This window comes from Sardina pilchardus, chromosome 11 (assembly GCF_963854185.1).
Source record: "Sardina pilchardus chromosome 11, fSarPil1.1, whole genome shotgun sequence".
Lineage (NCBI taxonomy): Eukaryota > Metazoa > Chordata > Actinopteri > Clupeiformes > Clupeidae > Sardina > Sardina pilchardus.
In genome coordinates this window covers 6,228,524-6,300,612 of record NC_085004.1, presented here as the reverse complement: position 1 = coordinate 6,300,612, position 72,089 = coordinate 6,228,524, and the positions used below count along the sequence as shown (strand labels likewise).

Below are 72,089 nucleotides of genomic sequence, written 5' to 3'. Positions count from 1 at the left end.
ATTTGAATGACATCTAGCTGAACCAATCAGATCATGCAATTACCATTAGAATTAACTTAGCTTGGCTGTTAGCCTGGTCGGGAGCAGGCTAGCTTCCAAGTATAAATTCCCATGGTAACTTATATGTGATCTCTTCTGTGAAACCAAGTCAAGGCTATGTTCATCCAGGATAACCCAGTAAGCCTGTCTAAATCCCCTATCTTGGTTTTGTGAAATACCCCCCTGGCTACACCAACAACAGTGCGTGAACTGTCGTTTAATCGGAAACAGGCAAAAGCACGCACTGTCATAGAGCGAACATTCGGCTTGCTGAAAATGCGCTTCAGATGTTTGGATAAATCGGGTGGTACATTACAATACAGTCCTCAAAAAGTTGCCGCATTCTTTGTGGCATGTTGTGTTTTGCATAACATTGCCATAAACCATGGGTGTTGTGTTGACATAAATGAGGAGACATTAGAGGACTTTAGGAGACGTGATTACGACATTAATCCCAAGGGAAATGAGAGTGGCAAATGACTAAAACGGAACACAGATGTAAAGAACGTAAAAATAACTCAATTTCTCCCTCCTCGGGTTCGTGGGTGGGTAGTGCCACAACGGAGCTGGACACCCGGGGGTCTGCCGCGGAGCACTGCACTTCTGGTGGAGCGGGGATGGATCACCGGCGGAACAGCTGACGCAAGACCTTCAACGGCTCCAGCCAGCCTTTCCAGACTGTGAGCGATGCTAACCAGAGGCTGCAGCAACATACCCATCCTGCCCAAACGCAAGTTTGCAAGCCGCAGGCCGTGTCGGATGCCCGATAGCTCCCGCTCCAACATATCGAACCCGGCTTGCTGGAGCTGCAGGAAGGGGTGATCATCCTGCTGTAGGCCTACACGGCGGCTACGTGAACGGGGCCGGGGTTGGCTGGTGGGTCCGGGTGGCTCGCTCTGCTCCACTGCTTCACCTTGGGTGCTTGTTCCAAGACCAGGATCTTCAGTTGGTGCTGTATAGATAGAAATGCCTAGATAAATATTTTCGTAGCCTAGGAATTCAGTTTATTGTATTTTTGTGGGCATGTCAATACATGTAAGAACAATAATAAAAAGTCTGTATGAGTTATACTTTGTCTTTGTCATATGCTTTATATTAATGTACCTTGAAGTTCAATGCCTACTTCCACTCCACCGAATCTCTCAACACTTTCAGTGGAAAGTGTAGATGCGGCGATGTCCTCCGCTACAGTCAGCTCAACATCGTCTGGCCCTCCACCTCCCGTTTTTTTCTGGCTTCTTCTTTGGCAGGAGAGCTTACGTTTTCCCCTTCTTCTGACATCGTTGTATCCTTTGCGACACTGTTCGGCAGTCCCCTTTTTTCCGAAAGAGGAGGACACAATGGCAGAAATTTCCTCCCACACCTGCTTGACAAGCGAGGGTTTGGGAGTATTCCTTCCATCTCCAAAGACTGCGTGCTCCCGTGCCTTGACCTCATGCACGAGCAAATCGGTCTCTTCTGGCGTAAATCTCTCCTGACGCCCAGGTAACTCCGCCATGATAATACCAACAAACCATTGAACAATGCGCCAGGCTTTTAAAGGGAATGAGAGTGTGAAATCTAATTGGTTTATTGCATGCTACGCCCAAAAGACACCCACGACTAATTAACTCAATTAAGACAACCCCTTTTCACTTTGCGCCGAGCGCAATGTTCACTTTTCACGCAGTCGGGGGGCTCTATTATCAGGATCAACTGGGCATTGTCGCAAGTCACTCGCGCTAGTGTCTTTGGGGGCGGTCCTAGCGCAAAAGGCTATAATGACAGCTTGAAAAGTGAACATTGCGCTCAGCGCAAAGTGAAAAGGGGTTGTCTTAATTTAGTTAATTAGTCGTGGGTGTCTTTTGGGCGTAGCATGCTATAAACCAATTAGATTTCACACTCTCATTCCCTTTAAAAGCCTGGCGCATTGTTCAATGGTCTGTTGGTATTATCATGGCGGAGTTACCTGGGCGTCTACTCCAGAAGAGACCGACTTGCTCGTGCGTGAGGCATGGGCGGCGCGTAATGTAGACTTGGGAAGGCTTCCTAAGCCTTCCCAACTTTTATGCTGGGAAATTGTGAAAATAATGTACATGATGTGTGAATATTATTTTCTAACACGGATAGTTCCGGTCCTTGATGATGATAGGCTGAATCGCGTTCGATGCTGTTATAAAATCCAACACAAACATACACCTTGACCGCATTTCGTTAATGCACTATACCACAACTTGCACAAAAGTTAAAGTGGCTGCGTGTCGATGTTGCATGGCAACCATTCCTATGGAAGAAATATGTATTGGCGGAAGAATGATTATTTATGAATACATCGACGTATAGTTACCGTTTTAGAAAAGCAATAAGTCACTCTAGTCCATAGTTTAGGCTACACTGATTTTAGAACAGCTAAGGGGGGTTTTAGGCACTTGCTTACGGTCTCTCGGGGCTTATGACTTAAATAGATTATTTCAGAATGAACGCAGCAGCCGCAGCTGTAGTCAGAAGCTAGTTCTCACTATTGATCATTATCATTATTACATTTCCCGTGTGTGTGTGTATTCACACCAAATTGGCATGCCATGCCGTACCCACCCAATATGCACAGCATCCCATTAGCTGCCTGCCATCAGGCTATTTACAATCTTCTATTTTAAGAAAAAGTCAGTCAATACGTTATCAAAATTAACTTAATGCGCTATATAGCTATATCCACGCGCACACATTTCGTCTGAACAGGAGAGATTACGCACGCAGGCGCGCAACTAGGCTACGTGTTGTTTTCTTTTACTCCGCTATCAGCACACAATGTGAAGCTAATTCACTAACTCCTACTCATCATGGATATCGCAAGTTCTTTAAACAAACAAAACAGAAAGGATGGAGGATGGAGGCAGCTAGAGAAGTTATTCCAGATGAGCAATAACAAGGTAGACAGTTGCCAGAACACTACAGCTGTTTAATGCCAGACGTTAAAGGTATGCTAGAACAAAACTAACTGAAGGTAACTTAGCCATAGGGCTGTGTAATGTTGTCTAAATGAGCAGGTCACTGTTAGACGTTATTGTTGTATTATTGCATGTGGATGTTGTTATGCTATGTATGCTACTTTTTGCTGACCAATACACGAACCTAAAACCGAGAAACGGACAAATATTATTTAATTATATTCGGGCTGCGCGCGCTCCTGCTGATGAAAGAAGTGCGCACTGTGCACTCTTCCATATCCCCAAGCCTCATGCGCTCATATAATAGCCTTTCAGCTATGCGCGAGTGATTTCCGACTAGGTTTTTCCTGGTCAGTGGCGCACTTACTTTCTTCATCCATATATTAGCGACTGGCGAGCTTGCGCCGGACCACACCTATTCTCTTCACTGACACGCCCGTTAGGGCGCAATATCATCTCCCATTTAGAGAACGTACATTTGCGCTGGTCAAATGAAGGATGCGCTCGCAGAGAATAGTAATTAAAGGTTGCGCAAGTGGCGAAAGCTCATTGCGCGACCGGCAAAATCGGGCCCATAGCCTTTTGCGCTAGGACCGCCCCCAAAGAAACTTGCGTGAGTGACTAGTGACAATGCCCATTTGATCCTGATAATAGAGCCCCTGATGTCTACAGAACATGCAACTGAGTCCTGTGTAGCCTATCGTAGCAACGAGCACAATACTGATGTGGTGTATCCAGTGGGAACCGTTTATAGGCTATCGTTTATTTTTCGTGTGTGTGTCTATGATATAATTATTTTTAGATGCAAAAAGTCTAACCGGCTTAGCCAAAGTTTGTCAGATGGCGGCTCAATTTGGATTAGAAAATGATTGGCTGGCGAAATTATTTTTCGTTAATGGTAAACAGTATTGTGATTCATCCGTTTATTTCAGATAGTTTGTTATTAAAAACCATTAACAAAAAAAAAATTTTCGTCGACGTTGATAAACGGTCAGTGAATTCAGTCAATATGAACTACAATATTTCACTCCTGCCGACCTCTGGCGTTGCAGTCAGGGGTGTTAACGCTGCGCCACTTGACATTTACATACTTCTGGATAGGTGTTTGACGTCACGTAACTCAGTCAGTCCAGCAAATATGCAAGAAAATGCTTATACATTAGTCTGAGCTTTAAAAGATAGCCTACAAATAGAAGATAAGATATACAACTATGAATGTACGTACAGTAGGCATACGCGCCCTACGTACAGAAATAGGCTAAGACGAATTTCAGCTGAAAATATTTTTTACACATGTAGGCCTGCCGAACAACGTCGCAATGTTTTCAAAACAAACTGGCATTTTACCACTGTAAATCGCCTCCATAGACTATGCCATGTAAATGAAAAATAGTTATTAAAATAAATCACATATATAATACGTATTGCACATATATAAACTATATGTTTTATGGTAAAATATTATTCTCATGCCGACTGACAGGAAAGCCTTGCGACATCTGCTGTGAGAAAAGGGAATAGCAGCCTGGACAAACATGGCCGAACGCGAGACAACATAGTGTTGTCACATAAGTGAGAGCAAAATAACTCTAAACTAGCTTGTACCGGTGTGCTTTTGATCATGTAAAAATTCTGGGTGACAAAACACGCGTATTTAGGAAAAGTCGTGAACGTAGGGGTCCTGGAATTTAATCGATTGGAATTTTTTTTTTTTCTTTTGTAATCACTGCGGTCAAATGACCGCAGCCCGGCAGTTCTAGGTATATCAGTCAAACCTACACGGCGCTTCTAGTAATACGCGTCAGCGGTCAAATGACCGGCGCTTGGCGCTTCTAGTGTTAAATCCTTGACCGGGAGAGATGTGAGGTGGCGGCCATGTGAGAAAGCACCACTTTCGATCTCCAGATGTCAGAGACAGGGCTGAGGCCTGTGGACCCTGTAAATAGAGCTGCATACAAAGGCGGACATCCCGGGTTCAGAAAGTATACGCCTTGCCAAGTATTTGATCCAACCATTTAGTAAACCAGCTCATCCTAATTAGCAGCCAGGTAGATCAGATAATTAGTGATATGACCTGTGTCAAGTGCACAGGTAGAGAGAATTCATGGCAGGACTTTTACTTTCTGGACCCGGGATGTCCACCCCTGTCCATCTTAACTCCACCTTCATCAGTCTCTTACAGCTTGTTCTAACAGCATGCTCTACGTCCACACCGAATCCATTAAATATGCTGATTTATTGCATTTCATGCTCAAATTAGCAGAACTACTCGAGCAATAAACGTCTTGCTCAACATATTGCTCCGCATCATGGTGTACAGCACTCACAGTGCATCCAGGTAGGACATTCCAATCGAAAACTAAATAATTAAACTGATTTTTCTCTTTTGAACAGTCGCTCGGATCACATGTCTTGGATCAGGGCTCATATAGATCTGTGCGCACACACACTTGTGGGCCTCTATGTATCTATCAGCGTGTGTGTGTGTAGATGTATATTGTGTGTGTGTGTGTGTGTGTGTGTGTGTGTGTGTGTGTGTGTGTGTGTGTGTGTGTGTGTGTGTGTGTGTGTGTGTGTGTATGCGTGTGTGTACACATATGTCTGCTGTAATGAGCCAACCCTGCTGTCTCTTGCTCCTTCTTCCAGTGTGGATGCGTTAGTCATCCCAGCTGCCATCCTGTCACTCTCCCACCACCTGCCTCTGTGTGTGAATCAGGCCACAGCGGGTAGCACCTCACCGCACCGCACTTACAGGAAATGAGGTCGTCCGTAAGCACCAATACCTCCTCCATTCATTTCCCCAGTCTCAAGCCATTATCATCAAATGGGAGCGCTAAGGCAGCAGGTGTGAGTAGCCGCGGTAAAGAGTAGAGATGGTTGGTGCCTATGGTGTGTGCCTATAGGCAGAGTGGAGGAGCGGAGAGCCAATCTCCTGGCGGAGAGCGGGGAGCCAATCTCTCCATCTGATGATGCTAGTGCTATTCTCAGCCCTCCACATCCCCTCTCCCACTGCCCTTAATGCGTAATGGTACAATGTAGGTTAATGTAATGTACAATGTAATGCATAATAGCACAATGTAGGTTAGCCATTGTATGTTACCCATACTCTTTTGCTTTCACACACACACACACACACACACACACACACACACACACACACACACACACACAATATGTAATCAGGTTTCATAAAACATCAACTATTAAACATATACGATGACACCTCCAGGAACCGTGTGAAATTGGAGTCAAAATAGTTCATTTCTCCAACCTTATTTTCGGTGCACGGTGTTCCGTGCGACAGCTTTTCAAGAAGACGCTAGATGGTAACTGCCCTAATCAGTAAAGGGACGTAAAAGCAAGACTTTAGGGGGGCGGGAGGTGTTAGTCAGCTGCCCATACGCATCCACGTCCCAGATGCAGGAATGCCCGAGATGGACACTTCCCGATGACTTTTCCGGGAAGATATGCGGGCAAGAGAGCGCGCAAGAGAGCTGGGCAACTGCCACCCTCGTAAAGCCCATCTGATCTCTCGTTCAAATCCGGGACGAGCGCCACTGACCGTCCAGCCGGCTACAAGACGCTCCAGAGGGAGGGGCTACTGTGCTGTGCAGAGCACCAAGCGAGCATCTGCTCGGTCAATAACACGAGTTAGGAGGTAGCAGAGCGTGAGCTGTGGAGAGCTGCTGAGTGTGTGTATGTGTGTGTGTGTGTGTGTGTGTGTGTGTGCCTTCATGGGAGATGGCGGAGTGTGAGCCGTGGAGAGCTGCTGACCGCTGATGAGTGTGTTTCTCGGCTCAGATTCAGACCGACTCACGTCTGGACAAAAGGGGTGAGTAAGAGGCCTGATATCCAGCAGGTGTCCAGGGTGAAGACATGTTTGTGTGTGCTTATATCAGGTCAACACAACCCTTGTATCAAACAAAAGATTTAAGCTGCAGTGGGTAAATTCCAGCATTATCGGATGAAGACACACCCTCACCCACACATGCACACACAAACAAACAGACCAAAGCTGAAACTTTAATTGCTGATCGCAGAGCCCAAGAGAGCCATTGAGGCCATTTAGCTTAAAGCATCCACCCTGTTGATTAGGATTCAAAGCCATTTACTTTAACTGTTGCCAAAAAGTACCACCTTCGACAGTTTTAAGGGGTTGCCAGCTTATTTCAATCATCAAGCCCATAAAAAGTTCAATTTCGGAAGCTTTAATCAAGGCGGAACCACGATTAAGCCATAAGCATTTTCTGTTCTGTTCCACAAAGGCCTTTTCATGCACAATATAATAGCCGGCTTAATGTAGAACCTTTTGGCCTTTTAAAAATCTCCACAGACCCAAAGGTCAGTGAATTGGTCATAAATGATTTAGCTGTGCATCATGACCTTTCCTTCCCCATGTGACCTTGACTGCATTTCAGGTAGTGGATCAGGTGTTTCTGCCTCTGTGGAGTCCAAAAGGGGTCAGTCATTCAGTCCGAGGGTATGACATCTTTACTTTCCCCCTACTATTGTCTATGGTGCTCAGCTGGGAGGCCACCATAAGAGGCTCTAGTAATTGGAACCATTCACAGCCAGCGGGTTTTACTGTGGCAAATCCCTACAGGGCTTCAAAGTGAGTTGTGAGAGTCTAACTGCATTTAAGACAGCTGGACCAGGTGCTGCCCTCTGTGTGGGGTCCAGGAGAGGACAGATCATTGGCTTGAACGTTTCCTGCATACTACCCCTCACATACTTACAAAGTACCCCTCACATTCTACCCTCATATTGTACATACCACCCCTCACCTATATCCCTCCCACATATACTGCACCTCACATACTAGCATACTGCTCCTCACATACTTACATACTGCCCGTCACATACTGACATACTCTTCCTCACATACATACATACTGACCATCACATACTTACATACTGCTCCTCACATACTGTACATACATACTGCACGTCACATACAGTACTTACATACAGTGTTGGGGAGTAATGCATCACATGTAATTAAGTTACGTAATTTAATTACAAAATAAATGTAACAGTAATATATTACAGTTACAGTAGAAAACATTTAATTCAATTACAGGTACTTTTGAAATTTTTCAAAATTACAATTTGAATTACATCTCAATATTGTCAGCAAAACTTTGCAAATAATATTGTATGTAAAAATAACTGTTTCCCTCCACAACCATAGTTTGATACGGGACCTTCTGATAGGCTCTATCACGTCTACAACGCCATCAGCGTAGGCCTACATGCCTGCCTGTAAACGTGTTATGATTATCATTATATTATCCTCAAAAAAATGAATGTATGTATTGTATGCCCTTGCTGCCTTGTGCGCTTGTACAGAACTGCTCGGCAGCCTGTAGACCAAGGCCGAAATCTTCGCATGGATTTGGGGACTATATATATATCATTCAAAAATCGGAAAAGTAATCAAAAAGTAATCAAAAGTAATTAGTGGTGTTACTCAGAAAAAGTAATTCAAATAGTTACACTACTATTACATACTATTACAACAGAGTAACTTGTAACTGTAACACATTACATTTCTAAAGTAACCTTCCCAACACTGCTTACATATTGCTCTTGACATACTTGCATACTGCTCCTCACATACTTACATACTGCCCATCACATTGTAACAATCAGACTTATAAACAAATTACTATTATTTAACACGAGTAGTTCTCTGATCTGGCTGTGTACTGATATGTCCAGGTCAGAATAATAAGAGAAAGCAGGCAAACAGAAACGTCAATCTAGTTTCTCCATACATTTTGCATACTCATTCAAACACTTTACTACAACTCACAGTCCAAAAAGAACAGTTCTTAATTGTTCCATAAATAAAACTTCACCTCAGATCTGTACACTCCTAGCGCACACGCCTGTTCAGCAATGACGCAATCTTAGATACTCCCAAACTAAAAAAAAGTAATCCACAAATCCCAAGAAACGATGGTAGATGAATTTTGACAACTCTCAACACAATTATCCACCCGAAGAAGGGCAAAAAATAACTCATAAGTCTTTAGAAGGAAAAATAAAAAGATGACTCATGTGCAGCCTTTTTTCACCAACGTGGCATGCTCCAAAACTCTGCCAAAGTTTGGCAGCTACATGTTGAATTACGGTGGCTTCTCAGAGACAGAGCTCTGGCCTAGGGTGTGGCTTAGGGACTCTATAGCGCCACCTACCGCGCTGTCTGTTGTGGTTGACACATACATGCACGAAAATGAACCAAATTTGGTGGGCATGTGTGTTCTATTAATCTGAATAACATTTACATTGAGACCACATAGTGGATCTTAGACATATTTGAGTTATGATGATCATGATGAATTTTGCACATCATGTATTTTGAAACACTTCTCCTAGACGGTTTCTCGAAATCATGTAATATGGGCAGGAAAATGATCTGGAGGGGTTGCTCATGAGAAATTGCTAACAGATTTTTGAATTTTTGAAGCATAATGAAATGGCGAAGGTTTGAATTATGGCGACTTATTAAAGAAACAGGAAGTTTGTGTTATAGGCAGAAAAAAGGTAATAATTTGGATGTAATTTGGCAGCAACATGTGGAATTGCTACCGCTAGTCAGAGACAGGGCTTTGACCTAAGGTGTGGCTTCGGGACTCTATAGCGCCACCTAGCAGCGAGTTGTCCGTCGTGGTTGACACAAACATTGACGAAAATGAACCAAATTTGGTGGGCTTGTGTGTTATTGCTATTGCTAGTCAGAGACAGAGCTCTGGCCTAGGGTGTGGCTTAGGGACTCTATAGAGCCACCTAGCAGATTGTGTGTTGTGGTTGACACAGACACTCACGAAAATAAACCAAATTTGGTGTTTTTGTGTGTTAATGCTGCCGCTACTGAAAGATAGAGCTCTGGCCTAGGGTGTGGCTTAAGGACTCTACAGCGCCACCTAGTGTGTTGTCTGTTGTGGTTGACATGTACATTCACGAAAATGAACCAAATTTAGTGAACTTCTTTCGTATTGCTATCGCTAGTCAGAGACAGAGCTCTGGCCTAGGGTGTGGCTTAGGGAGCACCCTAAGTGCGTTGTCTGTTGTGGTTGATGTATACATTCATGAAAATTAACCAAATTTTGGTGGGCATGTGTGTTATTGCTGCCGCTAGTCAGGGAAAGAGCTCTGGCCTAGGGTGTGGCTTAAGGACTGTATAGCGTGTTGTCTGTTGTGGCTCACACATACTTTCACAAAAATTAACCTAATTTGGTGGGCATGTGTGTTATTGCTACCGCTAGTCAGGGACAGAGCTCTGGCCTAGGGTGTGGCTTAGTTACTGTAGATTCTTGAATGTCACGGGTCCGGACCGCAGGTGCGAGGGCCCGCATCGCTGCTTGCGGCTATATTATTTAAAGAGACATGTGCGAACTAGATTGGACTTCTTGATACCAAACATCAAAGAAACAGTGAGGAGGAAGCAGTATAGGCAGAAAGAAGAACATGACAAACGGGCTGCAGAGAGACAGTTTGATTCAGACGAACATGTTTATCTGCACAACACAGTAGGAGAAACTCCAAGGTGGATTCCAGGAGTAGTGAAACAGCAGACTTGGTCGGTATCGTACAGGGTGCAAGGTGAAACAACTGACCAAGTGTACAGACGCCACGGAGACCAGCTGAGACCTCGCTACTCTCCAGAGACTCCAGATCCAGGACCTGATGAGGAAACAACTCAACTGCCGGAGCTGTTGGAGGATTGTTCCAGAGCAGAACCCTCAGCTTTAGAACTGGGAGAACCACCTGAACCACCTGACCCAGTTCCAGTGACGTTGAGGCGCTCTCATCGTACCCCAAAGCCGCCACAGCATTACCAGGACTAAGCATGATGCTGAGAGGCTCTGAGAGACTGATTGCTGATTTTAGTTTATTAGTACATTGTTTACAGTTTATGTAACTAAAGGAGTTGACAGCATTCAGTAAAGTTATTTGAGTGTGTAATGTTGATATTCATAGTCATTATGATATTCATGCACTGCGTAGAGTAGAAGTGTATTTTCAGTTGCCTTTAAACTAAAGGGGGAGGTAATGTGGTGTATTGACACATTAGTTTGATCTGATAGGCTTACCGTAGTTTCGAGTTCATTTGTACTGCGCAAGCTCAAGAACAAAACACGTTGTTGTATGAAAACTGAACATGTCATGTCTGATGTGACACCTTTATTTTAGTAAAGCCTTTTGAACGTGTGCAGCTGTCTCGTTAATGGAAGTACACCACACTCAATGAGAATGAAATTGTAAATACCACGTACTTGTAAATACCACAATAACCTCACACCTTGACCGCATTTCGTTCTATAGTAGGCTAATGCACTACCACAAAACTAGCACAAAAGTTATAGTGGCTGCGTCTCGTTGTTGCATGGCAATCATTCATATAGAGGGAATAATTTCTTGGCGGAAGAATGATTATCTGTGAATATATCGTTACTTTTTCGTTGCTGTGCCTTTGTTTCATGAAATCTTGCTAGATCAGGGGTATTCAACCGGGGGGTCCGCGAAAATATTTCGTCTGAAGCATTTTTTTCTCTTCCAAAAAATAACATTTGTCATAGTTAACATAATGTTCAATGAAAATCGCTTCATATTCGTTTTTGAATAACACATTGTAGGCTTCCCATGAATCATGCATGTGATAATGTGATCCCTGTAACATTTTGCTAACCTATGGAACACTTTCCCCCCCGTGCGTTTTAGCTTCGTTTTCAGCGGCATCTGTATGGGGTGCCGATTGTAAAAACTTGGTTACAATTTTTTAGCTGATATATTTTCAACATTTAGCTCACTTTTCTCACATTTAGCGCATTTTCCTCACATTTGAGACAGAAATTCATGTAAAACAACACGTTATATGTAGTTGTAAAAACATGTTAAATATTATATATAAATGATATATCTAAATTTAAATGTTAAATATAAATGTTAAATATAAATCTTATATCTAAATATAAATGTTCAATTTATATCTAAATGTTAAATCTAAATATTATATTTATATCTAAATGTTAAATTTAAATATTATTTAACATTTAGATATAACATTTAGATATAAATGTAATATTTAGATTTAGATTTAACATTTAGATATAAATTATATATATATATAAACTGTTATATATATATATATTTATATATAACTGTCATATATATATATTTAACAGTTTATATATATATATATAATTTATATCTAAATGTTAAATCTAAATGTTGTATCTAAATGTTAAATCTAAATGTTATATCTAAATGTGGCAGCTAAATATATCGAAAATATTCAAATTCCCAGGGGAAACCACTCCCACTGCAGTGAAATCTCATTAATATTCATGAGGAGACGTCATGTCCACACAAGACCGTAGCAGCCAGCTCTAGTTGACAAGTCGGCGCTAACGTTTATGATAGCTAACTGTGGAGTTGAACAAATTGTCTTTTTCCCCTTCGTGTTTTGGCCTGTTGTGTGTTCGGCTGTTACAACAGCAGTGGGAAAATACAAATATGGAACAAAAATATATGTTCACCCGCCGTTATTACACAGCCTGGTCTGTGTAACACCATATGTAAGCACTAGCCTAGCCTACACAGATTCCTAGGGCGAGCCGAGGATAATGTTCGTCAGAAGTGGATTGTGAACATCAACCGAAAGGACTTTGAACAAACACATCACGGTAAGTTTAGTTTAACAGTATTAATCTTAAATCTTGCCAGTTGCCACAATGACTTAGCATGCTGTTGTCTAGTCTTGCATGGCGAAACATCAGCTAACTTTAACGCTGTTGGTGTGGTAATAAGACATGTAGCCTATGGCACCAAATATTTGACGTAGAAGAGTTAGTAGGCTATGTGCTAGGAACTTCGGTAGTCGCCAGAATAATTATCTCCATCAACGAAAAGGCATTGTTGAAAAATGATTCGCTTAATATTAACTACTAACGTTAGGGCAGCCATGGTGGCTATCAAACCAACATGATTTGGCATTACAAACAGAAAACGTATGATGGAGTTCGGGGGCAGACGAAACTATGCTAGTAGCAAGATTGCTTTCCTTCTTTGGTAATGTTAACCATGAAAACATCAGTTATTTGGAAATATCTTGGTGCGTTTTCCTCCGATTCATTATTGTAATAAACAGTTTTTGGGTAGCACTCACATTTAAAACTCACGTGGATATTAGATGTTGTGTAAGATGTTGGGGTTAAATTTGTTGTTGTGCTGAGTTATAGTAAGTCAATTTCCTTTTCTCTATATTTGTATTTTTTCAGGGGTCAATGTCATCTGGAAGAGCACTTCCCAAAAGAAGATGTCTTCAGCCCTTACAAGAGGACACATCATGTGCTGAACCTGAAGTTACTGAATCTGGAGTAGAGTGAATGTCAGCGATTTGGAAAATATGCCTCTGCAGAAGTGTGACGTTGGCATCCAGTGTCCAGATACTGCAGACCACAACTACAGTTTTAAGTGTCTGTTTTAAGTCAACAAAAGACTGTGACACAAACTGATCAGTGTAAGCCTATGAGGACTCAAAATTTACACAGGCTTGGGCATGGACAGTTTTTGGCAACCGTTGTATGCCATTATGGCTTTTCACTCACAACTAAGGACCATCAAGTTAGCTGGCCCTGAACAACTGCTGTGTGTTCTAATGAGGCTCCGTCCATACTACTGTGCTAAATAAACCTGGGAGCTGCTATCAATGTGCGGACCTTTATCATTTCTCTTCCGTCCATACTTCCACACAGGGATTTGTTGATGAATCTATACTTACCTTACCCTTTGAATCACTACTGTTTAGTGTATCTTTTTACCCATACTTCCACACAGGGATTTATTCATGAATCTATTCTTACCTTTTGAATAACTACTGTTTAGTGTGTCTTTTTTGCACATACTTCCACACAGGGATGTATTGATTAATCTATGCCTACCTTTTGAACCACTACTTTTCAGTGTACCTTTTTGGCCCTTATATCCACACAGAGAATTACATTTATATTTGAATCATTACTTTAAATTTGAGTCGTTACTGTTGATATCCTGTCTAAATATTTTCCACAGACTCACCTGGTCCAGTCTATTTGACTTCGGCCAAGTAGCTGGGCATATTTGAACCTTTTTGTACATATGGCCAATCCAAACTTTTCTCATCTGTCGTCCCTCGTTGGTGGAAGGCACTACCTGTTCCTACTAGAGTAGCTGCTAGGGACATCTCTTCACATCTTCAAAAATGTCTGGAACCCCAGGTCTTCAGAGAACATCTCCTCTAATAGCACTGTACTACAGACAATTGCACTCATTGATGCATGTACTACACTCATTAATGCACTTCTGTCAGGTCCATACATCAAGAACAACACAGACAACTAGAAAATGTAATTCCATGGAAGGAATTATAGTCCGTGAGCCAGGGCCTCAAATTATGGAAACCGTTACCGAAAAGGTGGCAAAGGCTACCATACCTTTTCTGAAAGCCTGGGATCTCAGCTTTTCAATGATGTATGATGGCCATCTGACAAGAGTAGCTGTTTTGAGTTATGACACATAATGTAAACTAAGGTTAAAGAAATAATGTGTATAAATCAAGCAGAACACTGGAATATTTTATTTTGTTATGTTTGGTATCATTTTAAAGGGGAGACTCTGAGCTTTCATTTAAATCCTTTTGTGAACATTTTGGATAAGTACAGCCAACCCTGGAGCTCTTCAAACCTTTAATCACACACATTTCCCTACCATTTCCCTGCCATTTTTTGTCTTTTAATCCTGTGGCACCTGGGAGCATCAGAGAAACAAAATCCAAACACTGAAATACTGGCATGACCCTAAGGATTCAGGAAATGTATAATTTACCCATATTATCTGATTTGGAGGGGGTGATTTACAGTCTTGTATCAGAGATGGCGTTTTTTCAAAGACATAAACAGTAGTGTACTATTACCCTTGGCTAATTTGTTGATAAGTGGAATTGAAAGTCTGAGGTAAATATATTTTAGATAATAATAATTGATACAGATCATTTTGAAAAAGTTGTTATTCAGCATTCTCAGCATTTTTAGATAGTTAAAAATGTCCTTAATACGTATCCACCACATATCATTTATATCAGGTCCCCACTTTCTTTGAATTTACATAAAAAAATGAATGCCTTGTTCTCAGGCAAGAAAATACACGTATACACAGGCTGCGATACTGTAAGTGCATTTGCAGGCCATGGTAAAGTGTCAGCCCTAAAACTTTTTCAGAAGAATGAAAACTTCTGTGAGACCTTTCAGAAGGTTGGGGCAGACTGGGCAATGACACCTGAGTTGTATGCAGCCTTAAAGGAGTTCACATGTCAAATGTACAGCTCCAATTCCAGAATCACCAACATCAATGAAATGAAGTATGCACTTTTTTTGTGCAAAGAAAGGCGTAGAATCCTGGCAGTTAACTCCATGCTCGGATTCTCTCAGGAAGCACGGTCTCAGAGCTAACTATCAAGGTGCTATCTGGAGAAGATGCCTCGAGAACAACCCTGAAGTTCCTTCCCCAGTTGAGCATGGGTGGTCTAGATTGGACCAAGATGGTGACTTACAGCTCTCCATAGACTGGTTCAATGTCTCCATTGGTCCCGAAGCAGTACTTGAGTTTCTGTCCTGCTCATGCAAGAGGGACTGTGTCACTCCTCATGTCAGTGTGTTGCACTGTATAACAACTTTTTCAAAATGATCTGTATCAATAATTATTATTTCAAATATATTTACCTCAGACTTTCAACTCGACATATCAACAAATTAACCTTAAGGGTAATAGTACACTACTGTTTATGTCTTTGAAAAAACGCCATGTCTGATATAAGACGGAAAATCATCCTCTCCAAATCAGATAATATGGGTAAATGATACATTTTCTGAATCCATAGGGTCATGCCAGTATGTCAGTGTTTGAATTTTGTTTCTCTGATGCTCCCAGGTGCCACAGGATTAAAAGACAAAAGATGGCAGGGAAATGGCAGGAAAATGTGTGTGATTAAAGGTTTGAAGAGCTCCAGGGTTGGCTGTACTTATCCAAAATGTTCACAAAAGGATTTAAATGAAAGCTCAGAGTCTCCCCTTTAAAATGATACCAAACATAACAAAATAAAATATTTCAGTGTTCTGCTTGATTTATACGCATTATTTCTTCAACCTTAGTTTACATTATGCATCATAACTCAAAACAGCTACTTTTGTCAGATGGCCATCATACATCATTGAAAAGCTGAGATCCCAGGCTTTCAGAAAAGGTATGGTAGCCTTTGCCACTTTTTCGGTAACGACCAACCCCTCTGGCTCACGGACTATTACCATTGCATGTAAATGTAAAAAGGTTGCTGTGTAAAACATTGTATTAGTTAAAAAGACAACATAGCCTACTGTATGACACAATAAGAATAGATGAATAACAACCCAATTACAGTTCCACTGAAATTACTTGGAAACCCACATTTAAAAAGTGATTCATGAAAATGCATTAAACTTGTGGATAGTATTTTGGAAAATCATTTATTAAAATAATAGATTGAAATAAAGTTGCCAACTTCAGACGAGTTGCAAGCGCTGAAGTTCACCTACAGTGAAACGAATGATGCTATGCAGCAACAGATAGGCTGAGGAAATGATATAGCAAATATAACATAGCTAGCTTGCTAACAACAAACATGATGGCAATGATGAGAATGATAACAATGTAGCTTGTACTGTACAAACGACTGAGAAGAAGGCTTAAACCTAAATGGAACTGGCATGTCTATCAGGTTGGACGCTGAGTTAAGACTGGCGTGGCTAGAAGCTAACGTTAAATTTGATTGTCGTTAGCTAAATATATTGATTGTCTAAACTGGTTTAACTATTAGGTGTTCCCACACAACGTCACCTAGAGCTAACCGGTTACTGTAACGAAGCAAGATAGGAGTGGGCTACTGCAGGAGAGAAGACGAAGACGATAACGTTCCGTGGCATGGTATCAACGTTAGATTGCTTAGTCACTAGTGTTTACAGCCAGAGAGGGTTAAAGTGGAGCAGATGGCTAATGAAGGATTCTTTGCTACAGCTGTAGCTTAATGAGCACTACGTAACAATCCATTTCTGCCGCCAAAGCGTCTCAACGTTAAGTCTATGGGATTTTTGAACTCTTTTATTGTAAATATCTCAAAAAGTATAAAGTTCACAAATGTGAAAAATACATTTTACAAATCTCCGTTTCAAGACCTTTGCAGGAGTGCTTGAATGACGTCAAACGGTTCAGTGGTTTTAGAGCCTTTGATCGTTGATTTTGGAAGAATAACTATATTAAGAAGAACAGTGATAACAGTGCATTGCATTGACATGCAATGTAATAAATATCTTAAGCAATTTAAATCAATATACTACGAATTAAATTTGGCGGTATGGCTCTGTTCAGAGGAGTACCCAGACCTTTCATGAGCACCATGAAAGAGCAGAGAGTCTGGGGACAGCAGCAGTATTGGGCGCTCACACAGTTTAAGACTGAGCGAGCTAAACTATTCCCCCATATGAACAGAGCGGCAACTATGACATAAAGCCTATGCCATGTTATACACGACAGGATGGAGCAGGGGAGGAGGTGGGTTGCATAAAGCGAGCAGCAAGCAGTTAGGAACAACTATGCAGCTTTAAATAAGGCGCCCTGTTTGGATCTAGCCATTTAGAAGCGAGGGGAGTTGACCAGCTGATGTGCTGACGCCCACAGCGGTTAGCAGCGTCTTGACTACTTGCCTGCCAGAACTGACGCTGACGCTCAATTTATTGTGGTTTTTAAAATGGTTAGAATTTCTCTTAAAAGCTTTAAATGTTTTTACCGTGTTGTAAATCGCTTTGGCTAAAAAGCGTCAGCCAAATCCTAATGTAGGCCTAATGTAATGTAATGGTCTTATCATTTGCATTGTCATATTGTAATAATAATAGAACAACAATTTGTATGTGTGATACATGAATTGTAGAAATACTAGTATACAATACAAGTGACTTTGTCAAGTTCAAATAAACTGTAATTAAAACGTCTAGGTTACAGATAGTAACCACGGTTCCCCGAATGAGGGAACGAAACGCTGCGTCAATGACGCTATGGGAAAGAGCCCTTCGAGGGCGACTGCTGAAGCTGTATAACACCAAGAGCCAATAGGCTCAAAGCACGTAACGCCTAGGACCGTCCCCTGCCTATATACTCCCGTTACGTGCTGTGTGCGTCCTCATAAGCCATTGCTTCAGCGCGACTTAATGAAATGCGCACGGCCACTGGACGAAGCGTCTCGTTCCCTCATTCGGGGAACTATGGTTACTATCTGTAACCTAGACGTTCCCCTTCATATCGGTCACGAGATGATGCTATGGGAATGTTATAACACCGTGCCGTGCGCATCCCCATTTGGGAGACATCACCGTTCGATGCTTTCGAGGAAATTAGGCAGACTGATCCGCTGCGCTTAGTACATTATGGGCGAGAGGGGCTCTAGAAACGTCGAGGTTATAAAACCTCACGAAAGTATTCGGAGAGTTCCAATTGGCACTTTCACAAATTTGCTCTAATGACATGCCACTCGTGAAAGCCCAAGACGTGGCCATAGCTCGAGTAGAATGCGCTTTCAATACAGGTGGAGGGGCCTCACCGGTGCTCTCATAAGCCGCTCTGATAGCCTCCACTATCCAATGAGACAAGCGCTCTTTGGATAATGCGCACCCTTTCTGCTTACCCCCATAACCCACAAACAATTGGTCCGAATTTCTCCAACCTTGTGTGCGCGATATATACACTCTGAGCGCTCGCACTGGGCATAGTGAATGCAGTCTTTCGGCTTCGTCCGACTCAAAAGGTGGAGGGGAGAACGCTGTTAGGACAAGTCGTTGCCTACTAGCTGTAGATAGGACTTTGGGGATGAAACCTGGTTTGGGAAGTAGAGTAACCATCATATCATTGTCCACGAAATGAATGCATGACGGATTAATTGACATGGCGTGCAGCACACCTACTCGCTTCGCTGAGGCCAGGGCCAGTAGGAGGGCCGTTTTAATTGATAAAATGCGTATGGGTATGGATTTAATGGGCTCGAACGGAGATCCCATCATTGCCCGGGATCTCCGTTCGACGGGCGCAGCCTTCTCACCCCTTTCATAAATCTGGTCACCAACGTATGTTGGCCCACAGATCCTGTGTCTGGTGAAATATGGCATGCTGAAATCGCTGCGACATATACTTTCAAGGTGGACGGGGATAGCCCTTTATCAAATAACTCTTCATTCAAGTATCTTTAATTCTTATCTCGCAGTGTGTAGGGGGCTCCCCTCTCCCTGCTCACCAGCGTTCGAATACACGCCATTTAGAACTATACAGAGAGCGAGTTGATATTGCTCTCGAACTCTGAATAGTTGCGATCACTGCATCAGACAATCCTGAGTTTAGTAAATACTGCCTTTCAGGGGCCAGACAAACAGTTTCCATCGCTGGGGGGATGGATGTAGGATGGACCCCCTCGCCTGTGACAGAAGGTCCTTGCAAATCGGAATCTCCCACGGGGATCCGTCTGATAGCGTTATCAGGTTGGCAAACCATACCTGACTCTCCCAGCGGGGGGCTACCAGTAACAAGCGAGCCCTCTCCGCTCTCACCTTGTCCAGCACCGCTGGAATTAGTCGAATCGGGGGAAACGCGTATAACATCATGTCCGGCCATTGATTGGCCAGTGCATCCACGCCTAACGGTGCTTCTCTGTCCCGTATTGAGAACCAAAGGGTACAGTGAGCCGTGTCTCTGGAGGCAAAGAGATCAACCTGTGCCTGCCCGAATCTCTGCCAGATCATTTGTACAATTTGAGGGTGTAGTCACCATTCTACCGGGGCTGGACCCCCCCTCGATAACATATCTGCCCCGTAATTCAATTTCCCGGGGAGATAGACCGCTCTGAGCGAGACTGAGTGTGTGTGTGCCCACAGTAATATGTTTCTCGCTACTTTCATCATTGAGGTTGAACGTAAGCCACCTTGGTGATTTATGTAAGCTACCGTCGCCGTGTTGTCTGATCTGATCAGGACATCCGAACATGCGAGGATAGTTTGAAAATGTTTTAGGGCCAACTGGACTGTCAGTAGTTCTAGCACGTTTATGTGATGAGACTTCTGACTGTCCGTCCATATGCGTCTTACCGAGTATCCTTGACATATCGCGCCCCACCCTAGTTTGGAAGCGTCCGTAGTCAGGACTGTTCGTTTCAAAACGCGGCCTATGCCCACACCTTGGAGGTGAATCTCCTCCTCTCTCCATGGTTTCAGAGCGAGAGCGAGGCCTTGAGTCACTGTCAGATATTTGCGTCTGTCCCTGACGGGGTGTAATTTGTGCGAATTGAACCAGCGTTGAACTGGACGCATGTGCATCAGACCTAGCGGCGTTACTGTGGACGCCGCTGACAGTAGGCCGAGCAGCCTTTGGAAATGGTGCACGGGTAGACGGCGCCCCTTCGTGACCAAACGCAGACACCGTTTCAACGTGTCTATGCGTGTCTCCGATAATCGGGCCGTCATAGTGACTGAATTCAGTATCATACCCAAGAAAAGTGTCGTCTGGCTGGGAATTAGAACACTCTTCTCCCCATTGATCCTCCATCCCAAATTCTGGAGATGGGTGATCATTTGCGACGTGTGCTGTTCCGATTGTATTCTGGAATCTGCCAGAATTAAAGGGATATTCCGCCATTTTTGGAAATACGCTCATTTTCCACCTTCCCTCGAGCAAAACAATCGATATTTACCTTGTTCCCGTTCATCCAGCCATTCTGTGAGTCTGGCGATACAACTTTTAGCTTCAGCCTAGCATAGATCATTGAATCGGATTAGACCATTAGCTTCTCGCCTGCTAGCTTCATGTTTAAAAGTGACTAAGATTTCTGGTAATTTTCCCATTTAAAACGTGTCTCCTCTCAAGTTAGAAAGTGCAATAAGACCAACTGAAAATGAAACCTGGCGTTTTTCTAGGCTGATTTGACATGGAACTACACTCTCATCTGGCGTAATAATCAAGGCAACTTGCAGCTACTGGCACTACTACTGCTTGTTGTCTATGGGGACTATTTTCAGATGCTGCGTAAGATATCACTGCGCCTATGGTACGTTTGCAAGTTGCCTTGATTATTACGCCAGATGAGAGTGTAGTTCCATGTCAAATCAGCCTAGAAAAACGCCAGGTTTCATTTTCAGTTGGTCTTATTGCACTTTCTAACTTGAGAGGAGACACGTTTTAAATGGGAAAATTACCAGAAATCTTAGTCAATACATCAACTAAAATACATCAATTTTCGCTCATCACGCAGTACAGAGCTAGCACTGGCAGGACCTACAGCCCAAAATCGCAAACAGTGGGTTAGCACAGGGCTTTCAGCCATGCGCTTTCAAAATCGCATTTTTAAACCACTAACATTGCTCAAAACAGCGGCAAACCTCGTAGCTTGCTCTAGGTGTCTACACATAAAACGAAGCACCAATCAGTCTGTAAACTTTGGAATAGTCTGTATACACGTGGAATCAATTCGAGACCGCAACCCCGTCTGAAGCACAGAAATGTCTCGCGAGATCTCACACGAGAGCTCGTGGACTTTCCTTCGTGAGGAACTGGAAGGGGTTAGTGTTCATAACAGTCTTCTTTTATAAACGTCGGGTTCGTGAGCCAAGTTGATGGTGGTTCGTTTTATGTGTAGACACCTAGAGCAAGCTTCTGACGAGGTTTGGCGCTGTTTTGAGCAATGTTAGTGGTTTAAAAATGCGATTTTGACTACCTGTAGAAATAGCTCCCATGCTTCCGTGTGAGATCTTGCGAGACATTTCTGTGCTTCAGACGGGGTTGCGGTCTCGAATTGATTCCACGTGTATACAGACTATTCCAAAGTTTACAGACTGATTGGTGCTTCGTTTTATGTGTAGACACCTAGAGCAAGCTGCTGACGACGTTTGCCGCTGTTTTGAGCAATGTTAGTGGTTTAAAAATGCGATTTTGAAAGCGCATGGCTGAAAGCCCTGTGCTAACCCACTGTTTGCGATTTTGGGCTGCCAGTGCTAGCTCTGTACTGCGTGATGAGCGAAAATTACTTCCTCCACGGCTTAGTTGATGTATTTTCTTTCAGAAAATAGCTTTATTTTCATTTTCCGCCAAACTTACGCTTTAAGCCACGAATGTCGTTCGAGCACGATCAAGTTTGACATTGTTCTGCCCGTAGCCTGGGCTCGCAGAGCTAAGTCAGTAGCTCGTCGTAGCTCATCCAATGTGTCGCCTCTCTCCTCCCGGTTCCCCTCTGCCAGTTGCTTCAACATTTCTGCCTGGTACGCCTGCAGCACAGCCATTGTGTTCAGTGCAGCCCCTGCTTGTCCCGCAGTGACAAATGCTTTTTCCGCTAGGGAGGAAGTTGTCCTGCACGGCTTGGATGGGGCCGAGGCGGGGCATAGATGTGCCGCCATCAAGTCTTCCAAGCGTGCCATTGCTGAGTAGCCGTGCTCCGCTACGCTGGCCACATTAGTGTAGGCAGAGATGCCCTGGACCGGAACCCGGGAGGTGTATGGGGCTTTCCAGGATCTGACGAGTTCCTGATGCACGTCGGGAAAAAGGGGGCTTTGGTTTCTTCTTCCACCTTCTTCTTTGCCAGGAACCGGTCGTCGATGCGGGAGGGGGCGGGAGGTGCAGTCTCCGGCCACTCCAACTCCAGTAGCTCGGCAGCCCGTCTAAGCACCTCGTACAGCTCTGCCTTAGGATGTGCTTTTTTCGGGCTAGGTCGGGGTTGTGAGGTCTCGCTCGCTCCTCCCTCAGACCCCGTGTCCGGGTCGAGTGGAGGGTCCACCTCGTCATGGTCGAACACAAACGTGCCACACAGGTTTTCGTCAGGATCGTCTCGTCCATCGAGGAAAGCCACTGGTGGCGGGCTCCCCTTTTTAGCCTTCTTCGCTGCAGGGGACTTAGCGCCAGCCGCCTGCAAGGGGGGAGCATGGTCGCGGTCCTCCTCCGAAGTATTGTCGTCGTCGTCGTCATCGTCCGAGCCGTCCTGAGGAGAGCTTTCGGGACGGAAAGTAGTTTTTCGTTCCCTCAGGACTCTTCCTGTGAGGGTATCGCAGTGTGAGCAGTCTGCCTCTGTTGAGAGTGCCCGCACTGCGTGGTCAAGTCCCAGACACTCCACGCACGTGGCGTGAGGGTCAGTCGGCTGGATTACAGTGCCACAGGAGCACCGCTTCACCGAGGCACTCGACCACTTCTTCTTTCCAGGCATAGCCTTCGAAGAATAATCCAATTCAATTGTAAAATATATCCAATCGAGTAAAGTCGGCTAATCTGTGATTAGCAAGATAGTTAGCAATTTAGCAAGATAGTTAACACATTTTCACAGCTTGAGTGTGCAGTCGTGCTGAAGAAATCAAAGAGGACGCACACAGCACGTAACGGGAGTATATAGGCAGGGGGCGGTCCTAGGCGTTACGTGCTTTGAGCCTATTGGCTCTTGGTGTTATACAGCTTCAGCAGTCGCCCTCGAAGGGCTCTTTCCCATAGCGTCATTGATGCAGCGTCTCGTGACCGATATGAAGGGGAACTGTTCTTTATTCCACTGTGCACAAGTTCCAAGCACATGATGTGTCCTCTTGTAAGGGCTGAAGACATCTTATTTTGGGAGGTGCTCTTCCAGATGACATTGACCCCTGATAAAATACAAATATAGAGAAAAGGAAGTTGACTCACTATAACTCAGCACAACAACAAATTTAACCCCAAAAAACAGTTTTCTGTTTGTAATGCCAAATCAACGTTGGTTTGATAGCCACCATGGCTGCCCTAACGTTAGTAGTTAATATTAAGCAAATCATATTTCAACAGTGCCATTTCGTTGATGGAGATAATTATTCTGGCGACTACCAAAGTTCCTAGCACATAGGCCTACTAACTTAACAGTTTTGCTTCTACGTCAAATATTTGGTGCCATGTCTTCAGTGTTGTGCATGAACGAGTTCAAAAGAACGCGTTCATAGAACACGTTCATTTTTCTGTGAACGCTGAACTGAACGCAACACATTTGTAAATAATGAATTTGAACGTGAATTCGCTCAGATTATGTGACATGAACGACGAACGTCACTGTTGAGGTCCAATTAAACTTTATGGAATTTATTTTGTCCTGAGAAGTCGAGTGACACTATCTGCTGGCAATTTAGAAACAGTATGTCGTTGTCACACTCACTGCCCATGGGGCGGGCGCCACTCCTAAACTACAGCTTGCCTTACTACATTAGCCATGATCACGTTACGCATGATGCATTGTACACAGAACCGCTGCTATGTGAATGCAATCGCGGAAAGATTCTGCACTTGTCAGTGATGATAGAGGGATTTATAACGTGTTCAAAGAGCCCTACAGTATGTCACTGAACAGTTCCATCGCTGCAGGTAATGAAGCAAGGCAGCCTCCTCCATACTCCCGGTGTAATAACTACACTCGTCCGCTGTCAGGCATGCACAGCTGACGCATTTATTATTAAATATTAAAAAATGCGCGGCCGCATTTAGGGCTATTAGGCGTCGGTATCTGCCATAAACCTAAAATAAATGTATCTGCCCAGCGAAATAAAGCCCAATTACGGACATTCTCAATTAGATGAGAACAACAGGTGGCTGTAGCCTATATTCCGTCAGAAACAGATTTTCATTCAAATGAACTGAATTTGAACTACTTCAAAATTAAAAATGATGAACTATGAACGTGAACAGTTCACTTTGCACGTGTGTGAACTGAACTTTGAACTAGTTACTGAAGAGTGTGAACGTGCACAACACTGCATGTCTTATGCAAGACTAGACAACAGCATGCTAAGTCATTGTGGCAACTGGCAAGATTTAAGATTAATACTGTTAAACTAAACTTACCGTGATGTGTTTGTTCAAAGTCCTTTCGGTTGATGTTCACAATCCACTTCTGACGAACATTATCCTCGGCTCGCCCTAGGAATCTTGTAGGCTAGGCTAGTGCTTACATATGGTGTTACACAGACCAGGCTGTGTAATAACGGCGGGTGAACATATATTTTTGTTCCATATTTGTATTTTCCCACTGCTGTTGTAACAGCCGAACACACAACAGGTTCTTCCCCGACATCGTAAGCCAAAACACGAAGGGGAAAAAATACGATTTGTTCAACTCCACAGTTAGCTACAGATGGTACGGGTTGAGAATGCTCCTTTTTTTCCCGCACATCGGGAATCCCGAAGCATCGGGACTTTGCAACCGCAAGGGGGCAACATAAGACCGCCCTAATAAAATGAAGGTTCGGCTCATACCGGAAAACACGGAAAAACCCGAAGACACCGCGCTGGTGACGAGCGGAGAAAAGAGACATCACGCTCGGCATGTCAGATTGCAGTTTCAAAGTTTTCGAATGTTTTACAGCCTACCTCACAGCTGGCTCTCTCACTCGACGTAGCCTATAACTCAGTCAGTCCAGCAGAGATGTCAGAGCAACGTTTTTTTTTTTTTTTTTTTTTTAAAGATAATTTTTTTGGGCTTTTTATGCCTTTAATTGGATAGGACAGTAGAGAGTATGACAGGAAGTGAGAGGGAGAGAGAACTGGGGTGGGATCCGGAAAGGACCACGGGGCGGGAATCGAACCCGGGTCGCCGGTGTGCGGTGCAGGTGCCCCAGCCAGTCGCGCCACGGCTGGGGCCAGAGCAACGTTTTGGTCAATGGAGAGGGAGAGAAATGCTCCGCATATCCGTCTCATTTAATCCGTCTCATTTAATCATTAAAATGAAGGTGATGACTGGCGAAATTATAATCAAACGACGTTTCAATAAACCATTGTTGAAATTAATGAAAATGGTTTTAGAAGCCTTCAATTCAACCTGAAAGACTCGATAGGCAACCTTAGATTAATTCATTAATTCATTACGGTTACAAGACCGCATTTCCGTGAATAGGCTATTATTGTCAAGGCGAAGACGAAAGAGATGGACAAGATGGACATTTAGGCTACATTTATGCTAGGAATACTTAGAAATGTGTAGGCCTATAGGCTATTTTAAAACGGAGGCATGTTCATTTTAACCGGTGGTTACATGCTGCCACTCAGACATGCCACCACTACGACATGCTTCCATTTAGACATGCCTCTATTTCGACATGCTGCTATTTAGACATGCTGCCAATCCGACACATTTTAGTACCCCCATTCCGACAATTTACAAATCCTATTTTTTTCCAAGACAATTTAACGGACCCTATGAGCCCGACGGACGCAAAGTGCGTCAAAAAACACACCCATTTTTCTCTGTACATTGCTCCGCGATTATTAGTCATAGCGAGATGAGACCTATATTGCATGAAAGAGCAGAACCGGGGCTTTAACGAGACTAGACAGTGTCTGTACGATCAAGTAGGAAAATAAAATAAAATCATGAATTTAAATCAAAGTATAGGCCTATCATATTTACAGTCTATATTGCTCCACGCAGCCACTGCTCTCGCTTGGATTACTCCGGGACCAGGCATCGCAGGCAACAGACACGCATATCAAATGAAAGAGGAGAAACAGAGCTTTCCATTGATACCAAACACATCGATCCTTTTGTGTTATAAAAACAGACGAAGTGACAAACAAATAAGAATGTCATATAGCTTCGGCTACCGCTACTTTCGTTTGATTTAGGCTACTCGTGAAACCATGGTAAAAAATATATGGCTTGCATGTCAGATAAAAGAGGAGAGCTAGAGCTATCCACAGATGCCAAATACAACCTTCTAGGTCATAAAATAGACGAAGTGACAGGAAAATAATAACTGTAACATTAATAGCCTATTAATTACCTCATGTCGGAATGGCACGTTGTTTGAAAAAAAAAGTTAAATACCGCCACTGCGACCATGAAAAAAAAATATGTCGGAGTGGTGGGACTTTTTCCCATAAGGAGACATGCCTCCACTACGACAATTGGACGTCAATGTCGGAGTGCTGGTATGTCGGAATGAACGGCGGATACCTTAACCGGCGACGCTGGGTAGCTTACCCAGCACTTTATCACAGATTTTGTCCCCACCACTTTTGACAACTGAAAATAAAATATATTTAACAGAAATATCTTTAATAGGCCTACATGCCTATCATGTCACTTTACTTATAACCGTAGGCTACATGTGTAACGGGTGCTAGCTGGTTAGCTATGCTGTGGAACGTTAGTAAACCTCACTCCCCGACACTTCAAGAGCGCTGCTGGCATGAAAGCTAGTAGCCTGGGCTTTTAGCTGGATTGTTAGCACGCTCGACTCCCGATCCGAGGTGCTGCTGTCTCGCGGGTTCGAGTCCGGGCGTGTGCAGGGCTGGACCGCGGTGGTTCCACACAACGCAGGTTACATTGGTGCCGTGACCCGGATCGGGAGTGAGGTTTAGGGGGGTGAGTGTAACGGGTGCTAGCTGGTTAGCTATGCTGTGGAACGTTAGTAAACCTCACTCCCCGACACTTCAAGAGCGCTGCTGGCATGAAAGCTAGTAGCCTGGGCTTTTAGCTGGATTGTTAGCGCGCTCGACTCCCGATCCGAGGTGCTGCTGTCTCGCGGGTTCGAGTCCGGGCGTGTGCAGGGCTGGACCGCGGTGGTTCCACACAACGCAGGTTACACATGCATGGAGAAGATCGCGCATTTTGTAACATTGTAACAATGGATGGTCAGATATGCGATAGGGCAGTGAGGGTGATTCATTGTAACCATCGACTAGTAGGCCTAGCTCCGCAAAAGAAGTTTCTAGCAACTTAGAATATATGGATCTCGTTATGCATGTTCATGTTGATTCAGAGATAGACATAGACTACCGTGGGCTACTGTGCGTCAATATAACAGCATTTTATCATGTGGTGAATTAATGACTAACGTCAGTTTAACATGTCAGAACTTTTGATCGGCGTTTCAAGTGCCGCGAATAAATGAACTCGACTGACTGAATCCTTTATATTTCTTGGCTAAGTGCGAAGATACTGACACTCGAACTGTGGCGTAACTGGTTGAGGCATCTTAATCACACGTCAGCGACCGGGGTTCAAAACTTACTCTACGAACCTCCGGAACCCATTAAGACAAGAGGCATTATTTTATTAAAAAGTTTTGCGATTTTTTTATGATTGCGATGTCTGCTGAAAAGAAAAGTTAATATGTGAATTTGTGGTTCAGCGCACACACACACACACACACACACACACACACACACACACACACACACACACACACACACACACACACACACACACATTTTTACATTTACATAATAGGGCTCGGGCACACGCCTTGCATTCTAGGAATATCGCCGCCATTTGGTAGCGCACTGCACGTAATATCCATTCATTCAGATGCACAAGACAAGAAGCAGAAATATAGTAGCGATTTATTCTTTTCCTCTTGCGATCGTGGGTTGCACTGTTACACCCCACTACACAGCAACATACGACCAAGAAGGCAAAAACTAAGTAACAGGAACACACTAAAAGGCGGGAGTAAATCCATAGTAATCCATAGTAAACTAAGGAGTGGAGCTGCCAATGTGGCTGTGCCCGCAAAGTTTTGATGTCATGATCCCGAGCCCTAGTGTCAGGAAGTGTCTGTCGAGAGAGAGGGGGGAGGGAGGCAATCGTCCTCAATGCCGCATATAGGTAGGCTATAATGTCTAGTGAACTGGTTAGACAAGTGTGGGGGAGGGGGAATGATCGCACAAGACAATTGCTCTTCATGAAATGGGTAGGCTAGTCTCACAGACGTTTGTCGATGTTTAAACGTAGCCTACTACATCACTTGTGAAATCGGACGTGGCACATAGAATTATTAGGCTACTGGATTTAATATAGCATAGACTTTGTTCATCCTATATTAGCCTATATTAAAATGTAATGTGCTGCGGGGAAGCATTGGGGAAGTCAGTTTAAGTTGTCCTGTAACAATTTGCCTCTTATTATAATCAAGAGTATGCAGCCACTACGCACATAATAGTCTAGGTTACGGGCGGATGTGAGCAACCCCATGCAAAAGAAGGCCTAAAGTTAACGGACTGAAGGCCTGTTTACATGTCAAACATGCATTAAATCTAAGAAACGAAAAACACAAATATCATGTATTGTGTCGTAAACAGTTAATGACTTCGTGGCCACTATGCGCAACTGCATCGCGCAGTGAGCTGAAGGATAGGAGGACCGACACTTATTAACACAAAGCTTTGTAAAGCACTAACAACCACCCCTCAAAGTTCATTGTCCATAAGTCCAAACAATAAGTATAAAAATCCGACAATCCAAAACGATAACGAGATCTCCCAGAAACGAAAAACAAGTTTGTTGAGTAGCCTAGTCCTTCCAACAATCTCAGCTTTTGCGTTTGTTAGATAAAAGGCATTCTGTCCTGCTGTATTCCAATGAGAAAAAAATCATCCACAAGGTAGGCTAAGGGTCACGGTAATGCAGCATGCAGGAATATACGCACAAAACGAATGAATGGGTTATATCGGCCAAAACGAATGAATGGGTTGGGAGAGTCGTCTGGCTGTGTCAGCAGACTGCAGTCGGTCTCGAGGGGTTAAATAGCGCACGTACTTGAATTTTAATCTGAAGAAGACCACACGGTCGAAACGTCATTCCTTTGTGATAAAGAAAATAAAATCAAATCAAAAAAGAAGGATTTCAAGTGTGCGAACCTTTTTCCATTTTTTTTATGATTTAGCCTACTCTTGTTCTGCACCTTGACCGGGGATGTGCACAAACTTTTTTACTACACTTGAATTTTAAACCAACTCTTCTCTAGCCTATATCCTATAGCCATACTTTAATAATCAGATGTTATGCTCATTTTTGTAGGCTACACCTCACCGGCAAGCACGCACGCAAATGCTGCTTTTGCACATCTACAATATTGGCCAGGCTATATAGAATAGGCTTTTAGGACTGTATTTTGCCTTCGTGCAACTTTAGTTGTGCTCAATCTAAATTATTGTCAGTAAGATAGGTCATATTACCAAATGGCGAACCTCGAAAATTATTTAGGATATAGAGCCGCGTCCATTACGCATGCAGTTATTTTTTAGGCTATTGTTTTATTTTAGTGTTTTTGTCTACCATGGCAAACATAGTTGAAACGTTCGCTCTAAACTTATGTATTTCCAATCGGCTTTCACAATCAGCTACAGCTGCGCGGCGCAGATGATCTCCATGAAAACTTGCAATGTCTTTACAGAACTGCTTTCACTTCCCCGAGTCGCGAACGCAACATGCACAACAACCGATATTTAACACATGTATTTCCAGCTCTCAAAACCGATGAGGTCCAGATCTCAGTGGCCTCATAGCTGCCTACAGCCATGCATAGTAAGCCTAATGATAGCCTAATAGTTATGACATTAATAGCCTATTAATGACCTCATGTCGTAATGGCACGTTGTTTGAAAAAAAAAAGTTAAATAGGCCTAGGCCTACCGCCGAGTGGGGATATGTCGGAATGAACAGCGGATACCAGCTGGGTTGTAAAACATTACTGTATTCGTTGATCTTATCGATGCAGTCCTTGCGGCCACTTCTCCCCATCGTAGGAAACTTTCTGTTTAGTGTTGACAACACAAAGGCCTACACGTTGTGTGGCAGTGCTTGCTTGCCCTTCGATCCATCCCAGTTGGTGGTTTTGCACCTGTCCCTGAGTTATAGTCTATATGAGTAAGCGCTTATGCTCTAACCGCATAATAAAAGAAGCACCTGCAGCAGTGCTTATGGCAAGGCTATTAACACCTGTCACTGAGCTATGGACAAGCAGTTATGCTCGAAAATTATCATAATAACAGACACACCTAATTGTATGGCTCTATGTTTAAACACATCAAATTAGCAAGCATTTCCGCAGCAACGTTTGCTTTCTTTTTCTGTCGGTCCGCGGTTGCTTGGTCAATTGCGCAGCAAATTATCAGATCACCGGAGCGTCCCGTAGCCTATCTGTTCAATACGGAAGAAGACTAACTATTACTTATATATTTCTCATAACGAAACGCGAAGAAAAAATACGAGGACTGACCATCTCGTTTCTCCGCGTTTCCCCCAATACCATGGCGACAAAGAGAAATAAATATGATTTGACATTTAAGCTGATTGCTGACAAATTTGCCACACAATTCGGGAGAAGCAGCGGACAGGAGCGCCACAAGCAAGCACTTCTAGCCCAAATTAACATGGCAACGTTGCCTATGACTAAAGTGTCTAAGTAGGCTAGTCCTACTAATATTACATTTGATTGGTAGCATGTTTGTAGCGCGCCAGTTTACCCATCCCCTACATCAAAACAGCTTAGAATCAATCAAAGAATCAGCTGTGTCGGCGTTAGGCTGTAGGCGATTTTCTATAACCATTTTCATTCATTTCAACAATGGTTCATTGAAACGTCGTTTGAATAATTTCGCCAGTCATCACCTTCATTGTAATGATTAAATGAGATAAAGGAGTTGACTATTGACGGATATGCGGTCTTCATCATTTTGAAATGCGGGATGAAACTTTCTGCCACCTGATGGTTGTTTGGGTACATTGCCTTAGCCTCGAAAAAAATCTGCTTGACGGCCTGCGGGATCTCTTCGGGAGTCCCGCGGGAGAAGGTGCATTCTCAACCCGTACCCACTGTATCATAAACGTTAGCGCCGACTTGATCAACTAGAGCTGGCTGCTACGGTCTTGTGTGGACATGACGTATCCTCATGAATATTAATGAGATTTCACTGCAGTGGGAGTGGTTTCCCCTGGGAATTTGAATATTTTCGATATATTTAGCTGCCACATTTAGATATAACATTTAGATTTAACATTTATATATATATATATATATATATATATATATATAAATGTTAAATCTATAATTTAGATCTAAATGTTATATCTAAATGTTAAACAATAATATTTAAATTTAGCATTTAGATATAAATATAATATTTAGATATAAATATAATATTTAGATTTAACATTTAGCATTTAGATATAAATTTAACATTTATATTTAGATATAACATTTATATTTAACATTTATATTTAACATTTAAATTTAGATATATCATTTATATATAATATTTAACATGTTTTTGACAACTACATATAACGTGTTGTTTTACATGAATTTCTGTCTCAAATGTGAGGAAAATGCGCTAAATGTGAGAAAAGTGAGCTAAATGTTGAAAATATATCAGCTAAAAAATTGTAACCGAGTTTTTACAATCGGCACCCCATACATCTAACCATTAACAAACTCGTTCTTTTCATTCTGGGAGATAAATTACGTTTCAACTGTTTGATTCGTTTGCTTAATGTAGGGACTGATGGACCCTGAACTTTGCGGGGTAACTTATTTGTTCTGTGTGATGTTTTGCTTTTTTTTTTTTTTTTTTTTAATGAGAGTCTGCGGTCTTTGCACGTCAAGGAGTTCTGTCCGAATTCATTCATCCAAGGTTCTCCGCGATGTCATACCATCACAATAAAACGATAACGATAATCTCGTGTGTTTGTGTTTCCCTGTGTAAAACAAGTTATATTTACACAAGATTAAGAGGCTTTCTGTCTGTATCAGGTTGAGCTAATGAAGCTTTGCCTGAATTTAGCTGAATTTATACCACCAGAGAGGGTTAAAGCAGAGCTTATCACTCTTGAATATTATTTCGCCAATGTGAATGTAACGGTAAAGACAGCAACGTTGTATCTAAGACAGCGGCGATATAAACGAAAATAATAGTAGCAGTGGTATAAACGGGATAATCAACTCCGCGCCGTGCATTTATAGGAAAATAATGCACTTATCGAAGCCTGCGGCGTCGGGACCTTATTACCACTTCGAACATACATTATTTTCCTATAAACGCACGGCGCGTCGTTGATTATCCCTTACATATCCACCTTTGTTAACCCTTGTGACATTCATTCTATTATAGGGCGAATTTATGCAACACTATGTAAAGAACTATCAGAAACGAGTTGTATAAAGCAGTTACCCCCCTCCCCCTGTTAATAATAACTTGTTTATAATGTGTGCGTGCGTTCGTGTGTGTGTGCGTGCGCGCGCGTACGCGCGTGCGTGCATGCATGCATGCATGTGTGACGGGTCACTCCATTCTACTGTTTGCTTCTTACACACCACGGACAACCGCTTGGACCAGGTTTTTCTTTATTGCTGCAATAAAATATGACAGTGTGGATTTGGGTTCGCTGTACATAGAGTAGATCTCGGGACAACAATCCATTATCTATTAATCTCAGTCTGGGTAAATATTTGTACTAGTTATAAATATGTAATACTGTTAATCAGTCGAATAATTCAATAACATAAATGCATAACTTGTATGTATGTGAAACAAAATAAAACTGTGTGTGATCGTATAGTGGTTAATTTCTAGAATATCTGCTTAGTACAATCTCTACACATAGCATAAAATAAATTTCAGCATTACAATAGGGAAATGACTTAATCCATTTTACATTATATTGAAATAACACAATAAGGAACGCACATCATTACTAACTCAGCACAAGTGTTGCAAACGCAGCACTCGAGCACATGTGGCTAATCTCCAGACTACCACGCTGGTCTGCAAGATAGCTAAACGTGCACAGACTGCCTATCTAAATATAGAAAACGTATGAAGCAGATTGCGCGGTTACATGCTGCCACTCAGACATGCCACCACTACGACATGCTTCCATTTAGAAATGCCTCTATTTAGACATGCTGCTATTTAGACATGCTGCCAATCCGACACATTTTAGTACCCCCATTCCGACAGTTTACAAATCCTATTTTTTTCCAAGTCAATTTAACAGACCCTGAGCCCGACGGACGCAAAGTGCGTCAAAAAACACACCCATTCTTCTCTGTTACATTGCTCCGCGATTATTAGTCACAGCTAGATGAGACCTAGTGCATGAAAGAGCAGAACCGGGGCTTTCCAACGAGACTAGACACGTGTCTGTACGATCAAGTATACAAATAAAATAAAATAATGAATTTAAATCAAAGTATATCATATTTACAGTCTATATTGCTCTGCGTTCACCCACGCAGCCACTGCTCCCGCTTGGATTACTCCGGGACCAGGCATCGCACAGATGACACGCATATCAAATGAAAGAGGAGAAACAGAGCTTTCCATCGATACCAAACACATCGATCCTTTTGTGTTATAAAAACAGACGAAGTGACACAAAAATAAGAATGTCATATAGCTTCGGCTACCGCTACTTTCGTTTGATTTACTCGTGAAACCGTGGTCAAAAATATATGGCTTGCATGTCAGATAAAAGAGGAGAGCTAGAGCTATCCACAGATACCAAATACAACCTTCTACTCTAGGCCATAAAACAGACGAAGTGACAGCAAAATAATAACTGTAACATTAATAGCCTAATTATCATGTCGGATTGGCACGTTGTTTGAAAAAAAAGTTAAATACCGCCACTGCGACCATGAAAAAAAAAAATGTCGGAGTGGTGGGACTTTTTCCCATAAGGAGACATGCCTCCACTACGACAACTGGACGTCAATGTCGGAGTGCTGGTATGTCGGAATGAACGGCGGATACCAGATTGCGCATATAAAACAACATGACGGTAAAACCATAGACACAAAAACAAGGACATTTCAAAATATTACCGGCAATAAAATATGACAGTGTGGATTTGGGTTCGCTGTACATAGAGTAGATCTCGGGACAACAATCTGAATAACATGCAAAGCAAGTGAACATTAGCACACTAGTTCACATAGAAATGCTTTGTTGCAAGTCTCTAAAACGTCACTTTACAAAAGCTAGGTCAACAACTAAACTCAAAATAGTTAACTGAAATCATTATAAGTACATTGCATGACAAAATACGAGGCATATGTACTTAAAATGACAAGAAAACAGTGTTTATCCCGGACCTCCCAAGTTGCGTGACTTACCCATTATCTATTAATCTCAGTCTGGGTAAAAGCAACGCGAACCCCACTGTCACATCGAATGTACTTGCCGCTAAATGGCGCTGATTTGAGGTGGGCCAGGTGTGGGGGTCGGTGCTCAGTGTCTCTCACAGCTAAGGGGTCCTTGGGCTGAAAAAGGTTGAAGACCCCTGTGCTAGATGTAGTACTATTGATGTAGTAACCGTTTTAGAAAAGCAATAAGCCACTCGAGTCTGTGGGTTATACTGTATAATTGAACAGCTAAGGGCTTCGCGTCGTGCCTAACAACACCCCTTAGCTGTTTGACATACAGTATAACCCACGGCCTCTCGGGCTTATTGCCTACTTCTACACTGTTGTCATAATGTGTCATTCGGTTTTTAGAATTTTTTGACAGTTCAGTTTGGTTTAGTTTTTGACATTACAAAAACCGAATGATACGTTTTTTGATCCACACAGATCAAACTCTGGCACGTGAGGCCAAAGAGAGACCTCAGCTGGCCAAGGGGGATGGGAGGAGGAGCCCATTCCAGCTATCCGTTAACGGACAGCGACGAGATGGGATGCCTGTATATCATCTGAGATTCCAGCCGGTGTGCAGGGATGTGCACCGGACCCTGTAGCCGGGGAGGTTTGAGGACGTAACTCCAGCAGAGAGAGACCAGTTTTCATATTTTATTTGGTTTTGAGGACCAACTATTTGTAATTTGCTTTACTTGCTAGAGTTTATGGAATTATTGTAGGAATTATTCCACAACACCTATATGTTTCAAAGTTTAACTAGGCCTAGAGGACTGCTCTTTCTAAAAATAGGCTACACATAGTCCCAGAGTCCCAGATATCTGAAGATGCACAACTGCCAATAAAGATGCTGTAGTTTCATTTGAGGCTGTGGTTTCATCTTGTCAAATCCACACAGATGGCACAATTCCTATTCAGCAGCTCACCCACACATTGGGAAAGGATGCTCTCTAGTGGAGAAAAAAATTATTGTGCATGTTGTACTATCAAAATGTTTTTGAGGGCCGCATTGGCCCACAAACCACACTTTAAAAATTAATTTGCTCACCTTAAATGTAATGAAGAAAATAACTTCCTGCTATTGAACTCAGATAAAACATAAGTTATGGTTTTAGGTCCAAAAAAGATTAGGGACATCCTATCTTCTAGGCTAGACTATTGTAATGCACTATACGCCGGCTGCAATAATACCTGTCTAAAAAGCTTACAGCTTATTCAAAACGCAGCTGCTCGCACACTCACTAGGACCAAAAAATATGAACATATTTCCCCCATCCTAGCATCTCTACATTGGCTACCTGTTAAAAGTCGCATTGACTTCAAAATTCTACTTCTAACATACAAAGCCATAAATGGCAGGGCACCTGAATATATTAAAGATCTTCTAGTCCCATATAATCCACCTAGACCCTTACGATCACAAAATACTGGACTTCTTGTAACTCCAAGAATTTCAAAAACTACAGTAGGAGGCAGAGCTTTTTGTTACCGCGCACCTCTCCTCTGGAATAATCTTCCTCCCTCAATCCGTTTAGCAGACACCCTCCCTATTTTTAAGTCTAGACTTAAAACATATCTCTTTAGTGCTTCCTATAGTTAGGTATGGTGCAGTGTGGAACTGCAACCACTTCAGGGTTTCATTGGAACGGACCACCTCTGCTGTGGACTTGTGTGACTGGTGCTCCAGTCATGCCTCCCATGGTGGCTACCGACCACACCTGTGCTGGTGCTGACTACCCTCCACCACGCCTTAGTTATGCTGCTAGCATAGCACTGTCATGGACTTCTCATGTGTCATGCCGTACAACTCTCTCCCCTCTCCCTCTGTCTCTCTCAACTCTCCCTCCTCCTTCTCTCTCTGTCCTGTCATTCAACTCCCTCTCCCCCTCTGCCTTTTCCCTCTATAGTATAATAATTTATATCCCCATTTATATACTTATTAATACCAACCATCATGACTTATAGTAATACTAACACACTTTATTTCTCTTCCCTTTCCCCTATACCTCACTTGTGAGGTGAACCATTACCAGTCATCAGCCATCTTTGTGCCTGGCCCTCATCACACCTGAAGTCCCATCCCCCTGAGTGCCATTGCCATCATCATCCCTATGATTGCCCTACCATCGCCTGCTGTGGTTCCCTGCCAGGATCCCTAGCCCACGCATCCTAGTGACCCATTACCCTCCAAAATTACTAATGGATTACTGATGGACTATTTATTCCCTATACTGGACTGCTTGAACCTTCTACAAATTACTTTACTCTACTTAACTGACCCTAGGCAGATGGGTTGGGCCCTTGAGTTGTGGATCTGTCTGAGGTTTCTTCCTATATGTATCTCCAATCTAGGGAGTTTTTCCTTGCCCCTGTTGCTCATGGGCTCTCTTTGAAGGTTTAACACTATGTAAAGCGTCTTGAGACATGTGTAATGTTTTGGCGCTCTATAAATAAAATTGAATTGAATTGAATTGAATTGAAGAAAAGAAAGGATGTTTCATTCATTAATATGTGCTTCTGTTCGGAAGCCATTTTTCTACACTGTTATTTGATTTGCATGCTTTAATTATTACACTAATGCTGTTATATATGTGGATCTCTCTCTCTCTCTCTCTTGTCGTGTCAAATTTTAGTTATTCAATAAATCCAAGAATGAAACTAAGAAGAGAATATACTGAAGATTTGGTAACCTTTTATTCCACATGAGCCACAGTTTGCAAAGTATGCTCTCTTGACATTATCTCTGACTGAACCTATATATCCCACAAACAAGCTGTTACATTGGTGTGGTCACTCAAAATAGCAAACAACTGGACACCTTCGCTCCAAAGTTAAGAAGTGGTCAGTTTACAACCGAACACCTTCTCTTCTCAAATTATGACCTGGTCAGTTTATGATGCTTGACCAGTTGGTCCTATAGATCTCCCAAAGACACGGCAGACCTTATTTGTCTCTCTATACATAGAGATCTATCTATCTATTTGTTTCGCAACGTGCGTATAAAAAGATGGCCAGGTATGTAGCCTAACGGGCCACAGAGAGGTGAAAGCGCAGACTGCCTGTCACGGAAGCTGAGAATGGCAAATTACGCTTTTCCGTCTCATGCATATGGATTTATGGGAGTGTCAGATGATAGTAGGAGGCTCGTGTAAAAAGAATTTAAATGCGCCTAATTATGTATTCCCTGTACTAAAACTGCCCGTGAAAGCGCACGTCTATTTTGCGCCGAAATATTTCCGCCTTGTAAAAGCAGGTGTTAAATGCGGTTTGCTGTTAAATGCATCTATAAGAGAATCATTCAAAGACAACAACATCGCTAATTACACCACCAGTTTTGCGTCTTTGTACCAGCCTACATCAAAAGCAACCTTACTTTTCGTTGGCCTTTCAAACGTCTACTTTCACTTTAACGCCATCCGCTTAAACTTTCCTACTTGTTAGATTTGATAAATCTTCCATAGCCTACGTGCACAAGTAAGCCTAGTTTGAGTAGAACTACTGCTCTTTATTATCTTCCTGCTTGTTGACATTATGTATTATATTATTTCATGATCGCTAAACGTTGGATTCCTTTTAATGTTGTCATCAGTTAACTTCATTCAACTGCGCTTATGATTGAAGTGTCGTTCAGTTGTTGTCCTTCGCTAATTGCGTTAGGGGGCGGAGAACAGCGCAGATTATCCAACGAATTTCAGTATTGGTAAATAGGACGTAAACTGAAGTATCATAGCGTGTGCTTTCTGCGTGTTGGCTTTAGCACAAACAACGTTACGATCGCTAATCTACGTACATCTGGCCCACAGTCTCCAATTATTCAACCACATACTAGATGAGGAAAATATACTATACTCTCTCTCTCAAATTCTAATTCAAATTCAAAGCTTTTTTAGCAAGACTGTTTGGGGTACAGTGTTAAAGCTATCACAAAAGCACAGAACGCACCAGCATACAACACAGAACAAAACAAAACAAACAGGAGAGATGGTGTATCAGACAGACAATGTGGGGGGCAGTGTTGTGTTGAAGGGTGGATGTAGTGGGATGATTATCTTAAAGGGGACATATTATACCTCTTTTTAAACAAGTTAGAATTGGTCTATGGGCTATACGGTCCGTGTATATTTTGGTAATTGGATATTCTGTTTTTGAATGGGAATTAAAAAACAAAAAACGACTGGTTTGTTTGATTTTCGTTTTAAAGCCCAAAACCACCAATTGAAAAACGCAGCATTTTTCTTTCATTTTAATTTTTTAATTACACTTTAAAAAATGAAATTCAAAGTCAACACAAACGGAAAAACGGACCAAAAACAAGCATTATTCATTATTCTCGCACCGGAAGTTGCCATTCAGACTGCAATAAAGCGCGAATAAAGCGATAATAATGTCTTTGGAGCCCTACTCAGAAATTATTCTAGAATTGGCTAAACAAGGCCTGCCATCGTCAGAAATCTCTGCGCGCCTTTCAGTGGAAAGTGGGGGCGGAAGAGGATTTTCAGCCCGGAATGTGCGAAAGTACTGTGCTGACAACTGCGTAAACTTGAGGGGGTTGCCCGACGAACATCTGGAGTTGGAGGTGGCAAAAGCCATAGCCAAGGTATGAAAACTGCACTCGTCTTCTTTGATGGGCCTATGTGTGTGCATGTGCAAAGCAATTTATTTCGATTGGAATGGTGAAAGCAGGCCATTTGTTGTTTCTAGACAGGACCAACATTTGGCAGAAGGATGATGAAGGGGTACCTCGCCGTGAAAGGGGTACATGCTGCAGAGACACGTATAGGATCAGTGCTTAGAACTATTCACCGACCTTACAATGAAGCAAGACGCCAGGTAGGCTATACAAATTCAAGATGTTTGAGGTAGCGGTGTGTCACTTATCTACTGGCGTAGGCCTACTTCTGTGTTCCTAGGCTACTTTATAACCATCGCAATTACTAAGACATACACTTGTAGATGAAGCTGATGAGAAATCAATTCATGGATCAATGACTGTAGTGCGCATAGGATAGCCCTGAAGTGTAAGGTCATCCTGCCTCCCTCCAATGCGCAACCCCACGCTGCCACCCAGTGGCCATATTATACTGTTTATAGGCCTAACATCAGCATCCTTTCTCTGGGGTGGGCCAATGGCCCTAAAACTAAACATGGATCATCCTCTCTCAAGGTTATTCAACAGTAAAATAATTCATGGGCTAAAAAGAGTCCAAAGAGTCCAATTGGCCACATCCAGACTGAGCCTGTAAGTTAAAATAGCCAAGCATGAAACTGACTCAAGTAGCCTAAGGGTTGTAGGTGTAGCTGTGTCCGGATCTGTTAAAGCCTATGTTTTGTCACATTATTTTTGTCTTCTTCTAGGGTGCTCGCAACCTCAACCCCATACCATACCAAGCAGACTACATGGGACAGAAGATTCATCTGGACCAGAATGAAAAGTTGCAAATGTTTGGGGTTACACATGTTGTAGCCATTGACGGCTATAGCAAAAAGATTGTTGGTCACTCCACCATGGCCATAAAAAATAACCTTACCATCTATGAAGATGTTTTCAGGTAACATTGTGTAGTTTGTGCATATAACAGTATTCAATCATTTATATGAGCCAAGCCCGATGCTGGCGAATATCAATATGATATCAAGATTGCGATATGTAGACTGTGATTTTGGATGTCCTACAAAGAAAAGCTAGTCCCCTATAACTGACAGGCTATACTGCCACTGGAAATAGTATCCCACAAAGGCGAATGTGACAATATGATGTCAGCGTAACAGTTAGCCTACTTTATAGCCGAATCATTTAAATTTTTAAAAGAATGATTTTGAATGGTTACATATGAAAAGCTTTGCTCAAATTAAAACCAACTTTTTCATCCAATAGGCCTGCAATACTAGCTAATGGGATGTGGGACCAGGTTCGCGTGGACCACGGGAAGGAGTTTTATTTGACGCTCTTCATTCAGGAGCTGCTGTCACCTCAACGCTACACTCAAGAGAGAAGACCTTACTTGCAAACTCCATCCACAAGGGTACAGTTCAGTATATTCTATAGTTGCTTCACCAACACACACTGTGGCTATCCCTGTTGAAATTATTAAATATGTGTTATTGTTTATTTCAAAACAATAATTTGTTTTAGCAGCACACAGTCTTATTTTTCAGAATTGCAATGCTTTCCAACACTTTTACTGTAGAGAAGTCTGCAAAATGTAGTGTAAAATGTTTTTTTCCTCATATTCAGAATCACACAGTTGAACGAATCTGGCCAGAGATAAATAGCCGTGTCAACTACCCCCTGAAGAAAGCCCTTCTGCAGTTGGTGGACCAGGAATTGCTTGACATGGATGACAGTCTTGTCAAATACTGCGTGTCCTGCCTGACTGGTCAGCTGTGCCAGATTGGTGTTACAAGAGTGGTGGAGTCTTGGAATGCTCACCGTATTCCAGGTAAAATAACCAGTATTGCAAACATCAGAAGAATTAGAACAGAATTAAAAACAGACACACATACAGTACGTCTCAATGTCAACAGTATCTTTATTTTACAGGAAAAGGAACACCAAACGACTTGGCTGGCAGTGGGTGTCCCAAAAAAATCCCACAGGAGCTGTTGCCTCACTCAGCTGAAGCAGCAGAACTTTACAGACAGCAGCTTGGATCCACCCTAACACCACAATCTACCTTTGGAGTAGATCCATTTTTAACAGAAGAAGACAAACTAATGGCTGAGAACCAGTTTGCAGAACAATATTCTGACATTTCTGAACTGTTGTCTAGAGCAGTCAACAATGATTGCACACCATACAAAGAGGCGCTTCTCTTTCTCATTACCACAACTCGGCGCAATGTGTAAACATTTGTGTTGGGATTTGTAAAAAATATAAGAATGTAAATGAGTGGAATTAGTGGCAGTGGGCGTATGAACTCTGACCCACGTAAAAAGAATAAAACAAAATAAAAACAACAAACACTCAGTACTCGGTAAACAAAATAAAATCAAAATAAAAACACTCTGTATCACTCGATACTCGGTAAACAAAATAAAAATACTTGTTTGCGAGTAAACAAATACATATTACTCCTCTTCAAAAAGAGACCTCAGGACAGACAGTGCCTCTGATAGGCCCTTAACTTCAAACATGCTGTCTCCTTCAACACTTCCCCTACATTTTGCACAGGTGTCGGAGTTCCTATGCCACTCCTCCACGCAAGTTTTGCAGCCAATGAGGGTTTGGCAACACTGCGTGAAGATTGGATCTGTCATCAACTCTAAAACACAAAATGAGAAAGACTTGTCAATTAATGCATGTGTGTCTTCGGTTAAATGTTCTTGGTGTATTGGATGTGCATTTTGTAACAACTTTGTTAATTATAAGAATATCTGTTACTGTACATCACAAAAATAAAGTGGCTGGCACACAGCAAACATTGGTTAGATACTATAAAACACAAGTGTTTATTTGTTAATGAAATTGTGGCACACACCATATAAAATAGATCCATTGGGTACTTACTCAAGCAAATAGCACAAGAGAACCCATGCTTAATGGCCTGTAGCTGTGATTGAGTCAGGGTCAGTCTTTTAACTGCAGCCAGATCGGTGAGCTCCCTGATTGCTGATGTAACATCCGGGAGACTCTGAGATGCAAGAACCAGCTCTTCAATTTTTTCTGTGACCTCGGCAATGCCTCCAACCTCTTCGTTTTTCCGGCTGTTTCACAGAGGATATAACACACACAAAAAATAGAGGTTAGATATGTACTTGATATGGTGAGCAGGATTGATGATGGCGGGGTAGAAGTGTAACCTTTGCAAAAAAAAGTATTTGATTTATAAAATAGAGCAGCCATTTAGGAAGTGTATTTGGCAGGATTTCATACTTTAAAAGGTGTACTGTGTAAGATTGTGGCCAGAGTAGGTATTGCAACTATGCTGCTCATTTAAACTGTGCTGACTATTGCCAATTTTGATCTTTTCATAAATATTACTGAATAATAAACCAATATTTACTAGCATGACCAAAGGACAGCACGTCTTGCAATGTCTATTGTTGGAAATTCAAAATGGCAGATCATGGAGAAGATCCGCCTTTTCATGTAAACACAATTTTTCCAGTTACAAGGAATATTTAGAATTTAATGGTGGTGGTAAGTATTTGTTAAAAAGGTCACATTTGTGAATGGCCAGGATGAATTCTGGAAATTGACTACTAAAATGTTACATGGTGCACCCTTAAGGGGGACTTGGTTTATTAGTGGCAGACAGGGTATAAGGGAATGCAAACCCAATGTATGGTGTGGCCTATACAAAGATGGCAATGGCAAAATTGTCTGAAAAGAGAAGTAAAGATTAATCGGTAACACTTTACTTAAAGCCAACATTGTAAGCGCATTTGTAACAAATTATAACGCACATTATAATTACTTACAACGTATTATAACTACACTCATAATGCTTCATGATGCTTTATATTAACAGTTATGAATAACTATGAATCTAGCTTATAATGCTTTATAAATACAAGGGTGTCATGAGTGCTCATGACTGGCTATAAACTACAGGCTGCCTGATGGGGTTTATAGTACATTTTGAGTACCTATACCCCTCTATGCACAGACCTGGATGATAAACTGTCATAAGGGCTCATACGATGCTATAATGTTTCATGTGAGATCATAAGTCGTCAATGTGTGCTCTAAGTAAAGTGAAGTTCATATGGATGCATCTATAATGCACTGTATAATGCACATCTATAATGCATCATAATGTACTGTAAGCCCCATCAGGCCGCCTGTAGTTTATATCCAGTCATGAGCACTCATAATACCCTTGGATTTATAAAGTGTTATAAGCTAGATTCATGGTTATTCATTACTGTTAACATAAAGCATCATGAAACATCATCAGTGTAGTCGTAATGCGTTGTAAGTAATTATAATGTGCATTATAATTTGTTATAAATGCGCTCATAATGCGCAATAGATATGGGCTTCATAGAAAGTGTTACCGATTAATCTAACAGAAAAAATAAAGCAACAAAAAGGAGCACAGTTCAGTGTAAATGAGCCTACCTCATTCTCCTCCTCTTGGTGCCCTGCAGGTCTGTGAAGTCTTTTTCTGGGACAGCAAGAACTTTTCTGGCATTTTGTCTCCAATAAGGTGACCCTTGGAGTAGGAGTGGAGGCCAGGAGAAAACATTTCAGTTGAAGTGGATCACTCATTCATAATCAAAAGCACAAACTCAAAACAGAGAAGCATTTATACGTTACCCACCTGTTGTTCCCTCCGATTCCACAATAGCATTCCCCTGAGAATCCGTCAAAATCAAATTCTCCGGACTCCCAATGGCTTCCTTCACTTTGGCAGCGATCCCCTGAGGAGAGGCCTCAGCTTCCGAAAATCTCACCATGACCATCCGGCTCACACTGAGCTTGCCGCTAAGAGCCTCAGCGAGGTACACGGATCTGGATGAATTAAACAAGTACAAATGATAAGTAACAGACGGGCCAATGAAGACCCAGGGGAAACAGAGGGTTTAAATACACAGGGAGGGGTAATCAAAACAGGTGAGAGACAGGTTTCAAAATTAAACACAAACCAAATTCCCACGGAATATGCCAGACCGCATGGCAAGATAGGGCATATCACACAAGACAGAAAATGGAAACATAAACAAACCAATGGTTTTGGAATGTAGGCCTATTGGTAGAAGAATTCAAGTGCTCAGTAGCCTACTTCAATACAATTACATGCTTACTTTCCACTAGGCCACTTATGTCAACAATAACAAGATAAGAGATATCTAGTCTACAAACCAAAGCATGGGTAATGGTGCTATGGCCTATTATAGGCTACAGTAAGCTTATCATTTCCGATTTCATAAGTGACTTAAAAAGTTACCTTTGAAACGTTTTGTTTGAGGCTCTGGGGAGAGCAGCGGCACCCAGCAGTGAGCCACTGGTCACTGTACTAGTCGGAGGCCTTGAGAAGGCAAAGCGTTGCCCCGTACTTGATCCTGGGGCGGCGACATCGTCCTCCCCGTGGACTTCATAATGCCCCCTTGGACACAGGTCCAGTGAGCTGAACATTCCTGACGAATCGCTGGCAAATATCGCCACATTGGCGTCGTCTGTAAGGTACAGACTGTCAACGGAGACCTAAAAACACAAAAGTCAAATAAAATTAGCCAACTAGGCATAATATTAGCGGCATCACACGTTTCAAAACCATTTATTCAATGTTATGAGGGTAGCGATCCAAACTAACTGGCCAAAACTTTTAATTATTTCTACTTGAGTTGAAAAAAGATCTACCCTGACGAACACAGTAGGCTAGGCTAGAGGCTCTGATATTACTATCATTAGGCATACTTATTCGTAGTATTGGTGGTATAGTGGGTGGTAGTTTACTTACCTGAAAGATCCTGCTCAACTTGAGGACCGTCATGTCCTCTTCACGCAAGCTTACCCGCTTACTCTTCCTGAATAAATTGTATTGAACTTGATCCATATTTCTCCAACTCACTGCTGTAGTCGTCGATGCTATGCTAGTCCTCCTCTTCAGTCCCGGTTGGACCATGACATGTGCTCCTGTCTGACTTCCGGTGCGACAAAAATCAAAAATGAATAATGCTTGTTTTTGGTCCGTTTTTCCGTTTGTGTTGACTTTGAATTTCATTTTTTAAAGTGTAATTAAAAAATAAAAATGAAAGAAAAATGCTGCGTTTTTCAATTGTTGGTTTTGGGCTTTAAAACGAAAATCAAACAAACCAGTCGTTTTTTGTTTTTTAATTCCCATTCAAAAACAGAAAATCCAATTACCAAAATATACACGGACCCTATACCAAACATGTTCATGAAGTTCTTTGCGCAAAATCACTCTCACATAAAGAGATTTCACCAGCTCTATTCTTGCCAGTTTCGGTCTCTTCCAAATTGAGCCGTTTAAGCAAAAATTGCTAACCTTGTTTTTAGGGCCCTTGGAGAACCGGCTGCTGAGACCTGCTTCACCCGGGGCGGTCACTGTTTTCTTGATAAGTCCTTTTCAATATCTCTGTCGAGAATCTCCAATTTTGTCGTGGAAAATTTTTCCACTATGCGAATCCAATTATCACTAATTAATACTTAACACTTAACTATATAATAAATAGCACTCTGGAGCAATTAGCGTCCGTAGGAGACAATAGACAGGAGACTTCTGTAGACTGTTGATCTTTATTCCCAATATTGCAATGATAGTACAGCGAAAACAAAGTTTCAGGCTGACAGTCAAGACAATAGAGAGAGTGAGGTGTCGTCCGCTGGGGTACCCGATGAACGTCCTACCCGAGATGGCGGGGGTCTAATCTTATAGCGTCTTTCCACTGGGCATTTTCGTAACGGTACGGTACGGCTCGGTAGCCTGGATGCCAGACCGAAGTTTAGCCCCGCCTCCATTCTTTTTCTGCAGGGAACTTCGGTCTGGCATTGCTCCGTTCAGCTGCTACTATTCGAGATACACTTCGGCCCGGACCAATCACATTTCACAGGGCGGGCTTTACGTGATGATTGACATATGAACAGCAGTGACGTTCACGGCTGCATGCGTCCTCGTTCAACGAGTTGGGTGTGAGACCATGTTCGCTTAGGTTGATTTTGATTGCAACAGAAACGCTATGGCTATGAATGCATAATTTGTTCATGCAGTTTGGCCTTTCGTTTATCTTAGCTATTGAAACGGAGGTGTTATCACGGAATCGCACAACTATTTCTGAACACTTAGACCAACGAGGATATGTGGGAAAACTTCAGTTTCACTTTCACCCAGTTAAAACAGCATGTTTGGGTGATGTTGTTCCCGTTTGTTTAAAAATGTCTGTTTGCTCGTTGGGTTAACGACACACTTCCCCAGCTGTTCATTGCATACAGTTTGAAGGGATTATTTTTAAAAACGAAGGAGGATGTTTTCCATAGCCTACCCTGCTACATATTTCTGTCTTAGATTTCGCAGATACTGACAGCCAATAACTTGTTCTGTTTGGTTTGGTCTATCCAATGAGTGCAGAGCTATCCCCCCCGCACTGTATCGGTTGAATCACGCCCCATAATCGCAGCTGAATGGAGCAGTTTCAGACTCATATTCTGATAAGAATTGACCCTTCCAGAGCCACGCCCTAAAACCGCCACAGGCCAATCGTGGCTTAGCAACCCGTAACTAGGCAAGCAAGGCCTGGCAAGCTTTCGAGTTTTTGCCATGTTAACCTATGGAGACTGCATAGCCTGTGGGCCATTAAGGGCATTTATTTGGATGTGTGGTGCCCCCAAACACGTGAAATCACGGTGAAATAACATGTTGAACTATAAAGACATGATATAGTTTGAAATACGTATTTTTCTAATTTTACATTTTGCATATTGCGTGATATTTCCATAACCGCGAGATACGTTTCACGATGGCGGCAAAAAGTTCTTAACAGACATTCAACGAGACGTATGTATAGCCCGTCAGCAATTCTGTCTAAAATAATACCTAGTTGAAGTACCAATCATGTTATGTTGTCAAATATTGACGTTATGGAAGTATAGCTTAAAACGTTATGCTAGTTTTGTCCCCCGCCCGTTTCATTCGTACTAGCCTGGAGGAACCATCGAAAACAACGCGTACCTTCGACTTTTGCTTAAATAACTCATGAACGGTTTTGTTCAGAGCTGAAAATGCAACTGTAGTTGACAGAGGACAGATGTAGCTCGCTAGTGACCAAATATGAGCTTTCAGTGTGGTGCGATGTCTTTGTAAATTACATTTGTTTAAAAAATCCCGTGTCTCCTCCATTGTAATAGACGGGCAAGGTGCGAAAGTTTGACAGGCGTAGCAACAGTAACTATGGAGGGCGGGACTTCTGGAAGGGTCAATTGAGTATGACGTCGTCAGGCTAACGGCTCGGTGCGACTCTACCCTGTTTGGGAGCATTTCGACTGCGGATTAGCTGGTGGAGCAGTTACTATTTTTAGTACCTACTCGTAGCTGTTTCAGAGGTGGGTCTACTCGGGACTAATCGATACTAAAATGTCACGTGAACAGGTCAGATAAATGACGTTATGCGCGCAAGGAAGCTCGGGGATCTTGACCAGAGCCACCAGTTTTATCTATGCACTGCTTGACTTGCTAGCTCAATATGAGTTGCGATAAACGATAATAGTAACACAAGACACTCTCCACTCCATGGTCCTTCTGCTAGGACCATGCATTTAATTAGCCTACTTTTCACTGCCTTGCAATCAGTATTAAACAGCTCTGCAAAGTTAAAACCAATTAGCGAAATGCTAATCGCGATTAGCATGCCATTTGAACTGCAGTTATAACGAGACCTAGCTGGACGCAGTTTGTTGCACAGATGGTTGATCGTTTTAACGACTCTGTGCAGTGTTCTAACATGGTCGCCTAGTGTAATTGTCAGTGCATGGATTTGTTAAGAAAATAACTTAATATCAGACAATGCTGCTGCCAGTTACTGTCTGGTTACTAGCGAGCTAGCTAGCCTCCTAGCTAAGGTAACATGGAGAAGTGTAATGTCTCTGAAGTGACAATTACCTGAATAACATTATAGTGACCTTAGTTAAAGTGGGTAGTTTATACTCAAGTGAACTTGCAACAGTATATTCAGTTTAAGCGAAGTCCAGGCTCGGACTGGCAATCTGTACAGTCGGGCAAATGCCCGGTGGGCCGGTGCACATGTGGGCCGGTGGACTCCGAGATTCTTTTTTTTTTTTTTTTTTTTATGGCAGAATGTTCAAGTTATTTATTTGCGGCCCGTCATGTATAAATTGCTGTAGCCTAACATCATTGCTATGTAGTCCGCTGACAATTACGGCGGGGTTGGTGCTTCTTTCATTCATAGGCTATCACTCATTGCAAACTTTGTCCGTTATCTAGTGGATTTCATTGAAAGTGAAAGCAGACGGGTTGATCTGCGTTCTGAAGAATGTTTGATCGATGTGTTCGATGTGTGTGATGCACTAGGCTATTTGTTTCTTAGCAGAAGCCATGAAACGGTAAAGGTCAAATTATTTATTTAAAAATACATAATTTAGGAAGTTGGTTTTTTTGTTGGCTTTTTGCTCGCGTTCGCGTCCAGTTTGACTTGTCAGGATTTTCCGATAATGACTGCAATCTTGTGATGCTGATAGCCTATATTGACTTTTATTTTCTGTGCGTATAAACTATAGTGTAGGCTACTGTGCTTGAAACTGTGCCAGACTAGCCTAGGCCTACTGGTTTTCATCATTTTAACCACAAAGCCTGTCTACAGGTATACTAAATTGTTTAGCACCTTGTCATTTCGCGTTTGTCCAGCCGTTCACCTCCGTGCGCCCCATGTCATTCAAAACATATTTCGGGATAGTAGTAGTAGGCTACTATGCGAAAACGTATGATGATAGTAGGCTACTAAGAGATTAAGACTTTGGCATGCTTGGCAAACATCAGTCTTGTACATAATATTGAGATAAAGTTTTTAGTGGAAAAGTAGCCTATTTAAAGGCACAGTCTGCATTTTAATCCTATAGCTCTCCATCAGTGTGTGCGCAATTGTAAAACTATGATGCCTAGCCTACACAATCCTGGCATAGTAGCCTACAGTATAACAGGCCTACGATTTATTGTAGGAGGAGAGGTGTAGGACATGTTACTTTGGAAGGAGAGGGAGTGGTGCAATTTGATTTTCTATGGAACTTAAATAAATATCAACAACCTTCAAGCAACCTCTTCAATCAGCATCAATACCAATAGGCCTATATGGTTCACTAGGCTATTGTACAAGACTAGAGGACTGTAAGGGGGCAGGCTATATATTATCATCAAGTAGGCCTATACTAAATAATGTAGTCAAAATTAGAACTTTATGTTGGTTTAAGTTCAAACAAAACATGTCATGAACTGAGAAAATCCATGGTTCTACATCATTGTTGGCAAAATGATCATGATAGCCTATATATTTCAGCCATATCTGGTTTAGAGTAGGCCTAGCTACTTTGCTCCATTATAAATGAGTTTTCTTTAGGCCTTATAGACTATAATGTAATATGCTATAATGTTTGAAACATGGAAAGCTTGAGGAGTGTAGATGTGATTTAAGCTGTAATAAGTTATATTCCACCCTTCTTTGTGCTTGAGAAGACCATATGCGAGGATGACATCACCGTTAATAGTGTGAGAGCCTATGTATTTCTGTGGGATTTCAATGTTAATTTTTGGAGACTGTTTGAAATGTGTTCTAGGGTCATTGAACTTCGAGAAAAAATATGTCTCCATTTTTTTCCCCAGTTTCTTACCATTTCCCCCCCGATTTAGATATTTTACTAGCCTGGGTTTTCCCATACTGCCTTGCGCGGTGATTTCAATCCCGCTGCTAAGCCAGTCTGGAAACTAACGCCCCAATGTTCGCCTGATGTTGGCGAACCAATCACAGAACATCCGAGAAGTTTCCGTTGCCCTCTTGCGTCTACATTCGACGCCAAAGGATTTACGGCAGCCCTTAGCGTTGCATACGAACGAGTTGGGTGAGCTATGCGCATTTGATAGACATCCGTGGCGCCCAATGAACGGATCTGGGCATTTTTTCAAATACGAGAAAATGAACGTCTGGTTGCCAGACCACGTCTCATTTGAGCAGTGGGAGGCGTTAGCCAGGCTAATATTTTACTGCAATTGACGCCTGAAATATGGCTTGTATTACTATTTTAATTAAAAGAGTTAGTATATTATGTTTTTCTTCATGCATAATTGTTTTATAATTATTTTATATGTTTTTAGGATTTAAAAAATATATATTTTTTATTTTTTAGTATTTTTATTTATTTTTTTAATTATTTTTTGCATTATTTTTGGTATTTTTTTGTATCTTTTTTTCTATTTTTTTTCTAACATACAAGCTAAATAAATGCTTAACACAGGGCACTTAACATCCAAACTTTCTGTTTAATACTTGTTTTAACCAGTTTCAACAATATGAAAACAAAATATAGAAAACATTTTCTGGAATGGTTCATGGTTCATGTGCTGCTGTTTACAATGACACTTCAGATTTGCAATCATATTAAACAGAAGTATCTCCATCCTCCTCCTCATCATCCATTCCTACCATATCTCCCTGGCTCATATTTCCACAAACCTCTTCATCTGCTCCGCACAAGCACATCTCTGAACAGTTGATACCCTGAGACCTACAAGAACAGTGTGACATACATTTGCTCTTCTTGCAGCCACATTTAATTAACTGTGTAATGGTGGCTGGGGCATGGGGAACACGAGATGTTATTGGTACCAGTTGGCCTCCCTCTTCTTCCCATCCATTATCCGTTGGTGATGGTAACTTCGGATGAGCTATATGGTCTTGATCCCAGATTATTGCCTGGAAATGTGCACGGGCAATGGCTTCATGCAATGCCCCTCGTGTCGGGGGCAGCTTTTGAGCTTCCAGCTGTCGTTTGGTGAATAGCCTCCACCTGAGTTCACTGACATCTGTCAGGGTAGTGCCAGGCTCATACAGCTGGCAAACAAATTCTTCGATGCTCTTTTCCATATCAGGAGTTATTCTTTCTGTATCTCCGAGACCAGCAAATGCAGACCACACATCTGGGGAACTCCTGTTAAATGCTTGCCAACATGTCAGCTTTCCCTTACCAGCAAATCGACCTGTTTGGTCAGCTCCAGAAAAAGCATGGAAGCCTGGCAAGGCTGCGGTCCTTTCTTCACCAAGTGCATTAACCACTGGTTCCAGAGAGATGATCCGTTTTTTATTACCCACACCAGTGATAAAGTAGGTGTCTTTACATAGCTGATGGTACCGTCGAATTGCAAGAACAAACACATCGGTGTCAGGGGACTCTATATAGAGTTTTGTTGCACCCCTTTTAACAGCATCCAGACCATGAAGAATTATTCTTGTGTCAGCCTCTTCTTGGGAGCTGTGAAGATGTTGCACATTCATACAATTTGAGAGAACATCTTGCCTTGATGTGACAATGAAAACCTGTGGTTTTCCCGTAAAGTGTTGAAGAGCTTTCCTGGCAAGGTAGACCGTCAGCTCATCTTTGGTCCTGATGCTTGATAGGAACTGTTTGGCAGACAATTTCCCCATTGGGGTGCTGTCCTGCACATGGTAAGCAGTTGGCTGCTTTCCACCTTGGCGTCTCTCTCGTGTGGCCTCCTTTAGTGAAGAAGGAAGGTCATAGCGATCAAACACTACATGGATCTCATCATAATCTTTGGTCTTTACAGCCAGGGTGGCTATGAAGTGGCTGGCCCATTGGGCACATGTGGTGATAAATGGTGGCTTTCCCATTCCTTGTACTACAGCCATTCCATCAATTACAATGACCTTCTTGGTTGGCAATGGACAACTATGAGTTACAACATCCTGATCATTTTGGTCACTGTCATCACAAATGGTCTGACTGGGCAGCTCCTCAAGTATGGTCATGAGCTTGCTCTTGTCCGTACATGGCAGAAGGTCTCCAGTCACTGAGAACAGGGCACGTGGTTGGGGTGTAAACTCATGCTGCCCAATGGCTTCCTTCAGGTCAATCTCTGGTCGTGATCGAGCAACTATCAGCATACGAGCAAAGAGTGACCTCTCATCCTTTAATTCTACAACCTGGTCAGCTAGTTTTTGTTTTACTACTTTTCTCGCACACTTCCACATCTTCAGTTGAGCCTTCTTCATTCTGGCCCAGACACTAATTTCACTTTTGTTGATCCGCTCGTCCACAAAAGTAGCATACATCTGCTGCCCAATCTCATCTTGGTTGCATACATCTTTCTGAATATGAGGTGGCATCACAGCCTTTGTTATAACATTTGGCAGATCTTCACCATCATACGTCATGGGATTCAAGGATGATCTGATCACATCTTTGAGTCGTACAACATTCTTTTCCTGCCTTGTCCAGACAGTCATGGACAGCTCGTGGTGCTGATTCCGTTTAGTCGTGGGTGTGCCAGTAATTTGATGTGCTTGTTCAGCAAGCCTGCTCAACTCAGGGGCAGTGAGAAAGAATCTCTCCCTTGCACTAGCATTTTGAGTGATCCCCACAAGTCCTCCTGTGACCTTCATAATGCGATTAACATGTTCAAGTGCATGATCCACCCCAATGGCACAGAATGGGATTTCATTTTTATTGACAGAAAAATTCCCTTCCATAAATTCTTGGTATATGTCAGGATCAGTGGTCTGCAATGCCTTCATTTCTGCCAGGTAGAGTGGAACGAGCCTGGCATATTTGAGCTTGTCCTGAGCAAAAAAGTATTTGCACAGCTCATCAAGTGAGGACAGATGAAGCTCCCAAAGGCCATCACGCGTAGCACGGATGAATGTATATATCAGTAAGATCATGTGCATGTAGCGCCGAACAAACTTGAAAAGTGGATGACTGGATTCTTTCTTCTTGTCAAACTGTGCCATAGCCTCAAGTACTTTGTTCAACACTAATGTAGCCAGCATGGTCTGCTGCCCCTCCAGCACTTTTGCATGAATCTGTCCAACACAGCTTCCGTCAGCTAGCTTTGCTGATTCTGCACATACACTCTTCAGTGTTGAATATTCCTGAAAGAATTCCTCCAGATAGAGGTCAAACAGGGCTTGGACTGTAGTCATGTGTGCTTCTAGAGCCCTCTTCATATGCTTTGCTTCTAGGATCTGCCTTGTTGTAGCAGGACCATAGATGTCTGCTTCAATCCAGGCTTCATCCAGCCCACTATCTTCAATGATGTTGCCAGCAGCCCTCAGTGCTGCCATCACAGTGTGCATTTCACCCAGCCTCAGCACCCACTTTCCCTTGCAGTCATCTCTGGTCATTTCAAGTTGCTTTGCACGTTCATAGAGTGCCATATCCAGAGTTATTACAGTCTTTCGGCCAGGACCCATGACTGTGCAATTTATCTGTTGTGTCTGCTTCAAAACTGTGATCAGTGTTTGCCATTCGTGTGCTGGTGCAGCTATCAAAGGCATAACATTGACTTCTGTGAGAGGCTTCTTGGAGGCCAGAAGTGAGTTGTATGCTGACCAGGTAGGGATATTGTGATGCTTAATGTCATGATCAGATGGTGGCTGTGGAGCTGTTGCCTCTGTATCAGACGCAGGTTCTAAAACAGGAATTTGTTCATTTTCAGCCAACTGTGGAGTTGTGACCACTGAACCTTCTGCAGGATCTGGCTCAAGTCCCCCAGATGGTAGTATGTGGTCTGCTCTAAATTCCTGTTCATCTTTTGCCTCATCTGTTCGCATCATGGAACGTGAAAGAAGCCAGACCATGTCCTGTGCAAAGTAGGGTTTGATTATATCCAAGCTTGTACCAGGCTTAAAGTCAGGAAATGAGCTACTTTTGACTGTCTGTGTCTTGGGTGCACAACACTGGACAAAGTCTGGCATTGTCAGTGTCTTCAAGGAGCGATCTCTTGCTTTCTGGTTAAGCAGCCTTGTTCTGGTCCTGCTGGCTAGGTCTGTGGACACTGTTTGCCGTTGGTAAAGAGCAGTAGCAGTAGCATGTAGAGTCCTTTTACCATCAGATGTGTCTTCATTGAAATCACTGTTGTCCACAGCAAAAAATATGAATGTTCCCACTCTCATGTTTGCAGGCAAGTAGGCACCCTGCTCCCTGGTCAGCTCCATGACTGAGTTAGCCAGCTGTGTCTCAAGTCTGAGGATCCGATCATAATCAACAGACAAACCAGAACCATGGAGGAAGTCAAGAAGCTTCTTACTTCTTGTTGATTGATGAACTGCTATGCCTACAGCTAGCTGCTGTGGCCATTCTAGGTGATGGCGGAATGGTGCGTTGGGATGTTTTTCTGTGTACATTACTTGACGCTTTGTCTTGAAAGAGTACATGAGATTCTGACTCAAAGCAAGGACATCTCTGTGAGCAGAGGCTGTGCGCATAGTCTCTTGTCTAATGCTTGAAGTTGGTCCTTCAAGTACCCAGCGGAGAAATGTGTACAACTCTTTGGGGACGCTGTTTTCAGCATCAACGGTGCTAAGCTCTCCTTCAAATTTCCAAGGTTGTTTGATATGAGCAGCAATGGCATCTCGCAGAATAGATGCGCTCTCAAACAACTTGTGTATGTCATCATGAGTTGTTTTAGTTGTCACTTCTTCCACCGCTGCATCACACACTTTAGACAAACATACAAGATCAGGAGCATTGCGAGCCTTTGTCTTAATGAACTGGACATTCTGAATGTGAGAGGTAAGTTTCTGTTTAATGTTCTTTGTAGTTGTCTGTACATTATGTACACCATTTGTTTCAAGAATGGTGGAATAGGCTGACTTGAGGTCAGTCATATTGATGACCTCTCCAGCCTGCAAGCCACATCGAACTAAGCCAATAAACTCAATATCTGATGCTACCACCCCAACATTATGTTCCACCTTTTCAAACTCCTTACTTTCATCACATGTCCTTTTATTTCGTTGAACATTCTGCACCCAGCATTTTAGGTGATACTTGACATCAATTGCGCGTGCATCATCTGCAGTGATGGCAGCACTTAGCTGTACTTTCCACTGTTGGTTGTTGCTCTTTTGCACAGCTTCTTTCAGTTGTTTGCCTGCATTAAAAGAGGACACCTCATGAAGACTATCTTTGGTCTGCTTCTGACAAAAAAAAACACATTTCCTTAATGGCTGCAGCTGCTGCTGAGCGAGTGTATAAAGTCTCGCCGGATGAGCATGATGGCGTTGCAGCTGTTTCTGCTGGACCTGTCGATGGCCTACCACGCCGTGTCTGGAGATTCTCTAGCTTACCCTCCTCACATGCTCTTTGGTAGCGAATCTTAGCACGCTGCAGATGCTGACTGTTACAGGTTGATTTGTAACAGTTCCTGTGCCATACAGCACTATTCTGCTGCAGATCACTTGCACTGTATGGTTGTAGCTGTTTACTTATCTGTGGGTAATCGGCATCTCCATATTTTCCTCTCTCATGGACAAAAGACAGAAATTTTGAATATGTTTCCAGTGAGGGCTGATGTACCAGTTCAGACATGTCTGCTTTCTGACACTGGATACATAGCTGAAAGTCGACTTCTGATCTTGCTTCAGAGAATATCTTGCTTGACATCTCGAAACATGCAATGCATCAAACTGAAGTCACTAATCCTTTATATATCAAATACTGTACCTCGAAACAGGCACTGAACTGACTGAGTTGTAAGACAGCTACAGAAAAATATACTAATGGAATGAATCCAAGCAAGTTAAATGCTTAACATGAAAACGTAACATGAAAAAGGATAATCAGTCAATTCTCTTTTTTTTTTGAACCACGTGTAACCATCAACAGCAAAAAAACCCCGTCATGTCGGTCAATTATGACTGGAACACTGGTAATAGTAGACTAAACATGAAACATGAATATCTATAATGTCGGATAAAAAGATATTTTATTGCAGTCAGGCAGTGTTGGCAAAAAAATCAGTCACTATTTGCTCGCTGAAAAGTCGCTAAAAGTCGCTAGATGACATCATGACGTTACGCATAGTCACGTACAGCACGAATATGCCCACATGTCTACGTTCATAATACAAACAGGCAGTGCTAGTTATTTTTAGGAGATCAGAGCTAATCTGCAGCCCTGCTTAACCGTGGGAAACGCTTCTGACGGTGGCACAGAGTTATAATTACTGGTATGTTGAAAAACAATGATTCTGTCACTGAAAAGGCATATTTTTAAAAGTCGTCAGATTAACCAAAAAGACGCTTAAGTCGCTAGATGAAGTTTTAAAGTGGCTTGTTTTCCATTAGCATACCGATAAGTCTCCCAAAGTGTCCAGCTGGAGACTCCAAATGGTACTTTGCAAAAACGCCTAGGCATGCCCACATATAAAATGGTGTAGAGAGCACAAATTTTGAGATATTGTAATGAAACTTGAAATTAAAGTTCTTAGGACTTGTTGCCTTTGTTTAATTATGTCTAAAACCTTTTTCCTCACAGTAAAAGGTCTGTTTAATAGATATACATTTTATTTTTTTTAGGCGAGGGACAAAAATTATAAAAAATTACAATAATTCTTAATCTACAGGTTTCACCAGAACAATTTACAGTGAATCTGACTATATATGAAGGAAATAGAGAATGTCTGCTTTACAAAAGTGGTCTTATTTTGTCAATAGCACAAAGGGCTGGGGTGCAGTTACAATTTCAATTTGGATTGCTTTTCAGGCGTTTTTTCAGGCACATCATCAGGAATGTTAAGGGGTTTAAGGCACTAAAAGTCAAAAGAAAAAATGGAGACATGTTTTTTTTCATTCCTTAGACCCTATAGAATGAAGATATGAATGTCTCCAAAAATTAACATCCAAATCCCACAGGCCCCCAAATCGGATACATAGGCTCTCACACTATAAGACTGACGTATATTTTTGAGTGTTGGTAGTTTCTTGGGTGTAATATAAGCATAGCTCATCTGAAGTAGCCTAAATCATATATTTTTGGAAAGCTTGAGGAGTGTAGATGTGATTTAAGCTGTAATACCCTTTGAACGCTTGGGGTGTGAATGCGATTTAAGTTACAAGTTATATTCCTCTCTTCTGTGTGCTTGAGAGGACCATAGGTCAGGATGACATCACCATTACGACTATATTTTTGAGTGGTGGTAGTTTTTTGGGTGTTGGGATTTTGTATTTAGCATAGCAAACACCATATCAATCCCTGCAACACCCTATAATAATATGAATGAATTTCATAGTATCAATAGTATTAGTTATAAATTATATAGGCCTACCTTGCATTGACAGATTTGCCCAATTATGTAATGTTAATTCAACTTCATTGCTAGCAAAATTACCATAGAGTCAAGCCATTTATTAGACATAAAAGCCTGAATAAACTAGCCTGGCAAGCCAAACTACACAGAAATGTATAGTCTGGGGTCTGACCATTCACAGAGTTGAAGCCTGTGGGTGGGATGAACAGTTGTCTTTCAAACTGCCTCTGCATGTAATAGGCCAGCATTTGTGACCAATCGTAGCCGGTCGGCAAAACAGCAAATACATCCTTCTTTAAAACGAATGACTTGAGTGCTTCTTTCTGCTCAAACTTCAAAGAAAAGCCCAAGTCTAACTCTTCCAAAGCCGATTCAAACGAGCGCGCTTCGTTAGCCTCATCCATCTTTTGTTTTTCTCTATGGTTGTACAGTCTCAAACCCAACTCGTCGAACGAGGACGCATGGTCCAGCCCCCAGGTGTCTTATCGGAAGCCGATGGTGAGCTAAGGCGGGCTCAAGGACTCCGTACACAGATAGAGCGTTCTGATTGGCTAGGCTGAACTCGAGCCTAGCGCAGGCTTGTCCTCAACGGTGCGACCCTAGACCATCCCGCTAGGCAAAAATATTTTAGCGGGCGCGTCTAGATTTCTAGGCAATGAATAAACCAGTTGAGCAACCAAACAATACGGTGCTGGGTAATGTGGCGTAGTCTGTCATTTTTTCCCGATCTAAAGTTTGGCAAATGCACAAATCAATATGAAATGCATGCATTTATAAACCAGATGAACAACCTGAATAAACCAGATGAGCAACCAAACAATACGGTGCAGGGTAATATATGGCGTAGGCTACCACTTTCCCTCCCGATTTCATCAGTTTTGCAAATGCACAATTCAATATAATAACAACGCAACGAAACGCAGCTCACTTCCTTTCCCCGATTTGAATTCTTTGTTTTACTTCGTCACTGCTCGGTAATTTCCGTTTCTGATCGCTGATTGGATTCTGGGATCCTAATGTGTTTGTATCGTGGTCAACAATGGGAATGCGTGATAACAGCCTTCTGAACCTGCTAGCACTAGAAGCGCCAAGCACCGGTCATTTGACCGCTGACGCGTATTCCTAGAAGCGCCGTGTGGGTTTGACCTAGATATACCTAGAACTGCCGGGCTGCGGTCATTTGACCGCAGCGATTACAAAAAAAAAAAAATCTTTTCACTCGATTAAATTCCAGGACCCTACGTTCACGACTTTTCCTAAATACGCGTGTTTTGTCACCCAGAATTTTTACATGATCAAAAGCACACCGGTACAAGCTAGTTTAGAGCTATTTTGCGCTCACTTATGTGACAACACTATGTTGTCTCGCGTTCGGCCATTTTTGTCCAGGCTGCTATTCTCTTTTCTCACAGCAGATGTCGCAAGGATTTCCTGTCAGTCGGGCATGAGAATAATATTTTACCATAAAACATATCGTTTATATATGTGCAATATGTATTATATATGTGCTTTATTTTAATAACTATTTTTCATTTACATGGCATAGTCTATGGAGGCGATTTACAGTGGTAAAATGCGAGTTTGTTTTGAAAACGTTGCGACAGGCCTACATGTGTAAAACATATTTTCGTCGTAGCCTATTTATGTACGTAGGGCGCGTATGCCTACGTACATTCATAGTTGTATATCTTAGGCTATCTTCTATTTGTAGGCTATCTTTTAAAGCTCAGACTATATCTATGCTAATGTATAAGCATTTTCTTACATATTTGCTGGACAGACTGAGTTACGTCAAGTCAAACCTATCCTAACGCAGTGTTTGTATACTGTCAAGTGGCGCAGCGTTAGCACTCCTGTCTACAACGCCGGAGACCCGTGTTCACATCCTGGCAGGAGCGAAATACAAAATCTTCGATCGAATATACTGACCGTTTTTCAACGTCGATGAACAATTATTTTTTGTTAATGGTTTTTAATAACAAACCTATCTGAAATAAACGGATGAATCACAATATGTTTAGTCCTACCATTAACGAAAAAACATTTCGCCAGCCAATCATTTTCTGCCGCCATCTGACAAACTTTGACTAAGCCAGTTAGACTTTTTGCATCTAAAAATAATTATATCATAGTGACACGCGAAAAAATAAACGATAGCTTAGAAACTAGGCCTGCATGAGATTTTCCCACTGGACACACCACATCAGTATTGTGCTCGTTGCTACGATACAGGACTCACAGTGAGTTGACGACCAATGAAAATGACATGGGGGAAAAGAAGGAAACAAAGTAGAACTACTTCTAGCCTGATTTTGATCTCACCTTAGGCCTACATACTTTCCTAATTCCTACGTTACTCAGACTTTTGTTAAATCGTCAGGGCCCGGTTGCACAAACACCAAAACCAAAGATTGATGATATGAACCAAATATTCTGGAACAGATGGATTTACAGCATTGAGCGTGATAGGCTATTAGGCTACTGCTGCGACTTCCACCGTTTCCTTTCCAGAGATTGCTGCGCGTTCACAACGCAATGAACGCATGCAGTCTACATTGAAGTGAAACGTGCAGAACGTTGTCCAAAACAATACAATAACATTGTGTGTTGATATCTAATACAATATACACATCTGTAGACATGAAGTGGCAACTAAAGCCATTATCAGTCATGAAAACTTTGGCGGCTGCATTAAGGTTTTGGCTGAGCCAGCTACCAGCCAACAACTTCATCAGCCAGCCGTTCTCAAAGCAAATGGCTTCGGGGTCATATCCATTGCAGCCTATTTGAAACCGATCATCCCCCCTCCCCCATACACTCGTCTAGGCTAGGCTACAGACATCACCGAGGCAATGGACAATTAACTGCGTCCCCACCCCCACCCCATCTAGCCTATCTGTCCCTGCCTACTAGTCTGTAGGCTGACTGTTTAGGCAACTCGTGGAAGAATGCGCAATGTTTCATACGCGCGTTTCAGAATGTTCGAATTCGCCAGCGTGCGTGTAGTTATGTGAATAGAAAAGAATAGAATATAGCCTTTTTTTATTGATGCCTTGTTCAAAAGGACTTCCGTCATGAATAGGTTGGGAATCGAACCATCGCACCTTGAGTCCTGAAGCCGAAGCTCTAACCATTGAGCTACTACCTTGCTTCATAAACACGTGAAAATGTATGTTTCAATGCTGAATCTCGAATTCACATAGAAGTTAGCTTAAATTGTAGAAACAGGCCTATAGCTTTTTTTCAGCAGACATCTCAAACATAGCCTACACATTCGCAAAACGGAGAATATCATTCACTCATTATTTTAAATTAGGCCTATGCTACTTCTCACGCCTATGCCTGCTCAGCATAGCTCTCTCTATCTCCCTCCCTCCGAGGTAGCTAGACTAGACCCTATAAGATGCTTCTCCCTAAATGAATGAAAGTTGTTTTAGAAAGTAGCCACGGTAGCCTGTAAAATGCGGCATGAAATCCTGGCTACTGTGTAATTGAAACCAGACTGTTAGGCTCTTTGTTCCAGGTGACTAGGTCCGATCATTTTCGGCGGCGCGAACCTATTAAATTAATAGAAGTGAATTTGGGGAGTGAATTAGAACTAGCCACATTCACTTTTAGAGCATTTTAGTTGAAAGTCAAGTTTGCTTAAGGTTTGTTCAAGAACTCTTCCAACGTTTTTACCTCAAACAACACAAATCGACACAAATACATGAACAGATAACTCAAACGTGCTGTATGTCATAATGAAACAAACAACCACAGATTATCAACAACACGGTCTGACACGAATGACACATGGCTTAGTGCAAACTGAATTTATGACCAAACGATTTCATTCGTGCACGAAGCGCCATCTAGCGATCATTATGTGTAAGTAAAAGCCTCCCAGTCTAAGGACTCAGCGGTCATTTGACCGCCTCGCCGCGCTTTAAGTAGGTCACAACAGCACGGCGCTTCTAGTAGGTCGTCAAAGCGGTCAAATGACCGGGGCGCGGCGCTTCTAGGTATAAGTGGGTCAGAACGGCGCGGCGCTTCTAGTGCTAGAGGGCGGAGATGGCGCCTTCTAACCCATAACTATGAGGCTGATTACGATTGATAACGCCCATTCAATGGACTGATAACGTCCGAAGCGGGCGCACCACTGACACTTCTGCAGTCAGCTGTTCTGTCACTATGACAACTGTTGCGTTGCGTGATGGAGAAACCATTGGGAGAAATGGGGGGAGGGCACGGAACCTCTGAAATCAGTGATGTGTTTGTTGATGCAAATTAATTATTAATTTAGGCAAACATACAGCATACAAAATGAAAAGATACAATGACTACACGCCAGGGGTTCTATACAAACAAACATAATAATGATCATTTTATGGGAAGGGGCTTTTAGAAAACCCTTATAGGCCTACATAAAAATGTACTTAATTTTGTTTGGAAGAGAAATTAATCTAACATTCGGTCACACTTAGGTGCCAATGGAGTTTAGGTGTTAGCACTGTCGTAGGACAGCCTATTCTCTGGTATCAGTCTGGCAAGACAGCTTTCTGCAGAGGTGACTGTATGTCTGGGAAAGTGGTTGGGAGTGGCAGGGTAGTGTCCTATGGCCGTGACAGTGAGGGTGTCCAGGGACAGTACTTGGCTGTCCCAAGACGGCGTCTAGTCTTGGGACAGTGCTTGGGTGTCCCGAGACAGTGCTTAGGTGTCCCGGGACAGTGTCTGGGTGTCCCGGGACAGTGCTTAGGTGTCCCGGGACAGTGTCTAGTGTCTCGGGACAGTGTCTGGGTGTCTCAACGTTAAGTCTATGGAATTTTTTTAACTCTTTTATTGTAAATATCTCAAAAAGTATAAAGTTCACAAATGTGAAAAATAATAGAACAAATCTCCGTTTCAAGACCTTTGTAGGAGTGCTTGAATGACGTGAAACGGTTCAGTGGTTTTAGAGCCTTTGATCGTTGATTTTGGTCGGAAGATATAATAATAATAAGAAGAACAGTGATAACAGTACATTGCATTTACATGCAATGTAATTATAGACCAATATTATGTTAAATGAAAAGAATAACTTTTATATATAAAATGTAACAATTATGTTTAACTAAAAACTGAAAATACTAATATGGCTCCTATAATTTGATTAAAGCCAATACTATGTTGGGTTTCTGCCACGAGTATTAGATTAAATAAACACATTTTGTTCCACTTTGATAACATGCTACCACATATCGTCCACTTCAACCTTCCTTGGTGCTATTGCTGAAATATATAAGACATAAATATGTCTGGTACAGCTTAAAGACTTTTAAACAACAGTAAAACGTGTCAGTTATTCAATGTTGATGATAATCATGTATTGATGCATGTCAATGGCAATTGAAACATCTTTTACTGTCTTTTTTGGCTGAACACGCTGGCCTGTGAAAAAAAGGCACTGTTTCTATTTCTACTTGGCACGCAGTTGCAGCATGGCCCAAGGAAGCAGTGTGAAAGCTATAACCTGTTAACATGGGTGGGAGCATAGTGGCTAAGGAACTGGGCTAGCATGCAGTGGCCAGAAAAGTTGTTAGTTAAATTTCTAGCTGCCACCATTGAGCAAGAATAGAATAGAATACTTTTTTGATCCTGTGAGGGAAATTTGTTTCTCTGCATTTAACCCAATTTTACCGAATTTAACCGAATTACTGAACACACAGCACACAGTGAACACACAGTAAGGTGAATCACACACTAACCCAGAGCAGTGAGCTGCTTGCCCAACCAGCGGCACTCGGGAAGCAGTGAGGGGTTAGGTGCCTTGCTCAAGGGCACTTCAGCTGTGGTTGGGGATTGAACCGGCAACCCTCCAGTTACAAGACCCAAGCCCTAACCAGTAGGCCACGGCTGCCCCAAGGCAAGGCACTTAACCCAGAGTTGCTCTGGCAAGACTGGCCCTTGTAATATTTGACATGCAAGCTGCTTTTGGTAAAAGTGTCAGCCAAATAGGTAGGTATATGCACACATCACATATCCAGAGTGAATCAGGTGTTAAGATCTGGACAACTTCCAGAAAAAGTAATAATGAAAGTTCAAATAAGCTTTTTTTTGCCACCGTGAATGTGCTTATGTGAGCATGTGTGTAGTGATTCAGATTTTGGTGCAAATATGTGTAAATGTGCTGATTAAAACACCACAGCTTGTTGTTCATTATGCTTTTCAAACAACAGCTAAGACTTTATTGGTGTATTACTATTAATAAACTGTGAAAATATTTGTACAGGTAATTGTCAATATAACAAACAACTTAATTTACAAGAAATATTTGACTGCTGCACTTCTGAAACAATTTGGTAAGAGTTTGATGCACCAACCCTGGAAGTTGTGAATCAAGACCCATTCTCAATCTCAATTGAGATGTGGTCTGGTGTCAACAAGGCTATACAGGAATTAAGTTTTACCTTGAAAATAATAAATGTAATGCACACTTCCGTGACACAAATTTCAAAAACACCAAATAACAGGATATCATCAAGAATAACCTAGAAAAGTGAATAATAATAATAATAATGATGATAATGATAATGATAATGATAATGATAAACATTGATTAACAGTAAAACACTCATCAATGAGTTCCGTAAAGAAATAATGTCCAACTTTATCAACTGGATAAAAAAAGGCAACAAAAAGTAATAAAATATCATCACATTCAAAACCTGTCCTCTGTATCTACAGTCAAGTCATAAACAAGAGACCGCACTCAAAAAAATCAGTAGGAACATAATCTCTGCACAAGTCTGTCACATTTTATAGTAGTTATCTAGCTTAAGACAAGAACAACAATATATTCCACCTGGGTCTTCACAGCCAGGAACTTATAAGCTCCAGAAACACAGAAGCGCAAGTAACAATTCTAATAAACAATGCGTTAGTAGCCTGGTAATTTTGGCTTAATTGCTCTGGTAGTCCGTCTTGAAGGCTGTCTGAGGGGGTTGAGGGAATTTTGCTCCACAGTCCTCAGGATAGCACCCGACCCTTCCTTTGCTAACTGCAAGATGATACCGTCTCCTGTCCCCACTGAGATGGATGAGGTGGAGGCTGCCAGTTCAGTGCTGTGTGTGATCCTGCTGACCTCTCCCACAGCAGTGGCCAAGTTAGAACTAGAAGTCATCCTGGAAATCCTACCTACCTTGCTGACTTTGGGAATGGTAGGCTGAGTCAAGTCCAGGCTTTGGTTAGCACCCACGCCTTGACTTCCACCTAGTTCATGCAATGCCCCTTGTGTCTCAGAGATGGTCATGTTATGTCTGCTGTGGAGTACTTTGTCGGGTAGCTGGCTGGTAGTGTATTGGTCCTCACTGCAGCCTGTGGTCTTCAATGGTCCCTCAGTAGCTGCAATGTTTATAGATGTGTTCTTCACATCTATCTGGACAGTAGACTCTGCTGCCTCCCATCTTGTTGGTGAGATGTTGCCTCCGTATTTCATTGCTACAATTGATGTCTCCTCATCTTCAACTTTAAGGACTAATCCACTGGCCTCAGCAGTCTGCAACCCTTTTTCAAGATTAGGGCTTTCGGCCTCAGGCGGCACCTCATACTCAAACTCATACACCTCTAAACAGGCAGTGCCATTCTCTGACACAGGGGTAAAGTTAGGCTCAGAGGAACCAGCAGGGACCACTGCCAAAGACTTGACTGTTTCAGAGCCACCGTTAAACTTCTGCCATTTATTTGCAGGCGACTTGTGCTGACGGCCTTTGCGGCTGTACTGCTGCTTGTGGTCCTGAGCCACCATAGAGTTTTCTGGGCAGGTCCGCTTCCGGGCAGGTCTGTCAGAAGCCTGCAACGGTACCCGCTGCTCTACCTTATAGCTGCCATTGGCCTCGTCTTCCTGATGGCTGGGTTTCGATGTGGCAGCCTGTGACGTGGGCAAAGTGTTTGAATTTACCTTTTCCTTGCAGACTTTGACTACTGCAGTAAGGTGCAGGTATGAGGCCGCGAGCAGCAGGTCTGTCATGTGGGACATGTCCAGCAGCAGTTTTGAGGAGTACATCATATCCAGCAGTGTTGAGAATGCTTCAGGGGTCACTACTCCTGAGTCTAGCTGCAGGAGTCTCATGTTCCCATCAGGGCCCACGACATACTGCTGGACAACGCTACTGTCTGAGTTGCATAAAAGAGAGCGGAAGTAGGAGCTGCTGGCCGCCAGGACAGCGCGGTGTGCGTTGAAGTACCGATTCCCCACAGCGACGATGCAATCACACAGACGATTCTGGACGCGCTGGTTGTTCAGCTCCTGAAAAACCTCTAGGAAATGGCCAGGAAAATCCATGAACCTGTAGGGTGGAAAACACATGGACAACTAAATTTCAATTGTTAAATGGATAGTAATCTTTACTTGCAATTCAGCTCTCTTCTCTAAATAACTTTGACCACAGTGCTGCCTAAGTGGTCAGTCATCGTTTAGAACTGGGGTCGGGGGAAAAAGCAGTTAAAGAAAAAAATATATATTGTGAAATAATAAAAATAATAAATGTTAACAAATTACAAATTACAAAAATAAATGTTAACAAATTACGACTGATGACCGGAATCGGACGGTTTTCACGTGATCGGCCACTATCCAGTCCACTATCAGTCCAGCCTGCACGACCACCATGACAGAAAGTCATTAGCAAGATCAGTGAAAAAGCTATGTAGCCTATGGTCTATGGCTAAAGCATTACCTAGAGGCAAGTAAGCCTAATAAAAAACTCGATGTCACGAATGTCAAATTTCTGTGTGACCTATCTATCAGACCAGTTACAGCAAGTTACAGGATGGCTAATGTCACAAAGTCTGCGTGCGTACGATGGAAAGTAAACTGAATTTTTTTCAGTCTCCTCCCATTGAGAACGACGGAGTCCGTTTGTCAGCCCCCGGTTACAGCCCCCTAACAACCGTCGTCAAGAACGAACTCAGAGGACAAGCGAACCCAGAGCCGCACAGACACGCACGGACAGCACAAAGCAAGCTTGCTGAGCTTAGTTGATGAAAAAGAAAAAAATGAACGGGAAAAGCATAGAATTGCCAAAATATTGCGAGAATCTAAGAGACAAAGACGCACAAGATCGATAGCTTCAAAAATTACGCTTAATTTGCGTGCCATATAGCCATCTGATATGGGTTCATGAGTAACAGGCTAAATCAAACAAGTAATATGTTCCTCATCTGTTTAAGATGTCTGTTTTCAAGCCATCACTCAAAAAGCCTAGCCTTGACCCTAACATCCTAGCTAACTATAGGCCTATATCTAATCTCCCATTTATGTCAAAAATGCTTGAAAAAATAGTATCCAAACAAATTGGCGCCTTCTTACAAATGAACAAAATGCAATAACTGTACCAATCTGGCTTTAGAGCCCATCACAGTACCGAATCAGCCTTAGTTAAAATGCTTAATGACCTCCTCATTGCAGCTGATAACGGATATGGCATCAATACTAGTCCTCCTTGACCTCAGTGCTGCTTTTGACACCATAGATCATGACATACTACTTTACAGGCTTGAACATTCCATAGGTATCAAAGACTCTGCACTTGCTTGGTTTAGATCATACCTTACTAACCGCCAACAATTTGTACAGGTCCATAATGAGCCATCCACCCAGACTATGGTACAATATGGAGTGCCTCAAGGCTCAGTACTAGGGCCCCTACTATTTTCTCTTTATATGCTTCCCCTAGGTTCTATAATTAGAAAACATGGCATTAATTTCCATTCTTATGCAGATGATACACAATTATATATTTCCATAAAGCCCGATGAACCAACCCCGCTAGCCAAACTCAACACATGTCTGAGAGACATAAACAATTGGATGACTACTAACTTCCTGCTATTGAACTCAGATGAAACAGAAGTTATGGTTTTAGGTCCTAAAAAGATTAGGGACATCCTATCCACATCACAAGTTACATAATAATCTCTCATTGACCTCATCCACAAGTGTTAAAAATCTAGGAGTTATAATTGATCAAGAACTTCTACTCAATAGTCACATAAAGCAGATCACAAAAACTTCATTTTTCCATTTAAGGAACATTTCAAAGATAAGGAAGTCCTGAAAAATTAATCCACGCTTTTGTCACTTCCAGGTTAGACTATTGTAATGCGCTATACGCCAGCTGCAATAATACCTGTCTAAAAAGCTTACAGCTTATACAAAAGGCAGCTGCTCGCACACTCACTACAACCAAAAAATGTGAACATATTTCCCCCATCCTGGCATATTTCCCCCAACCTCTACATTGGTTACCTGTTAAAAGTCGCATTGACTTCAAAATTCTACTTCTAACATACAAAGCCATAAATGGCAGGGCACCCGCATATATTAAAGATCTTCTAGTCCAAAAATACTGGACTTCTTGTAACTCCAAGAATTTCAAAATCTACAGTAGGAGGCAGAGCTTTTTGTTACCGCGCACCTCTCCTTTGGAATAATCTTCCTCCCTCAATTTGATTAGCAGACACCCTTCCTATTTTTAAGTCTAAGCTTAAAACATATCTCCTTAGTGCTTCCCATAGTTAGGTATGGTGCAGTGTGGAACTTCAACCACTTCAGGGTCTTATTGGAAAGGACCACCTCTGCTGTGGGCTTGTGTGACTGGTGCCCCAGTCATGCGTCCCATGGTGGCTACTGACCACACCTGTGCTGGTGCTGACTACCCTCCACCATGCCTTAGTTATGCTGCTTTAGCATAGCGCTGTCATGGACTTCTCATGTGTCATGCCCATGGAGGTATTATAAGAACTGGAGAGAGGGACTAAGTCCCGCCCCCATTCATTTCAATGGCCCATGCTAGGCTAGCTACTTCAGCCAAAAAAAGTTTGAAATTGGCCGCAGCCATCTTTGAGAAAATGGCGTTCCATGGGTGTTCATTTCCGTCACCAGCTAGAATGAGCCAATTAGGTTCCATGTTACAACGAGACAACGTAAGGTACGTCGTTGATGAAGATTGGAGAGTGAGAGAAGGTGTTCGTGAACGCGCACCTATTGTTACAGGCGCAAATATATTTAATTATTTGAGATGACATTTTGGGATGGTGGTGGAGAAGTTTGCCCCTTGTCTCGAAATCCTATAATGTGATATTCATATGTCATGATATAATAAACATGGCGAGTCAATATTGAGCAAGAATTCATGTTAGCATACACAAATAAATATGATCCCCACAGTAAATGCTTTGAACTGACTGTATGTAGCCTAGGATGTTATGTGTGCAATAGGCTGTATACCCGATGAAAATGACTCTTAAGTTGATATGGGATGTAAGAAACTTGTGATACCTGATATGCTATTTGTGCTGCACCTAGTGTGAATTTGCAGCTTAAACCTACATTTGCAGGCAGACGTAATGAAGCCAACGCATATTATAGGCTCACCGATAGAAGCGTGCATCCATGTATTGTGTTTCGAGCAGCATGCATTTTAAGTCTGCTGTCACTGTCGGAAACTTTTACCGTTATCTACTGTAGGCTGTGACCCCCAATGCTGCGTTGTTATAGGCTACAGGTCTGCAGCTGAGCGTTTTAAAATAGTTTTCATAGCCTAAACGACAGCGAGTAGGTTAATAATTGGGTTTAGAGAATTGCTTCGCATTTCCTAAAATGTCTCATCATACCTTGCCAACTCATACATAGTCTAATGCAAATAATAGTAACCTATTAGAACAACATTTGCTTTTTTCTTTCATTCACAAAGCCTGGTATAATGATACAGTCTAATCCACAGGCATTAAGTCAAGTATTGGTAACTTAATTCAAGTCGTCAGTCATTTTATTTATGTCTTCTGGAATGCGTAATCAACATGGACGCGCGACGAAGCTCGTGCCCAACTCGAAACTCGTGCATGAGCTGAGACAGCTCGTGCTATGAGCTGTCTCGTGCATGAGCTGGTGCTGGATATGTTGCAACCTTGGAACGCCATTTTTTCAAAGATGTCGGCGGCCAAATGCCATGCTAACTGGCTGAAGCTAACCCTCCAAATCCTGACCCCCTGGTTACAATGAATCACCCTCACTGCCCTATCGCATATCTGACCATCCATTGTTACAATGTTACAAAATGCGCAATCTTCTCCATGCATGTAGCCTACGGTTATAAGTAAAGTGAAGAGCATAAGCATGTAATACATGCCATGTATTAAAGAGATTTCTGTTAAATACATTTTATTTTCAGTTGTCAAAAGTGGTGGGGACAAAATCTGTGATAACAAGTGCTGGGTACATGTTAGTGCTGTCAATCTTCCTCCATTATCCCATTCGAATTTCATTCATTATTATTTTTCTAAATTCGAATATTTAATGGTCAATTTTGACTTATTAATATTTACTATTTTTCTATCTACTCACACTGTAAAAACTGGCTTAGCCTTTGCCATTGCCACTATAACATCGTAGTTGACTTGTTTACAGTTAGCTCGTTGGCTAGTTGGCTAGTTAGCTAGCATTAGGCAAACATTCCAAAAAGACGTGCTGGCCTTACTGTCAGACGGTTTTGGTAACATAGCAACAATAAACACTTGACCGAAGCGCTGAAAAAAAAAGGAGGAGGGACATAGACTCAGCAGCACCTAAAGCTGTCGTTTGCTAAATATAGTCAACGCTTGAAAAAAAAAAACACATTCGAATTATAATTTTAATATTCGAATAGTATTATTTTTTTACAAATTCGAATTATATTCGAATACTGAAATTCGTTCCAACAGCCCTAGTACATGTACCCAGCGTCGCCGGTTAAAATGAACATGCCTCCGTTTTAAAATAGCCTATACACATTTCTAAGTATTCCTAGCATATAAATGTAGCCTAAATGTCCATCTTGTCCATCTCTTTCGTCTTCGCCTTGACAATAATAGCCTATTCACGGAAATGCGGTCTTGTAACCGTAACGAATTAATTAATTAATCTAAGGTTGCCTATCTAGTCTTTCAGGTTGAATTGAAGGCTATTTCCTTCTGATAGGCCTAAAGGCGATTTTCATTAATTTCAACAATGGTTTATTGAAACGTCGTTTTATTAATTTCGCCAGTCATCACCTTCATTTTAATGATTAAATGAGACGGATATGCGGAGCATTTCTCTCCCTCTCCATTGACCAAAACGTTGCTCTGGCATCTCTGCTGGACTGACTGAGTTATAGGCTACGTCGCGTGAGAGAGCTGTGAGGTAGGCTGTAAAACATTCGAGAACTCTGCAACTGCAATCTGACATGCTGAGTGTCATGTCTCTTTTCTCTGCTTGTCACCAGGGTTTTTCCGTGTTTTCCGGCATGAGCCGAACCTTCATGTTATTAGGGCGGTCTTATGTTGCCCCCTTGCGGTTGCAGTTTTAATTACAAAGTCCCGAACCTTCAGGATTCCCGATGTGCGGCAAAGAAAGGAGCATTCTCAACCCGTACCATCTGTAGATAAGTGTTGTTGATACTATGAAAATAAAATACAGCAATGTAAAGGCATATGTGCGTGTGTGTGTTTTTTCGGTGGTCATAAAATAAATCAGTATGAATGTAGCCTAATTTAGGCTGACCTATTGTCTCCCATAAGCATAGTTCTGCCAAAGTGTTTGTGAAATATAATTAGGATCTGAAATCTGAAAATCTTGCATCTGAAATGCAATTGGCCTATTGGCTTTCAATTTGTCATTTAATATTTAATTTGTGTAGTACACAGTTGATTTGATATCCATGAACTAGCTATAGACCTAATCAATAGACTACATGAAGCGGTTTTAATTATTAGTATAAAGGCTACAGAATTAGGCTATAGGCTACTGGCTTGCACAGCCCACTGACAGCCTGTAGGCTACTGTATTGTCACTGAACAAGTCTAATGTGCATGACCCTTTATCAATAGTGACATGCCTTTCATGAAAGAGTATAACAACATGGCATTATTAATGTGTAACTTCATCGCATGGGAACCGAACCCGAGAACACGCAAAACATGATAGCCTGCCACCGACCAGGTTAGTTCTGTGGCATAAATTCCCATGGTTACTTAGCTGGGATTCAGGTAAACCACTAATGGAATGGAACTCTCACTAAAATTAGCGAAGCTTATCGAAATGAGCCAGGTTTAGCCTTTAGCGAGGTTGATGGAATACCCCCCTGGCAGTTCACTTTGTTTGGAGGAAGTTTAAATGGGCTATTTGGTAGCCTACTAGTTATTTCTCTGTGGCTATTCCACAGGCGGTAGGCCTATTTCATCGGCCTTGCTGTTTTATTGCTGTTTTATTTTGAATCTCCGCTGGTGGAGAAGACTATCAAATGGCTTTTACAATTCAAGTAAACATAGCATAATGTAGCCAGGCGTTATATAGCGAGCTATCTAGCTACAACGTAGCCTATACACAACTCAAACAAGAGGAA

The 72,089-nt window shown here is 42.2% G+C and overlaps 3 protein-coding genes across 3 annotated transcripts in view; 1 reads left to right on the top strand and 2 right to left on the bottom strand.

Annotated features, from left to right (window-relative positions):
* Positions 1–39,359: 39,359 nt before the first annotated feature.
* On the top strand, positions 39,360–41,821 carry LOC134096167 (uncharacterized). The gene is made up of 6 exons (XM_062549918.1): positions 39,360–39,572; positions 39,677–39,805; positions 40,331–40,524; positions 40,851–40,998; positions 41,211–41,415; positions 41,517–41,821. The coding sequence occupies exons 1-6, from the start codon at positions 39,360–39,362 to the stop codon at positions 41,819–41,821; spliced, it is 1,194 nt and encodes a 397-aa protein (XP_062405902.1).
* Positions 41,486–50,788, bottom strand: LOC134095538 (uncharacterized). Its single transcript, XM_062549142.1, has 6 exons — positions 45,382–50,788; positions 44,869–45,125; positions 44,242–44,432; positions 44,040–44,133; positions 42,483–42,679; positions 41,486–42,237 (listed from the first exon to the last, which is right to left on the bottom strand). The coding sequence occupies exons 1-6, from the start codon at positions 45,643–45,645 to the stop codon at positions 42,044–42,046; spliced, it is 1,197 nt and encodes a 398-aa protein (XP_062405126.1). The 5' UTR covers positions 45,646–50,788; the 3' UTR covers positions 41,486–42,043.
* A 13,117-nt stretch (positions 50,789–63,905) lies between these two features.
* Positions 63,906–72,089, bottom strand: part of LOC134095537 (uncharacterized) — a 21,255-nt gene continuing 13,071 nt past the window's right edge. Inside the window, exon 2 of the mRNA XM_062549141.1 lies at positions 63,906–66,014. Within this exon, the coding sequence (XP_062405125.1) occupies positions 64,607–66,014 (1,408 nt within the window). The 3' untranslated portion in view covers positions 63,906–64,606. The remainder of the gene's footprint in view (positions 66,015–72,089) is intronic.

Excerpts from the sequence above, each read along its gene's own strand:
- LOC134096167 (XM_062549918.1), top strand. The coding sequence starts at position 39,360 with ATGTCTTTGGAGCCCTACTCAGAAATTATTCTAGAATTGGCTAAACAA. Across the intron at positions 40,525-40,850 it reads ATCTATGAAGATGTTTTCAG|GCCTGCAATACTAGCTAATG; the intron begins GTAACATTGTGT and ends TTCATCCAATAG. Across the intron at positions 40,999-41,210 it reads TGCAAACTCCATCCACAAGG|AATCACACAGTTGAACGAAT; the intron begins GTACAGTTCAGT and ends CCTCATATTCAG.
- LOC134095538 (XM_062549142.1), bottom strand. The coding sequence starts at position 45,645 with ATGAAATTCAAAGTCAACACAAACGGAAAAACGGACCAAAAACAAGCA. Across the intron at positions 44,433-44,868 it reads TCAAACAAAACGTTTCAAAG|ATCCGTGTACCTCGCTGAGG; the intron begins GTAACTTTTTAA and ends TAATTCATCCAG. Across the intron at positions 42,680-44,039 it reads ACCAAGAGGAGGAGAATGAG|CCGGAAAAACGAAGAGGTTG; the intron begins GTAGGCTCATTT and ends TCTGTGAAACAG.